A 62093-nucleotide genomic window follows, 5' to 3' on the forward strand; every position below is an offset into this window, starting at 1 on the left:
CCTCTGCTCCGCTACATTTCAGTGGGGAAATGTACTTTTTACTCCTAAATGTAGACCTATTTGACATCTATAGTTACTAGCTACTTTTCATGTTACAATTTTGATCCAAAACATATAATCATCTTATAAAATATTATATGGTGTCATAATATGTAGGCTACATAAAACATGAAAGGGGCTTTTCTGCATGAGTACTTGTACTTTTGATAGGCCTACTTAAGATTTCACTGATAAAACCTTTGCACATTTACTTCACTATGCACAAATTTGAATGCATGACCTAATTTAACTTTGTAATTGAGTATTTTTACATTATGGCATTGCTACTTTTACAAGTAAATGATCTGGATACTTCTTCCAGCACTAAATATATCAATTGTAAATATGACGTAGCATGAGCTGATTTCAAGGTATTGTGTTGGAGCTTTACCACACCTTTGGGTGCAGTGAATCGACATCCCTGCTGAGTGTGACTGTGGCCTATATGACAGCAGCGTCCTCCGCCCACACGCATCCACACAGTGTGCGGGGTCGCTGGCTGGTGAGATAACCAGCAGGCAGACTCAGAGACAGAAAGAAAGAGGGATATTGGGTGCACTGTGAGGCGGAGAGGGGAACCAGTCACATGCTCTGACTTTCTCCGTCAGTGTCAAGTTATCTGGTATTAAGAATTAAGCTCTCCAGCCAACATTTTCAAAATAAAACAGTTATTGGAATGTATACACAACATTGATGGATGGTGCGGTTCCACTCTGGATGGAAGCTATGAGGACAATAAAATAGGCCTACAAGATGTAGCCTAATTAAGCTCAGCAACAGTGATTGAAACAATTAAATCAAAAGTCAAAATGAAATGAAAAATAGTTTGTTTTTGATGGCAAACATTGTCTGACTTTTGCGTTTCTCTTAATATAGCCTATGGTAAGTGTAGGCTACACTCACTTCATATAGCCTAAAGCAGCTATTTATCCATCTGGTTGCCAAGGGAAGTGCTAACGGTTTTGTTTGAGGTAGCAGGAAAAAGGTGAATTTGTATTTGTATGTATTTATGTTTTCTACCCAAATGAAAGCTGATTTTATACTCATTCTACTGTATTCAACGAAGTAGCCTAACAATGTTCTTTTTCCTAGACCTAGACTTGATTCACCTTTTGCATAATAAATAAGACAACTTACATTGGACCTTAGAAGACTTTGAGGTGCTGGATCCTTAACGTGGATAATAATATATAATGGTAATTTGGACAGCATTCCAGTTAATACTTTTTATTGCCACATGGACGTTTCGGGCAGGACGCCCTTTACATGTTTCAACGGCAATCTCATCAAGCTTACGTTACATGCCAAGAAGGTAAGCTCAAGGCTTAGTAAATCTATTTTCAACCGGTATTTTTTGAAACTGTCCTTATTTCTCAAGGTTGTGGTATACTGTAGAGTGTAGCTTCCGGGACTTGACTGTCTTATTTTGAAGGTATAATCCGAGTATCTCCGGTCTGCCTCACTCTGTCTGGCTTGACGCGGCTCTCCCTCTCCCCGGTGCGCCTGAAGCCCGGTACATGACACCGCAGAGCGCAAGGGGGGCCGCCTGGTCCTATTTAACTTTTTTCCCGTTATTAAAACTTCTGCGCCACATTACTCTCAATTTTGTCTCTCTCTCTTTTTAATCCTTCCGACTGACGGACTGAGTTTGGATATCGGCAGGGGGGGGGGAGGAGGCAGAGGACCAGCGGGCTGCTCTCAGATGGAGCACCAGGGCTCCGGGAGCTCGGGGCGCACGGCGGAACCAGAGTGAATGACGCTGGTGGATGGACGCTGCTCCCCGGTAAGGACGGCAGACAAAGTTTGGGGTTTTTGTGGTATAATAGGCTATACTTTTTTCTTTGCTCTCGGTCCCGGGCACTGCGCTTGGTAAATTACACAATAGAACAGATCCTATGATCGCTCTTTGTCAATGGCGGTGTGTCTTTCACAAAAAGAAAGAAAATAGGATAATATTCTTACATAGGCAGTTATAAAGTGCCTGTGGAAGGCCTACTTTATAATAAGTTATTGATGTATCATATATCACAAGAAGGATGAGACTATTTTTGAGATGTTTGGGTTTCTACCATTCCACAGTTTAATATAGGATTAATTAGACTGTTTTTCGTTTAAGTGCTCCGAACCAGAGTAGATGCTGGAAAATGCTATGACCTCATAGATATTGTGGGTAGGCCTATAGGCTATTGGGCCTTCGGGAGGATGTGTTTATAACTGTATAACGTTAAAAGTAAAAAGAAAATGTTTGAATTTCTGGCTATTTGTTGTTTGCTCTGGTATTATCAAGCATGACGCTTCCGTACATTATTGGTAAAGATTTTAGGCAATTTATGCATGATGAGTGCACAGTAGGCATATAAAACGTGATGTGTTTCAGAGATCTTACAAGTTGTGAATATATTTTTGTTCTGGTGACTGGTTGCCATTCAGTAGCATGATTTAATTTCCACATGGCCTGGTTGTTAGCGAGGGAGGCTCATAATTAGTTTTAAAGTGTTTTAAAAGGACTCATCAGCAGGTTTTCAACTGTGTGCCGAAGAATGGATTTCTTTTTCCCTCCCAATGATTGATTGATGTCAGCCCATCAGCTACTGTTGAATCACAACAAAAAGCCTTAAACTGTGCAGCCCTGGACTCCTCACACAATCTAGGCGATGTGCCCATAATAAAAGAAAATACACAGGAAAGAAGGATACTGGCAGATTCAATCTCATTATTTTCATAAATCGCACACACACAGAAACACTCCTCTATGCTGGAAACTTGCATGCCAGCTCTTCTCTTGTTCTGTCACACTGTAGGCACAATATATGCCTGCACAGACTCGTGGTTGGCCCAGACTTCTATTATCCTGATTCTACTTTATGTTCGTTTTCCACAAAATCCAGCTCTTTCGAACAAATTGGTAGCTTTGGAATAAATTTGCCAGAATCTCTGGGGATCAATAAGCAATGGAATGAGCACACAGTGGATCAGTGGGGAGCGTTTGCTCTGTACTCGAGACAATGTGGACTGTGTCACATGCTCTAACTCCCATCTTTTTTCTGCCAAACTGCACTGCATACTGCCCAATATGGCAGAACATGTGATGAAATTAAAAAAATAAATGATGAGCCAAGAAATGAATCCGCTCTTGTGATCTCTTGAGATTGTCATTCAATTTGACATTTCCTACATGATATTCCAATGCTCCAAGAAATTCCAGTCAGTACTTATAAAAATTAACCTCAGGCTGCTGTAGCTCGACAATGTCACTGCGTTTCATGAGATTTTATGTTAAATTATAGCTCAAGGAAAAATTATAATTCCAAGAGCTAAGTAACACTAATCACCATGAGTGGAAATTGATTGTAAATGAAAAAAAATCCCCACGCTTTATTCTTTCCATGGCAATATGAACAAGCTGTCTAAGCTACTTTCTCTCTGTATGTCCAGATTGTTTAAAGCCAGTCTGGATTAAAAGCATCAGCAGTAATGGCCTGTTGTCATCACTGAATTGTACAGCTGTAGGATTATAATGAAGGGGTCTAAGTGCTGTCTGTCTGCACTGACTCTGTGTTTGCATGTCTGTTAGTTCGTTCTGTTTAGGTTTTTGTAGATTTATGTTTCCTGCACAGAGCTGCTTGCTGGCTGGGATTCTTCGCCTGAAGGTAGCTTATTGTTTCAAAGAAAAACAGAGAAGGATTTTTTTTTTCTATGCTGCCTCGCTAGAGGGTAAAGGGTCTCGTGGACAGGATGGCAGGTTTGACAGTCAATGCAGTTCTGGTTTGTTTTAAGGAGCTGCAGTGCCAGTTACAAGGCAACACAGTAGAAAATACACACACAGCCACACATACACACACATCCATCCATATGTTGCCGTGTTCTGAACAGTTTGCCGGTGCCCCTGCGCCCTTTTTTAGGTTCAGGCTGTCCACAGCACGGCCATGACGGGCACCCAGGACCCAGACCTGCGTGAGCAGCACAGAGGACCAACGCAGGAAGAAGGGGATGAGGAGGAGGAGGGGGAGAAGGTGCATGTGTCAGTTCAAGGAGAGGAGAAGGAGCAGGATAGGGAGGAGGAGGAGGAGGAGGAGGAGGAGGAAAAGGAGGAGCTGCCGTACCCCACTCTAGCACCAGTGGTTCTTTTGGCCCTGACCCAAACCAGCCCACCCCGCTCCTGGTGCCTTCGAGCTGTCTGCCACCCATATCCTTTACCGCCGGGAGTGCACCTGAAGCACTGGAAACGTGTGTGTGTGTGTGTGTGTGCGCGTGTGCGTGTGTGTGTTTCTGTTTATAATGTGAGAGAGACATTTTGTCTGTTTGTGTTTCAGCTCTGTACTTTCTCAAAGCTGTTGTACCTACAAGGCACCTAGCACCGAGATGTTTACCTTACGTTTAAACACAAAAGAGACAGGGAGAAGGTCACTATTGTGCATGTTTATGTGTGTGTGTGTGTGTGTGTGTGTGTGTGTGTGTGTGTGTGTGTGTGTGTGTGTGTTCGGTAGACCTCAGGTATTTCCTTGGACCTATTAGTTGTAGGAAAAGATGGGTAACATTTTTCCCTGATTGGAAGTTTCCATAGTGACAAGCTCTAATGAATCTCCAGGGTTACAGTTGCCTGTCAGTAGCATTGTTACTGGTTTCCTTAGTCTCTCACTCTCCGTCTCAACCTCCATCCGCTTTTGCTGTCCTTGTGAAAGTGTGAGTGTGTGTAGGTATCAGCGCTGTACTGTGTGTGTGTGTGTGTGTGTGTGAGCAGCTATGAATACTCCGAAGCATGCATAAACGTCAGCAACACCTCAGGGATTTGTCAAGGCTTTCCAAATTGAATATCTTCCACTGCTTATGACTCTATGTGTGCGTGCCAATGTGTGTGTGTGTTCCTCTGTGTGTCGTGCACTTGTCCGTGCACGTCTGTGGGTATTTGCCACCGTCAGCACTCTGTGTACTCTATAAAATATAAATACATAATTGCTGAATAAATAAAATGTACACCAAGAGGAAAAGAAAAAAAAAAAATTACAAATACCATAAACAAAAACTCCTCTGAAGCCTGCTGCGCTGTTACCATGGTCGCATCCCAGAACATCGTACGCTCACTGTGTCAGCACTTACTGGACACACTTACAAACACACACTCACAATCACACACACACACACACACACACACACACACACACACACACACACACACACACACACACACACACACACACACACACACACACACACACACACAAGCATGTGAATGCCCTCACACAAACGAGGGAATCTCCCATGGAGAGGCTCTTTAGAGGAATCACCTGGTTGCCTGGCAACAGCGTAGCTCTGCCCTGACGGCCCGGTTACTTCCGATTGCAGGGTTTGTTTGTTTTTGTGTGTTTGCGTGTCTGTCAGCCTTCCACACAGCACAGCTACTGACATGTGTCCTATTTTACGTTTAGTCATATAGGCCTATATTTCTATACTTTTTACTTTCAGTGTGTGTGAGTGTATATGTGTGTGTGTGTTTTTGTGTGTGTGTGTGTGTGTGTGTGTTTGTTTGTGTGTGTGTGTTACTGTGAGTGATCTGCGGGGGAAGTAATGTGGGTGGACGTTGTTCGACAGGGACATTAATGTGAGCGCACTGGGGGTGGGATGGGGTTGAGTCCCATTTTTCCTGAGGTGACCCCTCCTTCCTTTCTGCCTTTTTTTTTTTTTTTGGTTGCACTCAGTACATATTACAAATTTATTTCCTATCTCCTGTCCTTCCATTTCCTCATTCTAAGAATCACAGTCATCCTCCTATGTGCCATGTTTTACAACATACTGTACGTCTCTCCACCCTACAGCACATCTAACAAATATATTTGGAACAAAAACAAGACTGGCTTTTGCTATTATATAATGTTCTCTTGTTTTCCTTCCAAGCTACATTGATTTCTGTAATTTCCTGTGTCTTTGCGAGGAGACGTTAGAATCATTGGAAGTGTGGAACAAAGTGCCTACTTTGTGAAGTGCTGAGCTTTTCCATGTAACATATGAGACACATAGAAACACGCACGCATGTGGGCAAGCACACTCACACACACACACACACACACACACACACACACACACACACACACACACACACACACACACACACACACACACACACACACACACACACACACACAGGACATAACTTATTCAGCAGTGCATGAAACATTTAGAGCGTTTCCTTTTGTTTAAAGATGAGAAAAGCTGTATCTGTCACTCCTATACAAGTACCTTTTATCTGCCTGCCTTTCTTCCACTCATCCCTCTTTACTCAATATCAATCCCCTGCCCTCCTATTTATCGCTCTCTTTTCCTTTTTCTAAACTGCCTCTAAATTGGGTTGAGGTGTGTGTGTGTGTGTGTATGTGTGTGTGTGTGTGTGTGTGTGTGTGTGTGTGTAAAAGGGGGTGATTAGGGAGACAACGATGGATAGGATATCTTACTCAAAGTAGGGTGAGCTGTCAGAATCATTTTCGCTAATTAACATGATTCCAGCAAGTGTTTCCATGGTTACCAGCTGTCACACTCTAAGGGGGGTGGAGCCAGAGAACTTGACAACTTGACAGTAACTTATCTTGGTCCACTTTCATTTCAGACACTCTCTCCCTCTCTCCTACACACACACACACACACACACACACACACACACACACACACACACACACACACATGCACACACACACACACACACACACACACACACACACACACACACACACACACACACACACACATATGCACACACACACACACACACACACACACACACACACACACACACACACACACACACACACACACTGCACATGACAGACTTTGAGCTTAACTAGGTTATGTTTAATCAAGTCTGTGTGTGGATACCAGAGAGAAAGGGGAGGTCTAAGCAGCAAAGAGCATGAGGCAATTAGTGAGCAGGTTGCTCATTCATACACAGTAGTTCACATTTGAGGATTTCCATCCAAACCACATGTTTTTAGATCAATACCACTTTCTAGTAAGGCGCCCTTTACCCTTTCATTCGTATTTGTTTATGGTTAATAAAGAATTTACCAATGTATTACGTGCCATTAATAAAAAAACTTTTGGGTTGCCAGTTTGTGAGAAATCCCTTTGGCTGGTGTTGAGCCTCATCTATAGCATTACACTGGCTTTTTATTTTTTTAAGGTAGCTCTTAAATTCATCAGGAGAACCCCTATTTATGACATACCAATACAGTGCACACTGCACACTTGATGACAAATTTGCAACTTACTAACATTTGTACCTGCACTTAAGTGTCAGGCAGGTCATGAGCTTATCAGTTTTTAAAATCAGGTCTGAAATTATAAATATAAGTATTTTTTTTAATCCAATGTATTAATACTGATTCAGTATCTTTGTCAGACATCCAAAACACAATCAGAAGAAATATAAACAGAAGTTTAGCACAAGAAAAAAGTTGCAAAAAAGTAAAAGCAACCGGATTTACGAAAAGTAAAGCCCATGAAGTTCATGAACGAAACCCTCATCTTTTCAAAGTTCTTGGGTTTTGCCTTTATTAAAAATGTTCATTTTTCAATAGAAACACAGCTTGATAGACCTTTTAACCATAGAGTTACCAAGTCCCTCCCCTTCCGGTGGACCTCATGGGACATTATTTTGGAAAAAAAGGATGGTAGTGAACAGGGAGAGACTAATTATTTTTTTACACATATGATGTTCATCAATTTTGAACCGCTCAGTGAACTACATATCTCGTCTCGCACAATTTACTTCAACTTGCTTGATGCTAGGCTTGCTCGCTAGCTAGTTATCTTAGCTATGTTCCACAACACATGTAACGTTATCTTACCTAATTTATTTTATACAGCGACATTTTATAAGCCGAGAAACAAAAGAGCAAGATCCGTTGCTCGTGTGAGTAACTTTACATCCTTGTACGAAACACAGACACTTCAGTGAGATGTCACCCATGCGACTTTGAAGTGTCTAGTCATTCTAATTATGTATTTTCAGTCTTATACTTCAACAGTTTTATGACAAACTGAGACATTCTTGACTTGCAAAATTATCTTTTAAATTGACGAACATCATATGTGTAATCCATGGCTCAGTTCAAACGGGATCAAAATGTAATTTGTCTCCGTTAACTACTGTTACTATTTTTTCCGAAAAGGTCCCGTGGTGGTCCATCGGAATGGGAAGGACTTTGCCTCTCTCTTGACTGAGAGTTGTTTTTTGTAGGTTTTTCCAAAACACAGAAATCATATATTTGCCATCAACGATAGAATATGTAGTAAGTTTTGCTTACTGTTCGTAAACACAATGTTCAAAGTTGGCTCCTCCTTCCCAGCTCAGATCCAGAGAGAGAGCGCAGATGCAGCAGTGATCGAGCGAGCTAGAGAGTGAATGAAGAGAGGGAGCCTGTAGAAAGCAATGAATCAGAGTAATAAAACAATATTTTCGGATTGTTTCACAGCGGTTATGTTCTAAAGCACAAATAAACACACCCACAACGCTGCGGGAAGGTGCAACATTGTCGGAATTATGAGCGAATGCAGCGCTTCATTCATTGTGTGTGTGTGTGTGTGTGTGTGTGTGTGTGTGTGTGTGTGTGTGTGTGTGTCAGTGAGACTTGTTCTCAGTATGAGGCGCTGAGGGGAAAAGCGGCAGTTGGAAATGAGAACGAGCTTTTATTATTGGCTGGGAGTTACACACCCACTTGGGGCACAAAGGCTCTTTCTTGACGCCCATAAACGTCCCACACGATGAAAAATAAATGAACAAGTGCAGGCAGAGGGCAGGGTCTAGACAGACAGACACCACCACACACTTCTAGTTGGTCATATAAGTGATGATTGAGACGGCTTATTAGGGTATTAGAATACGCATCGTTTTTTATAGTGATAACACTGCACACAAACACACACATATATATATATATATATATATATATATATATATATATATATATCATCATCATCATATTCTTTATTCAGGACACACACAAATGGTCCATAGCACAATACAAAAACATAGCAAAATACAAACAGATACAAGATAAAACACATACAATAAGAAATGTCTACAACAGTCAAAATTCCACAATACACAAAAAAGTGTTCAGATATTAGCATATAGATTAAAACGCCAGTGGTTCCACAATCTTGAAGTGAACCTAACTGCACTCAATGCAGGGTTCACTAGTGTTGCAATGATGCTGTTGTATGACTTCGTTAGTACACATACATCTGAACATGAGATTCCTGAGTACAGCAGGACAGGTGAATACATTAACACTTACAAACATTTGGCTTGCACTGCTCCATCGTGGCATTTTACGCAGCAGCCTCATGCCATCATTATATGCCACATTGAGTTTCTGCATACTGCTTTTTTTATAGCGCCGCCACAAATGGGCAGTATACATTGGAGTACAAAAAGCTTTAAAAAGCGTGGTCTTCACAGACAGTGAACACATGCTAAATTTGCGATTCAGCATATTAGCTTGTGCATACAACATGCAATATTGTCTATGAATGTCCCTATCATCAGACAGGTCATCAGTTATATAGTGCCCTAAGTATTTGACCTCAACACACACTTTAAGGACAGTACCAGAGAGAGAGAAATCAGGAAATGACAATTTATTGTCGTCCCTGCTTCTAACAATCATTATATTACTCTTCGTAGAATTGAACTTAATATCAAAGTCTGAGCCATATTGGGAGCAGACCCTTAGTAGCTGTTGAAGGCCAGCACTATATGGACAGAGAATGACCAAGTCATCTGCGTACATCAGGTGGTTTACAATGGTGTCCCCAACCATACAACCTGTTCCACAATTGTTTAGCAACTTTGATAGATCATCCATATAAATATTAAAAAGAAAGGGAGACAAAATGCTTCCCTGCCTAACTCCATTGTTTACATTAAATGGGGCAGACATAGAGTTACCCCATTTCACATACATTGACTGATGAGCATACCAAAAAGCCAAGATTCTCACCAAATATTTGGGAGTCCCTCTGCTGTGCAATTTGTAAAATAGCTTCTCATGATTCACACGATCAAAGGCTTTAGAGGCATCAATAAAACACATAAAAATTGTGGAGTTATGCCTGTTATACAAATCTAAAACCTCCTTTAAGGCAAAAATACACATATCCGTGCCATGTTTAGGTTTAAAGCCAAACTGGTTGTCAGCGGTCAGGACAGACCGTTCCAGCCTATTCAGTATAGTCCTCTCCAAGACCTTGGATAAAATACTGGCCAAAGCTATAGGCCTGTAATTATCCAAGCTGTTAATCTTACCAGCTTTGTTTTTAATGATAGGCACTAATGTGACAGGTAAAATAGAATCAGGTAAAATGCCATGGACTAACAACCCAGAAAAACAAAAAGCAATTAGGGGACAAAGTTTTCTACTAGCAAATTTTAAATGCTCTGCAGATATCTTATCCATACCGCATGCCTTATTATCTTTTAGCATCATAATTGCATCATATATTTCTTGAGGGAGAACAGTCGCATCTTCATTACCATCAATGTTACCCACTGTAAAGGATTTACTTTTAACACAGTTAAACAGCTCATAGTAATGTTTCTGCCACAACTGAGTAATGTTTTCTGAGCCACTAACACCATCAATATTCGTTGGTAATGATGTTTTACAATTATTCATTCTTTTGATTTCTTTCCAGAAATCAATAGGACTATTGTATTGCAGCTTCTTTGCAAGAGAGTCAGACCTCATTGCATTTTCATTCCTCTTAATGAAACGTAGAGCATATTTAAACTTTGCATTTGCACGCTTCTTATATATCTTAATATATATATATATATTATGGCATGCCGTTTAGGAAATTATATATATATATATATATATATATATATATATATTAGTGCTGTCAGTTAAATGCGTTATTAACAGCGTTAACGTGAACCCATTTTAACGGCGTCAATTTTTTTATCGCAGGATCAACGTGGCCAAAGAGTAGTAGGCTAACGTTACGTTTTGAGTGGATGGCGAGCGTGAGAAAATATATGCCAATAAGATTCTGAATGGAAAGTTTACTTTTAAAAAGTTGCCAAATGGTTCCATTGACAAGAGCAAAGTGATCTGTGTGTTTTGTCGTTGTGAACCGAGCTATCATCGCAGCACGTCGTCCAGTCTGAAATACCACTTGATGACCAAGCACACAGCTGATGCAAATTCTCCGCCCCCTCGTCAAAGCCAGGCGACAAAAGCACAAAGCAAGCAAATCCACTTTTCCATGTTGATAAGAGCATTAAAATGAGAAAAAATAATGGGACAAAAAGAAATCAAGGGACATTTAGAATAGATAGAGTTAACTATGACATTAATTATATTTATATATATTTAAAGTATTTTATCATAAACCAAAGGATAAATAACATTTTCAACCTGATGATGGCACTAGACTGAAAAAGTCAGAGGATCACCCAAGTCATTAGGATTCATCCTCTCGGTACCGTGAATATCTGTACCAAATTCCATGGCAATCCATCCAGTAGTTGTTGAAATATTTCAGCACACTGGACCAAAGTGATGAACCAGTCAGCCAACCAGCTGACATTGCGAACCATAAAGCCATGCCACTAGCATGGCTCGTAAAAATATTTTGTAATAAGCCAGAGGGTCTGCAATTATAAATTTCAGTCAGTCATTAGTGAAGTGATTTGACAACAAATCACTTCAAGTCTGCAGTAAGTAAATTATAATAAGCTGGTAATAAACGGGTTTTGGTCCTCATTCTCTGCAGAGATTTTCCAAAAGGCAAGTGGTCAACTGGTCCACTGGAGAAGTCTTCCTAATCAATTTAAGAGTTAAGTAAAAAGACAAAATGTCATGCTGGAGAAGGATATAAACCAGCCAAATGGTATTTTACAAACTGGCAGCACAGAAGTTGTTCTTCTTAATGGTTTATAACTTATACATTAAGCTATAAAAGTTACAACTTCTGTGGCCGGGTTAGCTCAGTTGGTAGAGCAGGCCCACATATATAGAGGTTTACTCCTCAATGCAGCAGCTGCGGGTTTGACTCCGACCTGTGGCCCTTTGCTGCATGTCATTCCCCTTCTCTCTCCCCTTTCATTTCTTCATCTTTCCTGTGGAATTAAAAGGCCTAAAATGCCCCAAAAAATAGTCTTTAAAAAAAATGAAAGTTACAGCTTCTAATCTTTTATAAAGGGTGCCTTCTGAGAGTGGTACCACATTGGTGAATCTTAATCCTTCTCAAGCAAAAAAAATATGCACATACATATATTTTGCGGGTATCCAGATGGCCTGTGTTTCCCTATGGATGATCCTTTTAAGTTAGATTGCATATGAAACTGTTGCCACATGCTGGCCTTAGCATTGGCGGCCAAGGGTGGAGGATGATGCCAGAAAGATCAGGCTGATGTGATCTGATTTGATTTATAATGTGTGCCTGACCTTTACTACCTGTGTTGGCACTTGAGGAGAGAAAGTTCGATACGGGGAGAGCATGAGATACAGGGAGGAGGTGGTGGTTCTTGGCGAGGAAGGAAGAACGAGACGGTGAGGCAATTAGGGAGAGAGGACACGTAATATTTTCAGTTTACACTTTAAGCTCCATTCGTCAGTGTCTCAACCTCTCTCGTTCCACTGTTCAACTGTGCTTTTTTTTCACTTAGGCATAAAGCTTTTTTTCACCTCATCTCTAATTTCCCTTGTTTCTTGCCCTCTCCTTTTCTCTCCTCCACCTCTCCCTAACTGAATCTACATATCTATTTCTCACCCTGTCTGGCCCTCTGCCTCTCCATCTCTCTGAGTCTGTTAATTATTAAGTGTATTTGTAGTTTATCTGTTGGCTGAGATCCAGGACTGAAAGACTAAAGCTTTACCTAAGGGCAGTCATATGTGGAGAGGTGTATAAACAGACAGGGAGGGCATGGTGAAAAAGCAGTTCGTAGAGAACGGGGAGTGTATGTGCACGGGAGAGGAGAGAGGCAAAAAAGATATGAGAGAAATGATACGGAATGAAGATGGGAAACTATATCGCACTACATAACGGAAGAGGGATAGACAGAGAGAAGGAGGAGTGGAGCAAAGACAAAAATAATTGGGCCAAAGAGATGGGGAAAAGGGCTGTAGAGGAAAATGAGAGATGATAGAGGGAAAGGTTGAGTGTGAGCGTAACAGAGGGACAGAGGAGAGGACGTTTCCCCTGCGTTTCATCACTGATGTTGAATGATGGGCCAACCGTGGAAATACTCCCATCTCATCCATCACTCACACCTTGACCCTGCCCCGATCCTTGTTTTACTATGCGTGCGTGTGTCTATGTGTGTGTGTCAGGGTGATATAAGCTGCTGTTACTTACACAGATAGATCAGGATTAAAACGATCCTCCTCAGGATTGAGTGAAAGAAGAAGGGAGCTGCTGCTGTGTGTGTGTGTGTGTGTGTTTATCTGTGCGTATTAATTGTGTTGTGTTCCAGTCCAGACAGGATGCAAGCGGATTGTGAAACTCAGAAGTCAGTTCCCACGGTGAGAAGGGGGTTCCCATGGCAACCACAGCAAAGGGAGGACCATGGATTTACCCTCACTCTCTTTCCTCTCTCTTTCCTCTCTCTTTCCTCTCTCTCGCTCTTTCTCTCTCTGTCTCAAGGGTGATAAAGGATTGTACTCTCATTAATTTTTCCGCCCTCTCGAGAGCAAAGTGTCCGGGAAGGGGACTCTGTGTGTGTGCGTGCGTGTGTGTGTGTGTCCATGTGCATGCTCCAGGCTTTGTTATGTATGCGTCCTTGGCTCTTGAATACGTTCCTGTCATCCATTCAGCAGTTTTCACAAATGCGCTCAAATGTGAGTGTGTATGTGTGCATCTCTGTGTATCTATGAAGCCAACACAAACTTTCTACTTCAGACTATTTCTCCCTTTAAACCTCTCTGCTTTCCACTTCTGAGCTGTGCTCTATCTTCCAGTTTGACAGCTAGCAAGTAACACAGATGCACAAACACACATCATACGCAAGTTTAAATGTAAACTGACTTCAAATGTCTTACCGACTGTTTCACGGTAGCCTTTTTTCTTTTGTAGTTGTGAGTATTAAACATGTCAGAATGTACTGTCAGAAGTTGTGCTTGTAAATGAAAGTTGATATATTTAAGCTTATAACTGCCAGTTTCCACCCTTGTAAATGTTTTTTTGGTTAGTACATTCAGCTCTGTCCATACAAATTAGATTTTTCCATCTGTGAAGCGCACATTCACCTATGGAGTTGTGTGTGTATGCTCAGAGATATTTTGTAAGTCCAGTTTAGTAATGTTCTGTACACTGCAATATAGACATAGCTGGACCTTTAACGTCAGTTTCCTCAGGATTACCTCTGTGTTTTTACAGACATTACCATTGACTAGATACAGATGGGTGACAAATCAAAGAAAAAAATCTGAATATGTGAACAGAGATACAAAATGAATGCAGATGATTCCACACAGGGCAAGAGGGGTCACTGAATGGTTTGATGAGAATGATAATGATGTGAATCATATCCAATCATCCTCACAGTCACCAGATCTCAATGGGAGATGTTGAAATGACAAGTTAGACAGTGCTCTCCAATATCTTTTGGAAGAATCGTGTTCATCAGTCCAGTAGTAGAGTTCCCGAGACTTGTAAAAGCTATGACAAAGAGCACTGAAGTTGTTCTGGCAGCTTGTGGTGGCCCAACACCTAAAACACTTTTTGTTGTGTTTTCCTTTACGTTGTCACTAGGGCTGGGATGATATGCTTTTGTCCCGATTCGATTCTTTCACAATACATGGGTGCATGGGATTTGATTTGTATTGCGATTTTCATTTATTGCGCTTCTAAATGTATTGTGATTCGGTGATATTGAGTATTGCAAACTAATTTTCTAAAAAGAATGCACATCACATGTCAGTCAGTCAGTCTGAAATGTATTATATGTGTAAAGAAGTACATAACATGTATTTTCTGAATGTTCTTCTTTCCGTCTGTTTTGCTGGAAACGGATATGATGTAGTCGCCGTCGACGATACCATATAAAAAAATATTTAACTCAAGGTCAATCTTTGGGAAAATGAATTAAAAAATCTTTGGGAAAATGATTTTTTTTTTTTTTATCGATTCTGGTAAAAATAATCTATTAAAAAAAAAAAGCGCCACAAATTTCCCCACCCCTAGTTATCACCCATGTGTAATTCCATTATTTGAATCTTAATGGCAAAATGACTAGGATTTTCCTTAAAAAAACAATGTATAGACTCATACAAAAAGAATCCCTCTCAATCATCAATTATGACCCACTAGAAGTGTGTGGTGGTGTCTGCAGAGACCCTGCCCTCTGCCTGTATTATTATTATTTTTTTAATCATTTTTGCTGTGTAGAAAACAAAGCTTGTTCCAAAGCCAGAATCTGGTGATGATACAGCTTGGATTAGGGTTTACTGCTTACCAACATCTTGAAAGGTACTAGAGCCAGAAAATTCTAATTTGGGCAAAGGGGAGGACCAGGATGGAGCTGAAGTGAAAAGTGCAAGAAGCAATCTACTTGGCTTGTCGTGATTGGCTGAGACTCCTGTCAATCCACCTAATTTGCTAAATTTGGAAGCACAGCTTCAGGAAATGTTCTAATATTGATTATTGTTGTTGTAATCAATGTTCAAACTCTTCGGTGGTGTTGATCCTTAACCTTGTGTCACATGGTTCGAGCGTGTGAGCATATTGGCCATCTTGCTAAACTGTGTAACTCTAGGCATGTTCCAGCCCTGTGACCACACACCTTTCCTGCTGCAGGTAAAGCACACACACACACACACACATGCACGCACACACACACACACACACACACACACACACACACACACACACACACACACACACACACACACACACACACACACACAATCTGAAATTACAAACTAATTATGTTCAGCTCTGAGACTTTATTATCAAGGGACTAAAAAGTTTTTGCTTTAATTTTCCCCTCACTTAATCAGTTTACACTAATCCTCTGTGTGTGTGTGTGTGTGTGTGTTTGTGTGTGTGTGTGCGTGTGTGCGCGCGCGCGTGTGTGTGTGTGTGTCCGCACACAGGCTCTGGATGATGGGATCTTTGCGTTTTTTGCCGGGGAAATGGTGGTGAAGATGGTGGCTCTTGGGGTCATAGGTCAGAGCGGTTACCTAGGTGACACATGGAACAGATTGGACTTCTTCATTGTTATAGTTGGGTGAGTGTTTGACAGTTGCACACACCCACTTGCACACGTACACACGCAAATCTGACATTAAATATGAGCCAAAATTGTGTGTGTATGTGTGTGGTTTGTGTGAAGCTTAGACACTTGTTTAATGCCAGTTAAATGTCAAACGTGTGTGTGCGCGTGCTCAGACGAACCGGCGGAAGTTTGTGTGTGTGTGGCAGCTCCGCAGAATGACAATGGCATCATTGGGTCCTGAGAGACAGAGACCTCGGTGATTGGTAGTTAAAAGGCTATGTATCCCAGAGACAGTGCACTGCGTTCTGCTGGATTCCCTGTAGGCGTTCAGGGTTTGCCAAGGTCAGGCTGATCAAGATGCCAGTGACACAGCGGTGGCTTTCCCTCTCCGCAGAATGCTGGAGTACTCGCTTGATGGACACAACGTCAGCCTATCAGCTATCAGGACCGTCCGGGTTCTCCGCCCCCTGCGAGCCATCAACAGAGTTCCCAGTGAGTTTTTCTCCTTTTCCCTCCAAGATACACTGCACTCAGAGAGTATTATGACCGTTTTTCATTGTCTTTTATTCTTTTTGGCTCTGTGCTCGAGTACGTTGGATTTTAAATGAACCAGTGACTGTGAGGTTAAAGAGCTGACTTTAAACTTCTCAGAGTGTTCACATCCAAATTGGGTGAACCGTATAGGACTCTTCTGACTTTCGGACAATGCAGCAGGTCGAAGGCTGCAAACAAAGAAAAGAGAAGGCAATTAAGAAGGTTTTTATGATCACACCGTATAAAGTTCTTGACTGTTTGACTTGCTGAAGACCAGATTAAGGGCAAAAAGCCCTCGAGACAAGCAAGAAGTGAAGATGAGTGCAGAACAGGCTTGGCAGAGCATCAGCAGGAAAGATACCAAGTGTCTCCACAAGTCTGTAGGTCACTTCAGAAAGCCACTGACTTAATATTAAATAGGATGACCGTGCAAGACTTCTTTCTGTTTCATTCCAACCAACTTCCTGTCCCATATAATTGGTGTACAATGTATAAAAAGGGATGCAATTCCTATGTTGTTCATCTGACATGGGAACACCCTCAGCTGGAATTCAGCAATCACATTCATAGCCAAGGCAATAAAAAAAATGTGTCAGTGTCCTTGTACTCTGGCTGCACTGTTAATTCCACTTCATTTCATCGCTATTAACAGCTGCAGCTTTCCTTTTGATGGACGCATGTTTAAACAAATCAGGACACACTGAACAAAGTCATGGTAATCATTTGGATTCTCGCGTTGTTCTTGGCCAGCCAACTTCATTTTTCTTTTTTGACTACACTCTGTGATCTTGGCACATGTGTGTTTGAAGTAGCCAAGTCTAGAGGCAGTGAAGAGGAGGAATTTGCATCTGTGCTCTTCAGCAGAGTGTAGGGGAGGCCAATTATTAATATTAGTGTTTGAACCCTAATTATTTGCCATTCAATTAATTGCACTGCTCCAGTTTTGAGCAGAATACATTCAAAGAGTTCTCCTGTCTGGCCAAGACTTCCTGTAACTGCCAATTTAAAGTTACATGCAGATATTTGCTAGTATGTGCGCAGTTGCCTATGGTGTTTGTGCTGTATGTGTGTGTGTTGGCAGGTATGCGTATCCTGGTGACCCTCCTCCTAGACACACTTCCCATGCTGGGCAATGTGCTGGCACTGTGCTTCTTCGTCTTCTTCATCTTTGGCATTGTTGGTGTGCAGCTGTGGGCGGGGCTACTGAGGAACCGCTGTTTCATGGGAGAGGATGTCAAGATGTGAGTTACCATAGTAACCCACAGATGTCACAACAAGGGATGCCATGGCCTCGTTACTATTGTTTATTAAAACAGTAGTTACAATCACTGCCATGAAACTTGTGTCAAAAGTTTGCTCACAATTGGCTCAATCAATTATGATAAGCTACTTTCACTCAGCCATTATTTCTAAGAGGGGATCAATATCACCGATAGTCTGATCTTGTTTGTTATCCAATAAGCTCTGTCTGGGAGGAAGTAAATGTGTTTCCTGCTGGAACCTCCAGCATCAGAGATCACAAATCAAGGGATTGAGGGGGCTAAGTGAATTTTGTGTGTCGCTGTTTAGGGACTTTCTGTGGCTGTTTCAACATGCACCCTCAGAGTTTCACTATCACTCCAGTTCTCTCCTTCATGTCATGCTCGATCGCCGTCAAACTGACGGCGTTACACCATTGCTCTCACTCTTGCTCCTGCTCACATGTTCACAAACAAGATCAGATAATATCACATAACATCAGATAACATCATGGTCACTACCTGACCTTACATCTGCTCAACCATCCCACTCCTATAATAATCCCTGACAGTGGTGCATGCAGAGGTGGGGGTGCATCCAAACAGCTGTTGTACTGTTTTACTGTTTTGGAGTAGTCGGATACAATTAATAAATTATAGTACTACTGTAACTTTATACTATACTATAATAAGTAATAGCTAATACTTATAATGATAATAATAATAAACTTTATTGAAATAGCAGAAAACAAATCTGCACCACCATTAAATAAAAGTAGATAGAATTAAAAAGAATATATACTCCCAGTACAATAAAATAAGATTAAACACAGAAAATAAATAAATAAAACACAGGAAACGGGATACAACTTTGGGCTGACAATAATTAAAGGCTTTTTTAAAAAGAGAAGTTTTAAGATGGGATTTTGATTTTAGAGTGAGCCGAATGGACTACTCAGTTACACAGCATTGTGACAAAAACAAAAGCATCAGCGTTGTACAAAAGTAATGAACAGCAATTTCATAATTTCTAACTATTTCATATCACAAAGGCAGGAGTCTGTGATTGACTTTCTAACATACTACAGCTGTATCAGGAAAGACAATATCACATATCACAATCTTGTGTCAAACTAGTCTATATCCACGACGTTCCACGTCCGCCGGATGTCCCTCTTTTTTGGCCGGATGTCCGTTACCTTCCGCTTTCTTTGTGTTGGAATTCTAAACTCCGTTCGATTTCTGAGGACTAACTGCTCCTCAGATCTCTGCAGGGTAAATCCAGACAGCTAGCTAGACTATCTGTCCAATCTGAGTTTTCTGTTGCATGTTACATGTTCCACCAAAACAAGTTCCTTCCCGAGGCTATTTTGCAGCGGCACCGTGGCTCTGTCCGATTGTGATTGGTTTAAAGAAATGCCAATAAACCAGAGCATGTTTTTCTCCCATCCCGGAATGCTGTGTGGATTAGCCAGACCCTCCTTCGCAGCACTGTGGAGGAAGGTCTGGCAATGCAAGACTAGTGTCACATTAGTTTGCTGTGAAAGTAGCCTTTACATTTTTACCCAAAACTAATCTTTACTAACCTTCTCTAGATTTTATTTTCAGTTAGCAATTTAGATTATTTTTTTCTGCTTCATAAACAGCAAAATGACTTTCTTAATAAGAAGTGAGGGAGCAGTGCTCCTCTGTGACCCTTCTCTACACCACAGATGATTGATTGCTTATCTCTCCACTGCACCCTCTCTCTTTTTTTTCTTTTTTTACCTTCATCTGTATTTCTCTCTCTGTTTCCTCATTTCCTCCTTAAGCACCCTTGTGTATTTTAGACTGTCTTTCTGTTTTTTTTTTCCCCAGAAAACAGACCTTTTGTGTGTTTTCCTAAAAAATCATTCAAACTTTACATGATTTTGTCCAGAAACGTGTTGTCCGTATTTTAGACCAGTGCTATTCTATTCTATTGTATTCTAGTTTCCTATTGGACAAAAACCAGCAATGAATTGATTCGACTAACAAGTATTATCTGTGCAGCCAGAGTCTGATACAGCTTATTTCTCTGTGCTATAGAGCTCAATTGTCCAAAAAACTATTAAAAACACATTAGTGAGTCACAGCGTTACACTGGGTGTCATGTTCCTTCATTTAAATGAACATGGGCACTATAGTTAATTTTGAGTCAATCTCACATTCACGGCCCTGTTGTTGTGATTACCCACTAGCTCACCAAATGTCTATTAATCCGTGGCTGAGTAAACGACAGTGTCCAGCTGTTAATGTAAAAATACAGCTATATTTACATTTCTGTGACCCACTTTTAAAGATTAACATTAAGGATCAAATGGGCTTGGGGCTGAGTGCCACAGACAGGAAAAAGAAGTAGAAGAAGAGAAACAGACTCAAGCATGGTTGGTTTTGGTCTTTTCGGAGGATTTGCTTACAATAAGGAAACATTCAGTCAGTGCTGAGAGAAGTATTCAGATCCTTTACTTAAGTAAAAGTACTAATACAACATTGTACTCTGTTACAAGTAAAAGTCCTGCATTGAAAATGTTACTTAAGTAAAAGTATGTAAGTATCATCAGGAAAATGTAAATAAAGTATTCAAAGTAAAAGTACTCAATGCAGAAAAATCCTCACAGTTTAGAACCTGGAAACGAAAAAAGCTTCAAAAGCGTCAAAAACAAATTATGTGTTTAATGGTCTAATCATTTCAGCATGACATTATTTGTTGGGTAGTTTCATTTATAATAAAACATCAGATTTTATAAACTACATGTGTTTTGTTTGCAAAAATCTTAAATTGTAAAGTAATGTAGTGGAGTAAAAAGTACAATATTTCTCTCCGAAATGTAGCAGCACTGCATACAGGGGTGTTTGGTTCCTCTGTTACATTTAAATACTGTATATTAGTTAATAATACAAATGTTTATACATAAATAAATAATAATATCAAATGTTTGTTCTCTTCTCCAGGAGATATAACATCTCCTTCCTGAGTGGCTACTATCGGCCAGATGGCACCGATGACCACCCCTTCATCTGCTCAATGGAAAGGGAGAACGGGATGCTTCGATGCTCTGATGTGCCTCGGCGCCGTGTAGGCAGGACTTCCTGCTTCCTGGGTGCTGAGGAGGCCCTTCCAGAGATGGGTGTAGATGAACCAGTGTCATGTGTAAACTGGTACCAGTATTACAATGAGTGTCGAGCCGGGGAAGTAAACCCACACAAAGGAGCAATTAACTTTGATAACATTGGATATGCATGGATTGCCATTTTTCAGGTAAATGTTTGAAGTATTTATATAAAGGGATACATCTTTAATCAACATATAATAATAATATATCATAATATATATCATATGATGCACACTACGTGCCACACATTACTGTGATTACTCTGGGTGTGTGCTTTTATACAGGTAATTACTCTAGAAGGTTGGGTAGACATCATGTACTACGTCATGGATGCACATTCTTTCTACAACTTCATCTACTTCATCTTCCTTATTATAGTAAGTGCACACACACACACACACACACACACACACACGCACACACACACACACACACACACACACACACACACACACACACACACACACACACACACACACACACACACACATATACTGTACCATGTGTTACAACAGTGTGTAATGTGTGCCTTGTCATGACCAGGTGGGCTCTTTCTTCATGATCAACCTGTGCCTGGTTGTCATAGCAACCCAGTTTTCTGAAACAAAGCAGAGAGAACACGCCTTAATGAAGTCGGAGCAGTGCGCCCGGCAGCTCCACCAATCAGCTTCCACGCTGGCCAGTGACAGCCAACCAGGAAGCTGCTACGAGGAGATCATCCGCTACCTGGCGCACCTGGGCCGCAAAGCGTGGCGACGACTCTTCCGCTGCTATGCTCAGGCACGCACACACTTTCACTGTGTTTGCGTGTGCCAGAAAGACAGAGGAGGTGGAGCTGCCAGAGGGGGAGGAGTTGGGGAAATGAACGGACTTGCCCACCGGCACTCAGGACACGTTCCAAACGACCTGTCGCACCTTCAGCAGCTTTATCATCACCATCACCATCATCATCACCAGCATCAGCAGCCTCAGCAGCCTCAGCAGCCTCAGTCTGAGCCTGCTGTCAGAAATGGAGGGAATGGTTTTAATTATCCCTTCATATCGCCCCTTCTCAGTTACATGGATGTAAAAGACCAGGACCAAAAGAGGCTGGTTGCCACGGAGAACGTCAACCGACTGCCGCAGCTGGCGGTGGAGCATGGTGAGAACGAAGGGTTGTGTGTGTGTGTGTGAGTCAGTTGGTGTGTTCAAAATCACATACTAACATACCATCATACTGTGTATGACGTAAAAATTTAGTATGTACAGTAGTTTATTTCAACTGCATAGTATGTGGATTTTATGTATGTGAGAAATGCCCAGTATACGAATATCTGAGCATGGGACGTAAGCTTACTGGACATACTCAATCCGCCCCAAAATGCATTGCGGCTCTTCAGACTGTCCAAAGAGGGACTGCGAAGTGGTTTAAATAATTAACCATTGGACAACCATTCATAAAATTATGAATGATGGTGAGTAAAGTTAAAGCCCCCCATTAGGAACTTAAAGGTATAGTGGAGGATTATCCCGAATTTTAGAAAAGAACCGCTCTCTCCACTTTTTGAAAAAATGCACATGCGCAACACTCTACCTGCTCCCGAGAGGGAACGCCTATTAAACGTGTGCATGAGAGTGCACTGTTTACAAGTTGCTGTCGGCATGGCTCATACAAGCCTACTTTCCCAAAGAAGATTTGCACTTTTTCACAAATGGAGATGTTTACCGTGTGTGCGCGGTGCGTGACTTGTGCCAGGGCTAGCATCGCTAATCATAGCTTACATCAACTTTTACTAGCAGTGATTTTAAATGGATTTCTCCAAATAGCATGCCAAACTTTACCTGTCGAGTAGAAACTTCGCGACTGAGGCATCAGTGGGAAGCCCAACCTGTGCTTTTAGCGCACGCCAGCGTGTGAAATATTCTCCCAAAAACACTCCGGTCTTGTTTCTTTCTTCAGAGGCCTTTCTCTTCTTGTCATACAAGTCCTAGACACTTTTTCTCTTGCGACCCTCAGACATTTTGAAAAAACACGGTGAGAACGGCGAGCTTCAATGAATGGCTGAAACCGTAGCTCACTACCTATGCTCACCACACATATACACCTGCAAGTGCGCATGCGCAGAAAGTGAAAACTACCTAGGGACGAGCACGTACGACGGCCTTACATAAACATATCACCAGAATGATTGACAACTAGGAGGACCAATAGTCTTGATGATCCACCCGGAAAAAGAAAATCCTCCATAATACCTTTAAGTAATGACAAAAACAGAGTCGACGCAGCCACATGACGCAAGCCTTCGGTGATCGCGCACCTACTCCTTATAGTTACAAAACCCATTACTAACCTGTTCAAGAGCAGTGAGGTGACATCCGTGTCTGACCTCGGTGCCTTTTCTTTCTCAGCGCTCTCCAACTAGGAAAAGGGAAAAGCCACACCAATGGCTATCGGTGTTTGTCTTTGCCGTCTGCCATTTTCTCTTATGCTGAACGTGTGGGTCTTTTCTTAGCAGTACAATCACTGACAGAAACATTTTGTGGGCGCTTCTTTGGGTTTTCAGCCATACCTTCACCTGTTGCAGCAGTCTCCAAAGCTGAACGCTGCTGTTGTCCTTTCTCAGGTGACATAAAACGCATCACTCAAGCTGCTGCGTGCGAAAGTCGCCGGACTACACTATTTTGTAAACATAGCCATACTGAGAAATACAGAGGTAGTTTTGTGGAGCTGTATCAACTCATTTGGCAATGGCTTGAATGTAACGGACCTTCATTAACATAAAATAGTTAATAGCTTTAAGGCACAGTTAAGAGAAAAAGCACGGGAGCTCACATAAATGATGTACTGCAGAAAACATATTTAACACTAAAATATTTAATCATTTTAATTTGCCTTAAAATAATGCTGGGAAATATCACATTTGTCCATCCATCCATCCATCTTCGTCCGCTTATCCGGTGTCGGGTCGCGGGGGGAGCAGCTCCAGCAGGGGACCCCAAACTTCCCTTTCCCGAGCAACATTAACCAGCTCCGACTGGGGATCCCGAGGCGTTCCCAGGCCAGGTTGGAGATATAATCCCTCCACCTAGTCCTGGGTCTTCCCCGAGGCCTCCTCCCAGCTGGACGTGCCTGGAACACCTCCCTAGGGAGGCCCCCAGGGGCATCCTCACCAGATGCCAGAACCACCTCAACTGGCTCCTTTCGACGTGCCAAAGCGCGCTCCTTTTTTCGAACTCCTCACGGATGACTGAGCTTCTCACCCTATCTCTAAGGGTGACGCCAGCCACCCTCCTGAGGAAAACCCATTTTGGCCGCTTGTACCCTGGATCGTTCTTTCGGTCATGACGCAGCCTTCATGACCATAGGTGAGGTAGGAACGAAAACTGACCGGTAGATCGGAGCTTTGCCTTCTGGCTCAGCTCTCTTTTCGTCACAACGGTGCGATAGATGGAATGTAATACCGCACCCGCTGCCCGATTCTCCGACCAATCTCCCGCTCCATTGTCCCCTCACTCGCGAACAAAACCCCAAGGTACTTGAACTCCTTCACTTGGGGTAAGGACTCATTCCCTACCTGGAGAAGGCATTCCATCGGTTTCCTGCTGAGAACCATGGCCTCCGATTTAGAGGTGCTGATCCTCATCCCAACCGCTTCACACTTTCGGCTGCAGAACCGATCCAGTGAGCTGAAGGTCGCAGGCCGATGATGCCATCAGGACCACATAATCTGCAAAAAGCAGCGATGAGATCCCCAGCCCACCGAACTGCAACCCCTCCCCGACACACGCCTCGATATCCTGTCCATAAATATTACAAACAGGATTGGTGACAAAGCGCAGCCCTGGCGGAGGCCAACCCTCACCTGAAACGAGTCCGACTTACTGCCGAGAACCCGGACACAGCTCTCACTTTGTCGTACAGAGATTGGATGGCCCTGATTAGAGACCCCCTCACCCCATACTCCCGGCAGCACCTCCCACAGTATCTCCCGGGGACCCGGTCATACGCCTTCTCCAAATCCACAAAACACATGTAGACCGGTTGGGCATACTCCCAGGCCCCCTCCAGGATCCTTGCGAGTGAAGAGCTGGTCCGTTGTTCCACGACCAGGACGGAATCCGCATTGTTCCTCCTCAACCTGAGGTTCGACTATCGGCCGAACCCTCCTTTCCAGCACCTTGGAGTAGACTTTACCAGGGGAGGCTGAGAAGTGTGATACCCCTGTAATTGGCACACACCCTCTGGTCCCCTTTTTTTAAAAGGGAACCACCACCCCAGTCTGCCACTCCTTTGGCACTGTTCCAGACTTCCACCGCTATGTTGAAGAGACGTGTCAACCAGGACAGCCCCTCCACACCCAGAGCCTTGAGCATTTCTGGATGGATCTCATCAATCCCCGGGGCTTTGCCACTGTGGAGTTGTTTGACTACATCAGTGACTTCCGCCCGGAGAATCGGCGACAATCCCCGTCATCCTCCAGCTCTGCCTCTAACGTATTAGTCGGATTCAGGAGTTCCTCAAAATGCTCCTTCCACCGCCCTATTACCTCCTCAGTTGAGGTCAACAGTGTCCCATCCTTACTGTACACAGCTTGGATGGTTCCCGCTTCCCCCTCCTGAGGTGGCGAACAGTTTTCCAGAAGCACTTTGGTGCCGACCGAAATCCTTATCCATGTCTTCTCCAAACTTCTCCCACACCCGCTGCTTTGCCTCTTTCACGGCAGAGGCTGCAGCCCTTCGGGCCCGCCGGTCCCCTGCAACTGCCTCCGGAGTCCTCTGGGATAACATATCCCGGAAAGACTCCTTCTTCAGTCGGACGGCTTCCCTGACCACCGGTGTCCACCACGGTGTTCGTGGGTTACCGCCCCTTGAGGCACCTAAGACCCTAAAACCACAGCCTCACCGCGCAAGTGGAAACTTTGAACATTGTCCACTCGGGTTCAATGCCCCCAGCCCCTACAGGGATGCACGAAAAGCTCACGGGAGGTGCGCGTTGGAAAGTCCGTTGGCCGGGGGCCTCCTCAGACGTTTCCCAATTTACCCGCACTACACGTTTGGGCTTACCAGGTCTGTCCAGAGTCTTCCCCACCCCTGACCCAACTCACCACCAGATGGTGATCGGTTGACAGCTCTGCCCCTCTCTTCACCCGCAAGTGTCCAACATACGGCCTCAGATCAGATGAACGATTATAAAATCGATCATTGACCTTCGGCCTAGGGTGCTCTGGTACCAGGTACACTTATGAGCATCCCTATGTTCAACATGGTGTTTGTTATAGACAATCCATGACTAGCACAGAAGTCCAACAACAACCACTCTGGTTTAGATCGGCAGGCCGTTCCTCCCAATCACACCTCTCCAGGTGTCTCCATCATTGCCCACGCGGTGCGTTGAAGTCCCCCAGCAGAACAATGGAGTCCCCCACTGGCCCCCATGCAGGACTCCACTCAAGGTCTCCAAGAAGGCCGAATACTCGGAACTCCTGTTTGGTGCATATGCACAAACAACAGTCAGAGTTTTCCCCACAAACCCGCAGGCGAGGGAGGCGAACCCTCTCGTCCACAGGGGTAAACTCAACGTAGCGGGCGCTCAGCCGGGGGCTTGTTAGTATCCCCACACACCCGGCCCCGCCGACACCCTGAGCAACTCCGGAGAAGAAAAGAGTCCAACCCCTATCCAGGAGTACGGTTCCAGAACCGAGACTGTGCGTAGAGGTAAGCCCCACCAGATCTAACCGGTAGCGCTCCACCTCCCGCACCAGTTCCGGCTCCTTCCCCCACAGAGAGGTGACGTTCCACGTCCCCAGAGCCAGCGTCTGCTGCCCGGGTCTGGTCCGTCGAGGCCCCTGACCTTCACTGCCACCCATGTGGCAGCGCACCCGACCCCAGCGGTTCCTCCCACAGGTGGTGGGCCCATGGGCACATTTGTGATAAACAGTTTTCATTCAACGGTAGGTCAGACCGATAACGTCGTGATGGATACAGTCATGATGCATAGGGGACGTATTGCTGCTAATGGCATACATAATTGTTAATCTAGTAGGCAGTATGCAGTACATAAAGATTGAGTATGTAGTATGCTATTTTAAACAGCCTGTGAGTGTGAGTGCTCTCAAGGCCATAGCTTGTCAACCTGGGCCTTACAGGGGTGGATGCACTGGTTTGGAGGCCCCCTGTATTTTAGCAACGTTAGCAGTGTTAATTCTTCGGATAAAAAGAAGAGTTGTCGCCAAAGCTTTAATGAGCCTGATTGTGTTTGTCAGAGTGATTTGGGTAACTTTGCTATTATTTCTTTTAATTCCGTCTTTAAAGAAATAATCTTTGAGGCTCAGTTCACCCAAATTACAACACAGTGTATTTTCCCACTCACGCTCAGTAGCATTTATGCAGATCACAGACATCTGCCACCTCTGACAGTGGATTTAAAAACATTTTTGGTGCTCAAAGCATTTTAAAAAGAAGAAGAGCTTCTGCATGCTAGAGTCTGCACATTTTTCTTGAATACATTAACAAGCTTTCAGTCATAGACCTTGATCAGGCCTACAAGGCAAACGGAATGCAAGAACCCTGTGGTATATTTATACATTCAGGTAATTAGCCCCAAGGCAACACATCTGTTTATCCCTTACATAAGATCACACTCTGTGTATTGTAGTCCCAAGGGATTTGTGGACAACAAATAGTGAAACGATCTATGAAAGGGAAGGGAAACCCACATGTGCAGCAGTTGCATACATAAACGATGTAAAAAAAACATCAGGCAAATGCTGTCGTACCTCACAACACCATAGTTTAAAATGGTGTCAAATTAGAGCATAATGCTCAAGTCAAACTTCTTATTCAAGCCTAAAGGTTGAGGTGTCAACAATTGACAATTGAGCCAAAATATTTCTCTCTGACCTAACCTTTTATCCAGCTCTCCTCCTCTAGGCTTGATTTCCTGAAATCTGAGGGGAGATATAGGATAAGATAAGAGTTAGGATGTGAATATTCATAAAAAGGATTTGCAACAGGATGTTTGAGATATTTTCACAGCATCCTTTGCATTACATGGGATAACAACTCTGATTGAAAATATTTAACTTGTGAAACAAATGTGTTATAAAAGATATATTTTTTAAATTGAATAGCTGCATGTTGGGCCAGGGTTTAAAGGGGTTCTCCAATAAAATTGAGTGACTCACTTCAGAGAAACATAGAACTGGATGGTCAAAATCAAAGCTGCAGAGGGCAAGATATCCTGACTTTAAACTCATGGTATGCTCCAAAAACGCAACATGCACGCTTTCCATTAAAAAATTGCAAAGTCCCTAAGACAAAATTTACCCGATGACATCACAGTGATATCACGTGGGGCTATTTTATCTGGCTTTACAAAGCTTCTCCAGTGTTAGAAGACATACAACTGTTTTTACAGGCTGAGTAGTACTCTCCATGATGAGTGACTTTGATGTGTAAAATCGGTTAAGCAACCGAGAAAATACATATCAAATTTTAATACAATTCAGTAATAAATTCTAATTGTAGCTGGCACACTTCCCATACACAAAAAAATGGAGTAGAAATGATTCAGTATGGGGATCATGGGCCAAAACCCTGAAAATCACAGCTCCAGATAAGTGTATTTTTTTGTAACGCAGAGCCATTTTCCACAAGTCTGCCTGCTGAAAGTTCCCTTGCAGCCCACATTATCTATGGAATGACTGGATTGGATTCACTATATTAGTCTCCGGTTAAACATGATTTTTCTATTTCTATTTGTGATGACAAGTGAACTGCTCGTGCTAGATTAGTGTTTGTTGTTGTCATTGGAGCATTCCTCCCGAGCTGCTTGCTAATGAATTCCGCTGAAGTCTTACTCCCGCTTCACTCCACACTTCGTCCCCCCAAAACACACACACACACACACACACACACACACACACACACACACACACACACACACACACACACACACACACACACACACACACACACACACACACACACACACACAGACAGTAAGACACACACACATTCCTGTTCTAATAAAAGAACTCCCCCTCTGCACAAAAGCATCCCAACTGCACAGTTGCTTCCATATTATTGCATTTTTGTCTCCCAGAAATGAAATGAAGGTGCTTTCCTTTACCAAACACATAATATATTGAATGACAGAATGTCTGCAGAAGTGCAATACAGAATCCACTATTTGCTTTTAACCTTGTGCATGTATGATTTTTGTGGCCCATGTCTTTATCACCTCCTCCTTGTGTCTGTGCAGGTGGGTGCACTGGGCACCCTGCGTTACCGTTGCCGGGTGAAGTCCTAGGAGAGTCCTCAGTATGCCCGTATCGCATCTACTACAACCAACTTAGTGACAGCGAAAATGTTAATGAGCAGCCGGAAGACCAGCATCATGGGTACAGCAACTCATGCCATGGCAACAGCCCGTGTCATAGTAACAGCCCATGCCATTGTAGCGGTGATGCACAGGTATCTGAACCAAAGAAAAGGCTGTGGGAGCATTGCTGGGCGGGACTTCAAACTAAACTGGAACTCATTGTTGGCAGCAGATACTTCAGCAGAGGAATCATGATTGCCATCCTTATTAATACACTGTCGATGGGCATAGAGTCCCATGAACAGGTATGTTATGTGTGTATGTGTGTGTCTTAGTATAAGAGGCTGCATGTTTGTGTGTACATGCATAGCTATGTGCGTGGCTCTTGCAGATTGGATGTGACTACAGTTTGATTGAAAATGGATGTGCTAATCACTGTGTCCAATAAACACTTACAGCACCAAGCATATGGGATCACGAAGGGTGTGTGTGTGTGCGTGTGTGACTGCGTGTGGGTGTGCACACCCATGTATCAGGAGGTGCAGAAACTCATAAGACCTGAAGTGTTAATTAAAGCGTGACCCTGGGACAGGAGAGAGAGTGAGAGAGAGAGAGGGAGGAGGGAGAGAGAGATTGAGCGGTGTAAAGACGGGGAAGAGTGAGAGAGGCGAGTGAGAGCGAATGGAAGAGTGAAGAGCAGGAGGAAGACAGATCTGACATTGTGATTGGCTGAAAGGCAGGGATAGACTGTGGGAGACGAGGGAAGATTGAGTTTGGTCCATTTCCTGAACAATATGACAGATCTGGATGGCCTTGACTTCTTGAATAACTAATGTTTAAGGATAAGGCCTGTTCTATTTTATCCATTTTTATTATCAAAAAATCCTTTGAAGAGACCAAAGCCAATGAAAGTGTATGAGTGAATGTAGTGATATATGAATACGTTACCAAAGCCTCTGCACCATAGAAATCAATTGTCATGTAAAAACAATTTAGTACGAAGAGCCATACAATTTCATTGGACTATATTCTCTCGTTTTAGTGAACGTGAACAGTGCGGTTTAGTCTGAAACACCTCAGAGACGTGTTTTTTTTTTTTTTTATCTCAGGAGAGTAGCTCTGTCAGGCAAATGTCACTGAGCATGCTCAGAGACACTGTTACTTGTTTACACTGCTTTGTTGGTTTGACAAGCCGGGAGAAATAAGCCACAATGTTTGTATTCACTGTGATGAAGAAATGCCACCTTATGCCACGGTACATGGTGGCTCTTTTATGTGTGCGATTGTTATGGCCTTTACTGCAATGTGTTTTTATGATAGTTTTTAGATGACAATAGCTCTATGGCATAGAGGTATAAGATATATTCTTAAAAAGTAAAAAAAACAAAAAGGCCCTTTAAATCAGTGGTTGTTAAACCTTGTCATGCCTCCGTTTGAAATCATGCCCCTTCCCTCCAGCAAACTAATTTCATTGGTATAAACCAATGATGATTATGTAAAATTCACTGACAAAAACTGCCAAATTGAATGTAATTTTATCTAGAACTTTACGTGAACTAAATTTAGACTCCAAAAAACACTCTCACTTATTTGTCAGTGAACCTAAGAGCAGGCTTTTCTTAACTATCTTCTTATTATCTTAGTAACCTTGCTAACATGAGAACACTCTTGTTCAAAATGAATCAAATGAACTCAACCTTAGATGTGCTCCAACATATTTTCATTCTAGTCATGTGTGTGTCAAGTTAAGTCAGTTTTATTTATATAGCCTAATATCCCAAATTCCAACTGTGTATCTAGGGCTTTGGGTCCCTCCTGCAATGCCTCGCCAGCCCCAAGAGAACAGTTTGAGAACCACTGCTTTAAGTAATATCAATACTATTAATTATAAAAGTATATTCACTCAATCTACTCCAAATGTTTGTGGGTAAAAACACACCTGCATTCAAATCCTGGAACAGCTTCTCTCTCCATATCTAAGACCTCCACTGTAGCCTTAAATAGCATTTCAGAAATTCCTAACATGTTGACTCTTCTGCTCTCCTCGCTGCCAGCCTGTCTGTCTCTCTTTATTTGTTCTTTTTTCTCTCTGCCTGTCCAATATCTGTACATCAATCTCTCCCTGTTTTCTCTCCACAAACACTGCGCCTCTTCAGCCACAGGAGCTGACAGATATTTTGGAGATCAGTAACATGGTGTTTACGAGTCTGTTCGGTCTCGAGATGCTGCTGAAGCTCCTGGCTCTCGGCCTTTTTGGCTACATCAAGAACCCCTACAACGGCTTCGACAGCATCATTGTCATCATCAGGTGGGGGCTGTGGGGGGCGCGGGGTGTCTTTGACACTATGTTTACCCAAAATTGGGAATTCTGTTAGTAGATATTCGTCTTGTCTTTGGAAAATCCTCACTGTGAGTTAGCACTGCAGTTGCATTTCTCAAACTGTCACAGTGGCTCTGGCTCTGGCAGGGAATCCATGTGGTTGCACTCTTAGTCAAAGGGGCCTGTATTCACTCCATTATGTAGTACTACAAGCTAAATTATGTATCTGTGCTTGAAGGGCTTTGCTTGTTTACTGTGCCAGTGCACAGTGCTCTCACCTCGTTTATTGGCTGGTAAGTTGTAAACAGCATTGGCCCATTTCCTCTTTTCAGTTGCCACATTGTCACAAGAAAAATGACTTAACCCTTTCCCTACCTGGAAGGGAGGCTTTTGTGGGTGATACTAATGCTGACTTCAAAAGAGTTAGAGCTGAGGTTAAGTACATATCGATTCCTTGGTTGCTTTAATGTGAATTTAACTTTGTGTTTATAATCTGCTTGTCATTGTTGTGTGTTTTAGTGTGTGGGAGATTGTGGGTGAGGCAGAGGGAGGCTTCTCGGTGCTGCGAACCTTCCGACTGCTGAGAGTGTTGAAGCTGGTCCGCTTCCTTCCTGCTCTGAGGAGGCAGCTGGTGGTGCTAATGAAGACCATGGACAATGTGGCCACATTCTGCATGTTGCTGATGCTCTTTATATTCATATTCAGGTATATTTTTTTTTTCCTCAAGAGGCAATACTGCAGGCTGAGACAAGCCAAACTGTTTTCTCAGCTTTGCCTCAGTTTTAATTATGCCTCACAAAAATCATTAATTGATCTTTTTCTCACGCTGTTACAGGACATATTACCACATGTACCATCTCTTTTTACACATGCACAATTATTTACACAGGCAGCATTACATATTCATCTTGAATTACCGTGTAATGTAAGTAATGTATTTTCCCATTCTGTGTGTATGTTTGCTTGTGTGTTGCAGTATCTTGGGGATGCATCTGTTCGGCTGTAAATTTGGCTTGCGACAAGATGGAGGAGACACCTTACCTGACAGGAAAAACTTTGACTCTCTGCTCTGGGCGACTGTCACTGTGTTTCAGGTTAGACAAACACACCGACATACACTCTCTCTCTCTCTCTCTCTCTCTCTCTCTCTCTCTCTCTCTCTCTCTCTCTCTCTCTCTCAATCTCTCTCTCTCAAACAAAAGCAAACATACAGGTGTCTATGTGTATGAACACACAAATACATTGACGAAATATTTAATTTAGAGCAATTTCCGATAAATGTAATTTTCAAAATGAATTGGGATGAGATTCAAACAGCAGCTGCCGCCGTCACCGGTAGTAGCGATGCCAATATTCTCCATTATTTCATTTGCTCCAATTTGCGAGTGCTCACACTTGATTTTTTAACAAAATATAAACAATATCCCAGTGGGCAGGTAAGTTATGCTTCACAGGCAGAGTGGGAGGAAGAGCAATGAAACAAACACTCCACAGGAGCTTATTTAACATTGATGAGCATCATTAATGTTCATCTGACAATGAGATATTAAAGGAAGAATACACTGCTATTCTTATTAATATACTTACGACAGCTGCAATGTAGGTTGCATCACTGGTCCGTTTTGTGGTTGACTGTGTATTTTTGTTATCCCCACATACGTTTGACTTCCACCACCTCTCTTTCCACATCTCCTCCCATCTGCAGATCCTCACCCAGGAGGACTGGAATGCGGTGCTCTATAATGGGATGGCCTCCACGTCGCCGTTGGCTGCCCTCTATTTTGTCGCCCTTATGACCTTTGGCAACTACGTCCTCTTCAACCTGCTTGTAGCCATTTTGGTTGAGGGCTTCCAAGCCGAAGTAAGGGCAAAGATGCCGTTTTATTTGAGCCACTTAGAGAATGAGGCAGAGGGAACGAGACTAATTGAGCTCTGTTGTGCTGATGATACCAAAGCTGCCTACAAGAGAATAATCTCCACCATCCTGCCTGTGTGGTTTCTCTTTTTTCTTGTTCTTTCCCAGTTGTCCTCCCTTCCTCTATCTCCCTCTTTCTCTCTTTCTATCCCCTTGTCTGTCTTTCTCACTGACACAAACGCACGCACGCGCGCACGCAGACACACACCCCTCTCCGGGGTAGGATGTGTTTGATATCGCCTGCCATTCACAGCTGGTGAGCTTTTGTTGTTTAGTTTTCATCTTTTATCTCCAGCATCAGAGAACACTTGCTTCCTCTCTCTCTCTCTCTCTCTCTCTCTCTCTCTCTCTCTCTCTCTCTCTCTCGTAAACACACACACACACACACACACACACACACACACACACACACACACACACACACACACACACACACACACACACTCTCATACAGATACCCTTTGCCAAAGCCGTCTGCCTCCATCTTTCTGGCGTGATTTTTAATTAAATTCAGTAAAGCTTTATTGGCGTGACTACAGGAGATCGCAGCCAAAGCCATGCACATAACTCAACTAGAGAACACTGGAGATCCCCTTCGTCCGTCTGCCTCCCTCCTCCCGCTCTTTGTCTCTCTGTCTTTCCCTCTCAACATGCTCATATTTTTCACTTTTACAACAGTCAACAGACAGTAAAGAAAAGGGAAGGTGATGATGACGAAGACGATGATGATAGTGGGGATCCCAGTGATGTGTGTGTGTGTCTGTGTTTTTAGGGTGATGCCAACAGATCGGAGACAGATGACGAGAGACAATCGCTCTCTTTCGAGGATGAGGAGAAGTTGAGAGAGCTGTATGCTGCAGGTAAAAACTCTTAGATTAACTTAGAACTGGAAACATACACATAACGACAATGACGAAACAATTTTGGTATCTTTATTTGAAAACTTCACTATGTGTATCCTTAAATTACAAAATGGAAACTGCACTTCATGTCCTCAAATTTTCTCTTTTGGACCTTTGGGCCAAAACTGCAAAAATAAGTCCAGAGTATTAGTAACCTCTGTAACAAAAATGTTTGCATTCTGTTTGTGTGTGTGCAGAGCTCAAGATCCAGACCATGATGCTGAGCCCCAACGGTCTCCTGAACCCAAAAGCCTCTATGCCCCACCCTCCTCCTCCTCTGCCGGTCATCACACATACTGCAGCCACGCCCACCATAAACTGCAGCCAATCACGGCGGGCGAGTGGTGTTTCCATGGACATCCACAGCCTTGAGCAGAGGTCACCGGTGAGCCTTGGACACCTGCTTCTACTTCTACTATCCCCACATTAAATATCAGTAATAAAGTTGATTTACAGAAGCACTCAAACTGAAAATGATGTAATATATTCAGAAAGGAGATAATGTCAGGTCGTGTTGTACTTTAAATATGATTAGGAAGACGAAAACTAGGGATTTGTGATTGTTTTGCTCAAGTTAAAAAGCTACAGTAACAACAGAGTTTTATAATCCAAATGAGAAAAAAAGTAACATCTTAAAGACTTCTATTAAAGGTACCTGATGAGTTTTGTTAGCTTATGTTCAGCGTTTCTTAACAAAACCCATCGTGGGCATTGTTAAGCCCTATCAAATGACTTGAATGCATTTCCTTTCTCATGAAAAACATTTGCAAAGCCAAACATCTTGCAACCAGCATTTTTCCGCAGGCCTCTTCTATTTACTCATGTGTCGGGTCTGTGTGTCAATATGTCTAATACCCGAGTGGATCCAAGCGGAGTTACTATCAGCTCTGATCATGTGGTGTGTCAGAATCATCACAGGAGAGAAATGTGTTTTTTGATGCCTGACAGAGAGTGTAACCTGTGCACTGCAGAGTAAAGCTCTTTTCGATCATTTCTGCCTGTTAATTGGTGGCACGCTGCTGTCAGAGATGGTGTTCTCTCCAGCTGTGGCTGTTTGAGTGATTGGTGATGGGGATTTTCCACTGAAAATTTTCCGGGCCCTTTTTGTTACATTTCAGGTGGTTGTACTAATTTAGGTTTGCTTGCAAAGTAACGTAGGTGCTTTTGACTGTCATCTCCTTCTTTGAATTCACACAGCACTGCACCTCCCTCCCCCAGGTACAAGCACAGTGTTTTTTGTTCTCTAAAAAGCTTTTATCATTCATCGCATTTTACTCCTCTGTCTCTCACACATGTAATGTCCTCGTCCCCCTATTTATGTGCATAGTTTGCCACGTGGAGTAACGCTCCCTTGTCATTGATCCAGCTTTCACACAAATTAGGAGAGTTTGTTTTGATGCAACAAATCTCTCCGCTAATACAAACACGGCACAAAATTAGATCACAGAGGCTTGAATCAAGATCGTATTTCAATTAATCAGAAAGCCCATTGTGTTTGTCCTCATGTGCAGGATGTTGTTTGCTTCCAAAAATTCCACAGGGTACCTTTAATCTGTTAAGAATGAAATCTTATTTGTACTTAAATCAGTCAGAAATCCAAGTAGTTGTTCCTGTTGTTCGAAGTTGCCTTCACAGGCTCCGTGGGACAGCGGGCCGGAGAGCCGCCGCTCCAGCTGGACCAGCATCGGCCGAGCCCCGAGCCTCCACAGGAAGAGCCAGTCGGGGGAGATGGAGTCCCTGCTGTCTGACACACACACAAGCTCCAACTTCAGCAGCAGGGAGCAGTCTCTGGATCAGCCTGAGTACCTGCAGGTGCCCATGCTCCACTCGCCTGACTGCAACGGCACCACCTTTCACCTGTCTGACGATGCCCCGCTAACCACACACTGCCACGGCGATCAGGAGGAGGAAGAGATTGAGGAGGTGCAGCTCTCTGCATTTGTGTTATTCATTTAAATATAGATCTTAGTCTGTTTAAGTGGTTCATGATATAGGCATGAGGAAAAGGCATTTTCATGGTGTCCTACTTCTGTTATTTCCAGTAATAAAAGAACTTGTTAAACAGTTCAAAAGGTGACGCTAATTATCTTGCGAAAGCATAAATTCCAACCTTGGTACACATTTAATTAGCTGAATTTCAATTACGAGCAGGGTGGAGGAAATATTGGGAACATGTTTGAAAAACTTGTGCTGTGTTGAAATTTTTATACAACATGATTAATGATAAAAGAAACTTACACCGCCAAAAAAAGTCATTTTCATTTAATATCATGCAAGTGTGTGTGTGTGTGTGTGTGTGTGTGTTCCTTCCAGAGTTTATGTAAGAAGCTGAAGAAGATTCTGAAGCCGTATGAGCCTCAGTGGTGCCTGGAGCATGAAGAGTGGTCTCTCTATCTGTTCGCTCCACACAACCGGTAAATACGCACACACACACACACACACACACACATACACACACGCTCGTACAGATACCCTTTGAGTAAGTTGACGTGTGAAGGTTACAGCCAAGGCTTTGTAATACTATGTTCACTTTTATTAATTAAAGCTGGCCGGGTGAAAACAAACACCTTGTTGTTGTCAAATGCAGTGATGTGTGAACATTTCTCTGTTTCTCTTTTCAGGCTCAGGTTGTGGTGTCAGAAGGTCATAGGTCACAAGCTGTTTGATCATGTCATCCTCCTCTTCATCTTCCTTAATTGTATCACCATTGCACTGGAGAGACCTGACATACAGCCCAACAGCATGGTAGCACACACACACACACACACACACACACACACACACACACACACACACACACACACACACACACACACACACACACACACACACACACACTCCTTGTATTTTATCAATATTATTTCCTTCTTATTGCATCCATCTTTTTACAGTTTTTTACAATCACTTTGCTAGTAATTTCAGAACCTTGACGTAATTTTCAAAACTCTAGACACAAAACTGAAAACGGTCATCACTTGTAACACAGGCTGTCCAATGTTCAAATCATTGCATTGTGCATTCATACCTTTAAATAAATCTCGCACAATCATTGGTTCAAAAAACTAATTGATTGTGAAATACCATTGAAACGTTACTTTAGATCACCCACACACAAGCTACCCATAGTTTCACTGTGTCATCGTTAGTACAATCATTAAATATTGTAGTACAAAATAGGTGATACATGTTTCATTATGGTACTAGATGTAAATACATCCCTGTAAAAGTACTGCAGTAGTAGAGAGAATACTACAGGCACAGTGGAATCATTGAACAAAACCTGAAATGTATTGATGAAAAACAATACAGTACAGTCACAACATAGGTTTATTTGAATCAAAGCAAAATACTTAGCTACAAAACAGAAAAGAAAAGACACTATTGTAAAACATCAAATGCAGTGTTCCTCAATTTGCTTGTACTGTAAAAAGCAAGTGATTACTATACATCTACATCTTCATCAACTCTGTCTTGTGGATTTGGCAACAGGTTCTCATCCTCATTGCAATTAGCCAAACATCTTGGAAAAAACCTTCGGGCATGGCGAACAATATGGTACGAGTGTATATGTATATGTATATATACAGTATATACAGTGCCTTGCGAAAGTATTCGGCCCCCTTGAACGTTTCGACCTTTTGCCACATTTCAGGCCTCAAACATAAAGATATAAAACTGTAATTTTTTGTGAAGAATCAACAACAAGTGCGTCCCAATTATGAAGTGGAACGAAATTCATTGGCTATTTCAAACTTTTTTAACAAATAAAAAACTGAAAAAGTGCGTCGCTGCAAAATTATTCAGCCCCTTTACTTTCAGTGCAGCAAACTCTCTCCAGAAGTTCAGTGAGGATCTCTGAATGATCCAATGTTGACCTAAATGACTAATGATGATAAATAGAATCCAGCTGTGTGTAATCAAGTCTCCGTATAAATGCACCTGCTCTGTGATAGTCTCAGAGGTCCGTGTAAAGCGCAGAGAGCATCATGAAGAACAAGGAACACACCAGGCAGGTCCGAGATACTGTTGTGGAGAAGTTTAAAGCCGGATTTGGGTACAAAAAGATTTCCCAAGCTTTAAACATCCCAAGGAGCACTGTGCAAGCGATATATTGAGAAATGGAAGGAGTATCAGACCACTACAAATCTACGAAGACCCGGCCGTCCCTCTAAACTTTCAGCTCATACGATGAGAAGACTGATCAGAGATGCAGCCAAGAGGCCCATGATCACTCTGGATGAACTGCAGAGATCTACAGCTGAGGTGGGAGACTCTGTCCATAGGACAACAATCAGTCGTATACTGCACAAATCTGGCCTTTATGGAAGAGTGGCAAGAAGAAAGCCATTTCTTAAAGATATCCATAAAAAGTGTCGTTTAAAGTTTGCCAAAAGCCACCTGGGAGACACACCAAACATGTGGAAGAAGGTGCTGTGGTCAGATGAAACCAAAATCAAACTTTTTGGCAACAATGCAAAACGTTATGTTTGGCGTAAAAGCAACACAGCTCATCACCCTGAACACACCATCCCCACTGTCAAACATGGTGGTGGCAGCATCATGGTTTGGGCCTGCTTTTCTTCAGCAGGGACAGGGAAGATGGTTAAAATTGATGGGAAGATGGATGGAGCCAAATACAGGACCATTCTGGAAGAAAACCTGATGGAGTCTGCAAAAGACCTGAGACTGGGACGGAGATTTGTCTTCCAACAAGACAATGATCCAAAACATAAAGCAAAATCTACAATGGAATGGTTCACAAATAAACATATCCAGGTGTTAGAATGGCCAAGTCAAAGTCCAGACCTGAATCCAATCGAGAATCTGTGGAAAGAACTGAAAACTGCTGTTCACAAACGCTCTCCATCCAACCTCACGGAGCTCGAGCTGTTTTGCAAGGAGGAATGGGCAAAATGTCAGTCTCTTGATGTGCGCAAAACTGATAGAGACATACCCCCAAGCGACTTACAGCTGTAATCGCAGCAAAAGGTGGGCGCAACAAAGTATTAACTTAAGGGGGCTGAATAATTTTGCACGCCAATATTTCAGTTTTTATTTGTTTAAAAGGTTTGAAATATCCAATAAATTTCGTTCCACTTCATGATTGTGTCCCACTTGTTGTTGATTCTTCACAAAAAATTACAGTTTTATATCTTTATGTTTGAGGCCTGAAATGTGGCAAAAGGTCGAAAAGTTCAAGGGGGCCGAATACTTTCGCAAGGCACTGTATATATAAAGTATATATCTCAATCATCAGTAATGAGTTGGCAGAATTGGACAAGCAATTCAAAGGGCCTGCATGCATACAGTGCAGTACTGTCAATAATGTAAATAGTCTCAAAGGTGGTACATGGGACCATACAGTAGAAACAGTGTCTGATAAACAGTAGTACATTACAGTAAAGAATGATGATGAAATATTACATCCATAGATAATGTAGTCTAATTGGTTCATGCTCCACGCTAACTGGTGACAATGAATCTCGTTATCTTGAAACTTTCATGATCTAAACATGGAATATTGTTTGTCTTTTTCGATACAACTATGCATTAAGAGTAATGCAACAGTTACTTATCCTTTTGGGCAGTTGTATCAATTGATAGTTAGATGATTGTAATGAAATTTGATGTTAAGTTGTGTCATATTGAACAGGTTATCTTTGTTAAATGAACACATGATCTTAGGTTTATGTAATTGAAACTAATTCAATTAATTGTAATTGAAAGTGTTAGAGTTTTGGAAAAATGTGTATTTTGATCATTGGTTGTGAGTTTTGTGTCTAGAGTTTTGAAAAAATGACGTCACGGTTCTGAAATTAGTGCCAAAGTGATTGTAAAAAACTGTAAATGTTGTTTTTGTATTTCTAATGTAAAGCACTGTGTCTGAAAGGTGCAATACAAATAAACTTACCTGGCCTTAAGCTAAATCAGATTCTAACCTGAACACTAACATGCAGTCTAAACCTCAAACAGGCCTGTAAAAAAGTGAGAACCAGTCTTACTTAAAACTAGTATCAGTCCCCATAAAGATAGAAGTACAACACACACACATACTGTCATACAGATACCCTTTGCCAAAGCCGTCTGCCTCCATCAATTATGTCGATTACAGAGTAGTTCATATGCTTGTTGCTGATGTAACAGCAATTTGGGAGTCATTGTTTTCTGTTCTCACTCTGTTCTCAGTATGTTTTTATTATGTTCCTAGTACAATCGTAATGGATTTTTTTCCCGGGCTCATTATGTAACACGTTGCAGTGCAAAACTCTTAAATTGATGAATATGGTTTACTGTGTATGTGTCTGCACACTCACACATGTATGTATGTGTGTGTGTGTGTGTGTGTGTGTGTGACAGGAGCGGGTGTTCCTCAGTGTGTCCAATTACATCTTCACTGTGATCTTCGTGGGTGAAATGATGATCAAGGTAACCACAACAAGAGGAGCACTTCACTCCAAAGTCATTTTCTCATCTTACTTATTAAAACGACAATTTTCTTCCTGAGTGGGGATCAGAATTGCTTTCAGTCTCATTTTACACTTCATATTATTTTATTATTTCAGTAATTATTCTGGATCTGTGTGCGTGTATGTGTTAAGGTGGTAGCTATGGGCCTGTACTTTGGAAACGGAGTGTACCTGCAAAGCAGCTGGAATATCTTAGACGGATTGCTGGTGTTTGTGTCAATGGTGGACATCCTGGTCTCCATCGCATCAACAGGTGGTAATCGAATCTTAGGCATCCTCCGTGTGCTTCGTCTGCTTCGCACACTGCGACCACTCAGGTAGGAGTACTGTACTTTCTCTTTTTGTTAACTCCAATAATTACATCTGGTGTACTCATGTATCATGTGTGTGTGTGTTTGTGTGTGTGTGTGTGTGTGTGACATAGGGTGATAAGTCGGGCTCCTGGTCTGAAACTGGTGGTGGAGACTCTGATCACATCTCTCAGACCCATTGGGAATATTGTCCTCATCTGCTGTGCTTTTTTTATCGTGTTTGGAATTCTGGGAGTCCAGGTAAACATTTATACTGTATATTCCCTATTCATCCCCTCTTGGTTGAAGTTAACCCTTATTATATATTTTTTTCTTTTGCACTGAAAAATACCTTTTTACCTGGTTTTATGTGCCCAAACATCCAAAGCTTATTGTCTTTTCTGCTGCAAGAACACACTGATCACCGTGGTTTAAAATTAATGAGGCACATCTCAGAAAATGCTCCAGGTAATAAAAAGTGGAGAGGGAAATTGGGAGGAAATGCAAATGAGCTGCTGATTATGCACCAGAGTCCCTGGAAGTAATTAAAAACACAATAGTTCAACTACAGAGGGATTCTGCTGAAATAGTGTTTTTTTTAAATTAGATTTTCACCTGGATTTCTATGTTATTAATTTCATTAATTAATTCATTTAGTTATTTATTCATTTTAGACAGTTTTATCAGTTTTTTTAATATTCAAAACAAACTGATAAATTACATTTTATAAATAAAAACGTACCCAGTTGTACAGGATATAAAAGGATGGATTGATAAGATGATCATGTTGTAAAAACAGTGGTTCCCAATCTGTGGGCTGGGCCCGGGACCCTCCATGGGGCCCCAAAAAACTTAAGGTGTGAGAAAGAAAAAAATATTTAATTTTATTACTACCTTTGACTAGTAATTGCTTTTTGTTTCTTGTGAAATACTGCAAAGTTTAATCTCTTTAGCTTTGAAATCCTTCAAAGATCCTTCAAAGGAAACAAGCAGAGGGAAAAATGTACTTTGGTTGAACTGCTTGTAACTCATATCCACATCGCTTCATTTTATGGGGTCACAAGCCAAAAAGGTTTTTAAAATATTCTTTTCAATGGTATTTTGATACTAAAAGCCATTCAATCTAAGGGCCTTGTGTAAGCTCTACTTCTTTAAGTTTTTTGCATTTTTGCAAATATTCCTGCAAATATTCAAATGAATGCTTGCACAGGAAATTATGCTTGATGAATGCTGAAGCTGATATTAACATAGGCATATATCGCTCAAACACACACTTCCACTAAATTATCTCGTGATGAGAACACTCCATGCTGGAGTGTGTAATGACCAGATGGTACTTTGATATCTTAGCTGCACCATACAGTACAGTAGGACTGTAGGCGCTCGCTGTGTAATTTACTGTTCAGTAATACATCAACCTTATCTCACTCTGTAAAGCTTTGTTTACATTACCTGGAGGTTACAGTGTTCTTGTATGTGTATCTGTGTGCACACATCTGTTTGTGAATGCAGCTGTTTAAAGGGAAGTTCTACCACTGTGACGGGCTCGATGTGAGTAACATCACCAATAAAACCCAGTGTCTGGAGGCAGGATACCGCTGGGTTCGACGGAAATACAACTTTGACAACCTGGGACAGGTTTGTCACACACATGTACACACACTGACACCTGGTCTTACAAACGGAGTGACAGCATGCCACTGATTTATATTTGTCTCACTCTTTCAGGCCCTGATGTCCCTGTTTGTGCTGTCATGTAAAGACGGCTGGGTCAGCATCATGTATGACGGCCTGGATGCTGTCGCAGTGGACCAGCAGGTGAACACACACGCACGCACGCACGCACATTATGACATACGAAGAGACAGGTTGTGGGAAGTAAAATAAATGATATCAGGACGACATAGGAACCATTCAGCCAGTGTATATTGTACATCACTGTGTTTTGGTTTGTTTTGTGTCAGTCTGAGGAACCATTTCATCTTGTTTGTTTCAAGCAAAAAGGGGAAATAGAGGTGTAAGGAAAGAAAAAAGGCAGATGGATGAATAGATGTGAGTTGACAGTGCTAGCAGTTTCAGTGCTGACTCAGGATTTACATTGTCTTCTTGTTTATGCTGTCTCCTCTTCTTCCTCTCCACCACTCCTCCCCCTTTTTCGTCACTCTTTGGTCCTTCTCTCTTTTGCTTTTTGTCCCCATGCTACCTGTCCACCTCCTCCCTTCTTCCATTTTCTCTCTCTGTCTCTCTGCAGCCAATAAGAAACAACAACCCTTGGATGCTGCTGTTTTTCATCTCGTTCCTCCTCATCGTCAGCTTCTTTGTGCTCAACATGTTTGTGGGCGTGGTTGTGGAAAACTTTCACAAGTGTCGCCAGCAGCAGGAGGAGGAGGAGGCGCGTCTGAGGGAGGAGAAACGACAGAAACGGTTGGAGAAGAGGAGGAGAAGTAAGATAATGGGAGGGGAAAGGGAGTAGAGGAAATGATAGACATACAGTATGGCCAACAGTATGTGGACCCCTAAACACTTCCCCCTACATTTAATCGTTATATATGTTGTTCCAAAACCATTGGCATTAATATGCTGCTACAACTGCCTCAAATCTTCTAGGAAGGCTTCCCACAAGATTTAGGTATTTGCTTCCATTCATACACAGGAGCATTACTTACAGTGTCCAATTAATTCATGATCCTTTGCCATTGTAACTGGTGTGCCAAAGACGGCTAGCTGTGTATAGTATTTAAAACACAAAAGTAAAGTCCAGCCACAAACTCTCTGTAACCACATTGATCATGAATCAGCTGTGAAATTATTGTGCTTGTAAAACACAAAAACGTCAAACTGCTCAAAACAATATTGGAAAGGCTGCTAAAGAACTGACAAATTAAGACTCTCCTGTCAAATGCTTTCAATGGACATTGGAAACGTGTCAGAGCCCTGGTGCAAACAGAATGTGAAATGAAGCTTCATCCAGTAGACATCCAGGATTACTGAGATCTGAAACTGATGTTGGGCGATATGGCAGTGCAGTTAGCGTTCCAGTTCATCCCAAATTTGGTGGGCTCTGTGCAGTGTAGGCCAGTCTAGTTCTACCACACCAACCTGGAAAACCATTCATTTATGGACCTCCAGGATTAGTAAGGTCTTAGTGAAGTGAGGCTTGCTTTATGTACCAGGACATTGTCATGTTCAAAAAGGAAAGGCACTTCCCCAAACTGTTGTCACAAAGTTGGAAGCACACTTTCCCCAAACGGGGAACCCCTATACAAACCAGGAATACATAAACCAAATGAGACAGGGGCGTCCACATACTTCTGGCCATATATCATAACTGTAACATTACACATACATACAATAAACCTTTACCGCATACATACTGTAATAGTACATCATTTCAAAACATAATTTCTGCCCATATTATGTTCAAATAAACACTTCTACTGCACACACGCTCTCCCTCTACCTCATTTCTGTCTATCTCCGTCCTTCTCTCTCTGCAGTGTAATCTCTAGTAGTGCTTTCCTCTTAGTCAGTTAACTGTCTGGCAGCAGACAGCAATGGTTTCTGCCCAAAGACACCTTGAGGTGCCATGCAATGTGTGTGTGTGCGTGATGGATAGGGTTGAATTCCTGAGGTGGCACTTTTTAGTCTGTACACACACACATATGCACACTTACACACACAGCAGTTCGCCACTTGGCACCCACTTCATCAGTGACCTCATAGCCCATATCATATTTTTCTTTCAGAAGCATTTTAATGACCGTGTGTGTGTGTGTGTGTGTCTGTGTGTGTGAAACGCAGGGGCCCAGGAGAAGCCATATTACGCTGATTACTCCCCATTGCGTCGATCCATCCACACCTTTTGCACCAGCCACTACCTGGATCTCTTCATCACCATCATCATCTTCACAAACCTCCTCACCATGAGCATGGAGCACTACAAACAGCCTCAGGTAACCATGGCAACACCTTCTACCACCTGTCCTAGAACCATAGTAATGAAGCTGTGGTACAGTACAGCTACAGTTTTTTTTTTTAAGTGTGTGTCTTTGTGGCCCGCAGTACTTTGAGGAAATACTGAAGTACTGCAATTACGTCTTCACGGTGGTTTTTGTCATTGAAGCCATTCTTAAACTGATCGCCTTTGGCCTGCGCCGCTTTTTCAAAGAGAGGTATTCAAGCTCTCACATCAATACAAAGATACTCACAAACATACAGCTTCCTCCTTAGAGAAACTGAAATTGTGTGTGTGTGTGTGTGTGTGTGTGTGTGTGTGTGTCAAGATGGAACCAGTTGGACCTGGCCATTGTGTTGTTGTCCATCATGGGAATAACACTGGAGGAAATAGAGATGAATGCTTCCCTCCCCATCAACCCCACCATCATACGCATCATGCGAGTCCTAAGAATAACAAGAGGTACACACACATACACACACACACAAACACACAAACAAACAAACAAACAAACAAACAAACAAACAAACACACACATACATACATACATACACACAGTGACACAAACACAAAAAGATACACACAAACACGATGATATGTGGCTGATGAGAGCTGACACATTACAATGTTTCAGTGTTGAAGCTGTTGAAGATGGCGACAGGAATGAGAGCTCTGTTGGACACAGTGATGCAAGCACTGCCTCAGGTAAGAGGCAGCACTGATGCTGTGAAATATCTCTCTATGAAATAGCTGTCTCTTTAACTGCGAGCCTGGTTTCCAGATCTGAAGAATTGCAGACAGCTTGTTTTATTCAGCGATTCATCGGGGCTGGCACTGACTACCCCACTACATGATTTACTAAGATACCACCAACAGACTGTTCAGTGACACCAAATAACCGCCAAACAAGCATAATGACATCCTTATGTTTAGCTAAAGGCTAATGGCTGATCCTTAAATGTATCAATGTGGCTGATAAATCACCAGTTCAATCATAACTTTATGGCACATAACTTCACAGCTGCTTTGGTGCGATCGTTTTGCTGCTGGGTGTCTGTGAAGAGATAAATATGAACCAGAAAGTCCAGTCTGAAAGCTTATCATCACAAAGACACCACACAGTAATTTATACGCCTTTGAGGCAGGACTGTAAAACTCGTACACTAGTATTTCTGCAAGGTAAAGAGTAAAATTAGCTAAATATTTCACCAGGTAGGGATAATGCAACATACTGTATCTGATTGGCCAAAGTAGAGCATTTCCGGATGACATTGCTTTGCGATGCGGCAAAAGTGATTTATGAGGCCTGATTTAATTTTTTTTCCCTACGATGGCACCTGTCTTATTCAAGATGCAGCATTTTTTTGACGCAGTGCTATTGTTGGTCTAAACGAGACATCCACAAGCAAGGAGTAATCCATTAACTGAGATGCACATGTAACTGTCAGCTTGGCTCCCCGGATGTTGTTGGTCGGTCCAGGCTAAAATATCTCAACTATTGGATGGATTATTATGAAAGTTTGTGCAGATATTCACGAGCCTTAGAGGATGAAGCCTAATCACTATAGTGACCCCCTGACTTTTCCCCTAGCACCACCATGGGGTTAGATATTTGTCCACAACTATTGGTTGGCTTGCCATGGAATATGCTACACACATCCATGACCTCCTCAATGAATTGTAACGAGCCAAACTAAGATGGGGAACATAGCAAGTGAGCATGTTAGCTTAGTGACATGCCTACAGCCGCTAGTGTGACTCTGAGACTTGTTTGAATATGAAATGTGTGAAAAGTAATTGGTGAGAATGGTGATAAAGGATGGCACACTCTGGTGTGGTCTAAGGCTTCAGGAAGGATCTACCACATCTCCTGGGCTCAGTGGACCCCCAAGGGGCCCTACCAGAAATGAGAGAGTAAGGAGGAAGGGGAAGAGAAGGTGGTGCACAATAAATGAAAACAGGTAGGGCAAGTAGACACTGACTGTTTGTGATCCTGCTCCTGAAAGACAGCTAAATTATATCAATTTAAATTTTTCCTTTCAAATTTCAAATCACAGCACACGGGGTTCACATTATCACTCTTAGATCTAATGTCCATCCACCCATTATTCTTCACTGCCTTCCCACTCACGAATAATGCCAATTGTCTTTGAAGTGACAGATCAAGGCCGGGGATTGAACCCAGGTCTTTGCAGTGGTGTCCGAGTGCACTTCATCAAACGGTTTATCCTTCATCTAATCAGACATCTCCACACCTCCCGCTATGGGGGAAGACAAGCCAAGTCCCTGTTAATTGCTTTGTAATTAGAATAAACAGGTGAGTTTGTGGTTCATGAGGACTGGATCCAGGCTATGAACGTGCACCTCTGTTTCTTAAACTGAAATCTGAGGTATGATTCAACTCCAGGTATCATGATGGCTCCTAATATGTTTTTTTTAAGATGTAGTAAACATCAATGCAATAAAGCTTAGCAGTCTCGGTCTATGGCTTCTTTCTATCTGTTTGCATGTTTGCGTCTCTCTCGATGTACTGTACATGTCTTTTTTCTGTGTATCATACACTGTATATATCTGTGTGTGTGTGCGTGTAATATGTCTGTCTAGGTGGGGAATCTGGGTCTGCTCTTCATGTTGCTGTTCTTCATCTATGCAGCTCTGGGAGTTGAGCTCTTTGGAAAACTGGGTTAGTGTGTATGTGCGTGTACGTGCATGCGCGTGTGTATGTGCGAGCACGTGAGTGTGTGCATGCATATAAATCAATGCAGACGCACAGATGTATGTGTGCGTGAGAGTGTGTGCCTCAGCTGACTGAGATTTCCGTGGATTACGTAACATGCATACATTTTTTTGTTACATACATTAATTATGTCAATTTAGATTCTGTGTTAATAATGTGTGATCTACACACAATTCTCTTTCTTCTCTCCCCTCGCCTTCCTCTCTCACACTTACAGCCTCTAATACTCCTTTCCTCTTTTCATCCTCTTTCAGAGTGTTCAGACGAGAACCCATGTGAGGGTCTTAGTCGCCATGCTACCTTTGACAACTTTGGCATGGCTTTCCTCACGCTCTTCAGGGTGTCGACCGGCGACAACTGGAATGGGATTATGAAGGTTATTTCTTCCTCGTCCTCTGCTGTGTGGGAGTAGTGTTTGAGGAGATGAATAGACAAGAAAGTCCATGTTTGTGTCTGTGCATATGTGTGTGTCTCAAAACTCCGGTTATGAGACAGGTGTTGCATTAAGCAGAGAGAAGGTCACTGTTTTTATGACAGACTAAGAGCTGCTGACATTAGAGGGTTAGGAGAGTGTATTATTCTTCTGTGACGGGCTCAAGGTCTGTTCGCACTCAGATCCACATCTCCCCCTGTAGGAGAAGAGAAGAAATACAACATAATATATGTGCAATAATATATGCACTCATTTATCTGATTATCAACTGAACTCCCTCTATCGATCATCAGTTTTCTTCATTGCTTAATAATCTATCTATCCTCTTCTCTCACCCAGGACACATTGCGAGAGTGTCTCCCACAGGAACGCCACTGCCTCACCTACCTGCCCCTGATCTCTCCCGTTTATTTCGTCACCTTCGTCCTGACGGCACAGTTTGTGCTGGTCAACGTGGTTGTAGCCGTTCTGATGAAGCACCTGGAGGACAGCAACAAGGAGGCACAGCTGGAGGAGATGGAGGAGAGGATGGAGAGGGAAGAAATAAGGGAGAGGGAGGAGGCCAGCCGACGCCTCAGTACCGCGTCTGTGGGCGGAGACTTGGTGCCAAATGTGGACACACCTGCCCAGGTAACAGAAAGAGAGTGTGTTTCTTATTTGTGCATGTGTGGAGGGGAAGGGGGTTGAGGTGACAATAACGAGGACAGCGGTGATGATCTTATGTGGCAGGTGCAGGTTGAGGATGAGGATTGTTCCCATGGCAACCTGCTGAGCATAGGACGCATGCTGTCTCTACCCAGCGACAGCCACGTTCAGCCACTCAGATGTTCCCCTTATCCTCCTATTTGCCATGAGGCGTACTCCAGCTACAGCTACTCAGGTAATTTGGTTGTTTATAGCCAATTAAATTAGGAAACACTTCTCACTGTGCTATAACCACTAACTGATTGCTGTAAAGGTAATTGCTTCCACAAATAGCATAGAAGGCAGTGGAGATGTGACGCAGTGGAGAGGCACTGTTATTATAGACCTTAAAGAGTGAGATTACTGCAGATTCATGAAATCTAAAAAACACTGAGTTTCGAGTTTTATTTCTGCACATTGACAAAAAATAACAATAGAACGTGATGTACAGCAGGGACGTCACTAGGATTGAAAGACAGGGGGGGCTTAGCCCCCAGGGTATTTGTAACTTGTGTTTGCAAAATCTTTGCACTCACATCTTTCGTTACTGTATTAGAGCTACACTTATGTCAACCACCAGTCAAGAAACCAATATGTTAACAAGTCAAAAGTGACAGACATATCCTCTTCTTCCATTTCTGTTCCTTCTGTCTTATCCTTTAAGATAAAACAAAACCCTGATGCTAATTTCATGACTTCAAAATGCAAATTGGTCACATGAAACAACATCCAAAATGTCCAAAAACAGACAAACAGAGGCCAGACAGCTAATAAGTTGGTAAGTTAAACAAATATGACAAATAGCAGTAAAAAGAGGCATCACTGCATACTTTATCATGTAAGATATTAATACGGATCCTATTTAAAGTGGCTACTGTCTAAATACAATAACCTGATGGCGGAAGGAATAAAAGATTTGGAGTAATAATTACTGTATATACTGTATGTACTGTATGTAGGATTGCTTTCATTTTATTTTCACATGTGTATCTGTGCGCATGTGCTCATTTTAGCCTAGCCTACATTTAGGCAACATCTACATATTTATTTAATTCATCACAGGCAATGAATGCAGAAAGTTAAATTGGTTAGAATATAGAGCCGAAGTCCCGCCCCTTTCGGTGGTTGAAAAATAATATTTTAAATTGACGAACATCATATTTGTAATGCATGGCTCAATTCAAACGGGATCAAAAAATAATTATTATCTCTCCATTGACTCTCGTTCATATTTTTTCCGAATTAAGGTCCCATGGACCGGAAGTAGAAGGGCGGGACTTCGGCTCTCTATAGCTAGCATATATAATAAATATAATGAAACAATTTAGTTTAGGCTATGCATAGTACCTAGACCTGCCAACAAATGCTTATTGTTAGAAGAAAACCAAACAATCCTTAGACCTATAGACCACTACTGACCTCAATCACGCCGGCTCCCTCAGAATCAACTGCTCTGCCAATCTCCTGCTTCTCTTTCTCTCTGCTGAAGTATCTTCCAATATCCATCTCATCTGCTCAATGAATTGAAGGATACACCGGTACAATAGCATTAACAGGGACCCTATGACTATTAGTTTTCAGTGACAACAACATTCTATGGGGATTGATATTGTTTTAGAATATGCCTACTATAGAGATAGGCTATATTATTGGCAATGAATAAAGAGTTGTGATTAGCTTGCTAAGTTAACCATTTCTTGTATTTCGCTCGCTCACTCTAGCTAGACTATAGTTTTCCATAGCAAACCAAAATATCCCCTTTCCTTTACCTCAAGCAAACTTAGCTAAAGGTAAGCAGGTCATTAAAAACAACTTGCAATTTCACTTTGTATCACGTGTAATCAATCTTCCTTTCACCATTAACGTGTGTATCGGTGTGTGTGGGGGGGGGAGGGTGCATAGCGAGTTCAGACCAAAGAGTAGCGACGAGATGAGATGAATCCCCCAGTTACTTGCAACGCGCCGGTCTGCAACGCTCGGAAAGCTGCCAGTTCACACCAATGCAACGAGACGGTGTGGTGCATCATCTTGATAGCACAACTGTCTGTACTTCTGTCTAACTTCCGACTTTTCGGCTATTTTTTTGTAGCTACAGTGCCTTGCGAAAGTATTCGGCCCCCTTGAACGTTTCGACCTTTTGCCACATTTCAGGCCTCAAACATAAAGATATAAAACTGTAATTTTTTGTGAAGAATCAACAACAAGTGGGTCCCAATTATGAAGTGGAACGAAATTCATTGGCTATTTCAAACTTTTTTAACAAATAAAAAACTGAAAAAGTGGGCGTGCAAAATTATTCAGCCCCTTTACTTTCAGTGCAGCAAACTCTCTCCAGAAGTTCAGTGAGGATCTCTGAATGATCCAATGTTGACCTAAATGACTAATGATGATAAATAGAATCCAGCTGTGTGTAATCAAGTCTCCGTATAAATGCACCTGCTCTGTGATAGTCTCAGAGGTCAGTGTAAAGACGCAGAGAGCATCATGAAGAACAAGGAACACACCAGGCAGGTCCGAGATACTGTTGTGGAGAAGTTTAAAGCCGGATTTGGATACAAAAAGATTTCCCAAGCTTTAAACATCCCAAGGAGCACTGTACAAGCGATAATATTGAAATGGAAGGAGTATCAGACCACTACAAATCTACGAAGACCCGGCCGTCCCTCTAAACTTTCAGCTCATACAATGAGAAGACTGATCAGAGATGCAGCCAAGAGGCCCATGATCACTCTGGATGAACTGCAGAGATCTACAGCTAGAGGTGGGAGACTCTGTCCATAGGACAACAATCAGTCGTATACTGCACAAATCTGGCCTTTATGGAAAAGTGGCAAGAAGAAAGCCATTTCTTAAAGATATCCAAAAAAGTGTCGTTTAAAAGTTTGCCAAAAGCCACCTGGGAGACACACCAAACATGTGGAAGAAGGTGCTGTGGTCAGATGAAACCAAAATCGAACTTTTTGGCAACAATGCAAAACGTTATGTTTGGCGTAAAAAGCAACACAGCTCATCACCCTGAACACACCATCCCCACTGTCAAACATGGTGGTGGCAGCATCATGGTTTGGGCCTGCTTTTCTTCAGCAGGGACAGGGAAGATGGTTAAAATTGATGGGAAGATGGATGGCAGCCAAATACAGGACCATTCTGGAAGAAAACCTGATGGAATCTGCAAAAGACCTGAGACTGGGACGGAGATTCTTCTTCCAACAAGACAATGATCAAAACATAAAGCAAAATCTACAATGGAATGGTTCACAAATAAACATATCCAGGTGTTGGAATGGCCAAGTCAAAGTCCAGACCTGAATCCAATCGAGAATCTGTGGAAAGAACTGAAAACTGCTGTTCACAACACTCTCCATCCAACCTCACTGAGCTCGAGGCTGTTTTGCAAGGAGGAATGGGCAAAAATGTCGTCTCTCGATGTGCAAAACTGATAGAGACATACCCCAAGCGACTTACAGCTGTGATCGCAGCAAAAGGTGGCGCTACAAAGTATTAACTTAAGGGGGCTGAATAATTTTGCACGCCCAATATTTCAGTTTTTTATTTGTTTAAAAGGTTTGAAATATCCAATAAATTTTGTTCCACTTCATGATTGTGTCCCACTTGTTGTTGATTCTTCACAAAAAATTACAGTTTTATATCTTTATGTTTGAGGCCTGAAATGTGGCAAAAGGTCGAAAAGTTCAAGGGGGCCGAATACTTTCGCAAGGCACTGTATATATATTATTTGTTGCGTCTAAATATCAATGAGGATAAATCAAATTGTTATTGTTGTTCTTATTATTATTTAGGGGGGCTTAGGAACATTTTGGGGTAGCTTCAGCCCCCCTAAAATAGGCCTAACGACGTCCCTGATCTACAAAGAGAGGGCTTAACCATGACCTCTACCTGAACTTAGACTTAGACTTCTCTTTATTGATCCTTTTGGGATGACTCCCGCAAGGAAATTAGATTTCCAGCAGCAGATTTTAGCAGCTTACAAAACACTCTTTAAATAAAGAGGTATAAAAAAATACAGTATAGAAAAAAATACAGTATATGAATAACAATAAACTTTTAGCTAAATATTTTTACAAAATGTAAACAGACAGTAAACAATAAACTACAGATAAATAATAATATAGACTATATAAAACAGTATTCACAACCACAAATATATAGTTTATGACATAAAAAACAAAATTAAATTCTAAAACATAGACTTCTGTCTTCTTAAACATCTTGTTAAGGACTATACTTTTAAACAGAACATCCCATGAAAAGACCCAAAACCAACAATGTTTAAATCTGTCCCCAAATAATACTTTCCATCTTTCCTACCTTTCCTAGTGTCTATGGCACTCACAATAAACTACAGTGTTTATGTTCCTCCTGGTAATGAAGCAACAAGTCACTCAGTGCAACAGTGTGGCTCATTGATTGGCATAAATGGAGCTGTATGGCACAGAGGAATAATCTATATCAGGCTATAACAACACAACAATACAATACTTACAATACTAGGAACAGTTAATAACTCCAGACAATTCACATTTTTAGTAACATTTACCTCTTTAGAAATACTTGATTCATTTTTTTTCATGTGTCTACATGATCTTTGCCACATTATTTTCTGCAGGCTCCATGTCATCTCTGGGCTCCAGTGGAGGCGGCTCACTGCTGCAGGTTCCTGGAGCTCTGCCGGCCATCAGCCATGCTTCACTGGGGACGGGACGCAGCTCGAGGCCAAAGATCTTCCTCAGCCCCTCTCAGAGCATCGACAGACACTCCCCACACAGACTCAGTCCGGCTGACAGCACAGAGGGATACAGGTTTAGTCCGGCTCACGGAATAAACAGACACAGACTCAGCTCAGCTCACAGTATAGATGGATACAGATTCAGCCCGGCCCATCGAATAAACAGACACAGACTCAGCTCTACTCGCAGTATGGATGGATACAGGCTCAATCCAGACCACAACACAGACAGACCTAAACTCACGTCCAGCCACAGTATAGACAGACATCCCTCACTCAGACTGAGTCAAACCCACATTGACAGCAGACATCCCCCTCAGTGGCTCAGTCCTGAAGACAGTTTAGACAGAAACAAGTTGAGCCCCTCATACGTTCCAGATAGTTCAGTTCTGAAGAGACCAGCATCCTTCCACACTGCAAGCAGACAGTTACGGAGACAGGTGTGTTATCATCACTTCTTCTTCTTATCTCTTCACTTGAAAATTGTGTGCTTTTAATTTTCCATTTTATTAGGGCTAGGAATCTAATTTCAATTTTCCTGCCAGATATTGTGGTTAAAATGCAATTTGTGATTTTCTTTATATAGCTACGATCATATTAAATAAAGTAATAAAAAATAAATGAAAAATCCACTGAAAATAGGACATTTCTGTAAACAATCTGTGATATGTAACATTATTCCAGCATTTATCTTATGAAAAAACAATAAATATAATAATGAAAAGTGGAAGAAAAAAGATAACTCAAATGTTACATCAAACATTCAACTAAATATTTCACATTCGATTAATCGCGGCCTTCACGACTAGCTAAGCGCATTCTTTGAAATCACGATTTTGATTTGAAAACGATTAATTGTCCAGCCCTGAATTCTATGAAACATTCTATTTTTAAAATGATTTGACTTGCACAACCCAACACTTAATGAAGAATGTGTCTTCTATGTGTGCTTGTGTTTATGTGGTGTGTCTGTAGGAGGCTGTGCGCTGTGACTCTCTGGATCAGAGCGGTTCAGCTGACGATCTGGCAGAGCCTCAACTCACTGTGACCGCCGTCTCTTCCACACCACCACGCCAGCGATCGTCCAGTGTACACACACTGAAATATACATACCCCCAGAGGGTCATCTCATGCAGGAGCCACAGCCGGAGCTACAGTGAAACCACTGGGCAAGAACATGTACCTGAGCAGGCCATCTGTGGCTCGCAGCCAGAAACAGATGTGGAGAATAAGCCTGTCAGCCCGAAGAGGCTGTCCGGTCTGAAGGTCCCCAGCGGTGAATCTGCCTCATCAGCATCGCTCGGTAGCTCCAGAGCCGACCCCAGCCCCCAGTTGGACGACACCGACGAGGAAGTCAGTCGTATTAACAGTTCTCCTCATGCACACTCACACACACAACTCCCTCCCAGCTCCTCACACAAAAGCAGACACCTTACCCCAAGTCCTGTGGAGCACCGGAGCCGCCTCAGCCAATCAGTGTCTCCGGTGTCAGGCAGGAACAGAAAGCAGAGGATGAGCCCGCCGCCAGGAGAGGAGCCGGTTACTATGGCAACCCAGCTGATGGACAGCAGTATTGAACTGAGAAGGCGGACTCTGTCATTTGATGCCACAACCCCCTCTTCTAATCAACCAGAGGGAAGTTCTGTGGACAACTAAACAAACTCAGTGTTGGTCGATCGGTTATTCTGCTAAAGTGGAGGAGCCTGGTGTGCTGCTGAAGCACATGAGAGGGCCAGGAGATGCAATCTAAAACAGGAAGGATACCCGTCTCCTGTTTTGGACCCCGCCCCTCATCTTGTCCCGTCCAATCACAAGATTTTCACAGGGTGTTTGAGCAGAACTCTTTCAGATTGTGTGTGGATGAGTGTGTATGTTTAAAAACTCTTACCCGTTGTGCTATTTGCACACAAGATGCACACAAAAAGACCTTTTCTTCTATCATAGTCCTAGCTTTAGTTCAGACATAGTAGTCACTCCCCCGCTGTATTTACTCAAACATTAACCTTCCCCTTGCTTGCTCTCCTCCTCCTGCCCTCACTTTCTTCCTTTTACCTTGCACCTCAAGCCCAGGTCAGAGTACAAGACAAAATCACCCGAAAGGTGCAGCATAGATTTAGTTACTGACTGATCTGCTCACGTACACATAGACATGTTGACAAACAGATAACACAGCAACAAATGCTTATTTTAATTATCAATTAATCTGCAGACCATTTTCTTGATAAATCCATGACTCTTTTGGTCTATAAAACACAAAAAAGATATTCAAATTACTGTAATGTTAGACAAAGAAAAGCCACAAATATTTACATTTGAGAGGCTTGAACAATCAAACCATGCAAGTTGATTAATTATCAAAATAGTTGCAGATTCTCTTGATTGACCAACCGATTAATCCAAAAAAAAAAAAGTCCCACTCTACACACAGCGTCTCATTCAATCCTATAATAACTTTCTAATTTGCGGGACCTGTTTACTTTTAGTAAAATTCCCTAGTTTCATGCTCTGTGGTGCAGAAATTACAGTTTATGTTTACAAAAAAAATTGATTTTTAAGTCATAAACTTACAAAAGGTAGAGCTAACAAAGAATTTTATAAGAAACTGCTTACTTTGTAATTGCACGCTTATGTAGATTGGTGCAGGCACATTTTATTAGAGACTTATTGTTCCCAAAAAACTAATTGTACAGCCACTTGTTAAAAGTGGAGCAAAATAAGAATCTTATATCTGACGGAGTTGAAGTTTTTGTTTTTAATATGAATAATCTTCCTATTTTTTGTATCTCTTAACCTACTGTAAACTGCCACTGGAAGTTGCTCGCTCATTCTCAGATTGTAGTATTCCCCCACCTGAATCCACCCCCATTCCTGACAGCCAGAAAAATGAATTTGCGCTAAGTTAAAATTGTGTAGTGTGACCTAGGCTTTAGTAGTTTCTACCTCTTTTTTCCTGATCCCACCCATTCAAATGTTCAGTCAGCTAAGTTTCTCACCCCTTCCAATTTCCTTTTCTCTGTATTAGTATTCTCAGGGTAGAGATAGTTCAGACGCGGGTGAGTATGAAGTGTGATGATCACAGGCCTGCAGAGTAAGATTGCCCCCTGCTGTCTAAAGCTGGAGCTGGCCTTTTCTCGTCTGACGTTTGAAGAGCTTATACTATGGGTGCGGGGTGAAATTCCAAAGCGGATGTACAGAAGGGCTTATTCAGGTGATATAATGGTGTGTAAAACTTTTTAGAAAAAAGGCTAAAATTATATATGTTATTTATACAGTAGCGATGATATGAGAACTACAAAGGTGAATTTCTACATTTTTGAATGTAAGTTTATCTGCTGGTGATGATGCGGATGATTTATGATGATGTCAGTAAAATAGGATGTTGATTATAATTATGATGACGATGATGACTCTGGATAATGCATATGCTCATATTATTGTATAATGTTCCTGCAGAATGAAAGCAGGGAATGATACTGTAAGCTCACCTGCAGTAACATGATTGGACAGTGCGGGAATAAAACCACTTCCTGTCTGACTTTCATTTGACTCCATAATCTTGCTTCTGAATCTGTCTTTTCCCCCTATATAAAGATCTAAAAAAAAACTCAATAGACTCTGCGGGGTCTTAAAATGTATTAAAAACAAAAAAAACATACATAACATTATGTAGCTTGTTTTCAATGTGTTTATTTGTCCAATGAGGTTGTACACTAAAGTGTGTGTGAATTTAATCATTTAATCATCATTTTATGACCAACTATACTGTGACTTTATTACATTTTAATGACATTGTACTATGACATTTGTATGACATACTATACTATGACTTTTTATGACATACTATGACATTTTTATTATAGTTTTACAACATGTAAAAAAAAAAAGTCATAGTTTCAGATTCAGATAACTTTATTAGTCCTCAAGGGGCAATTCAGTTTTACAGCCAGCCCATCCATTAAGGGTTAAACTAACTTAGAATGCATTAAAAAGTGCATTAGCACACAATCTGTATAACAAATCCATTACTGAGTATATGATCAGGTTGGCACAGTATTCTGTCAGCTTTCTGGGCAACTCAGGTTTTCCAGAAAGAACAGAGATCTTTTAACTCAGTACCAGTGATTTTTGAGCATACGTTAACGATGTCGTTCAAGCTCTTTTTGTCTTTAACAGTTAGTCCATTAAACCAACATATGAAAGAAAATGTTAGTAGGCTCTCAATGAATGTTTGATAAAATGTGCATAAAATTCTTTTAGAGATGCCAAAAGAGTTAAGCTTCCTCAGTAGGTATATTCTTTGATTTGCTCGCTTAATAATAATTTTGGGTGTTCTCACTGAATTTCAGTTGTGAGTCAAACACTGTACCTAAGTACTTATATGTTTGGACTATTAGGACATTTTCATTATGTATTACACTTAGTTTTGGTTCATCACTGTGCCTTCTAAAGTCTATGATTAATTCTCTAGTTTTCGACACATTTAAGTCAAGGAAGCTGTCATCACACCATCTGACAAATTCGCTAAGTGCACTATTATGGTCCGATTGAGAAGAGACAACAGGGCTGAGTCATCTGAGAACTTCACCAAGTAGCTGTTTTCCCAAGACGATATGCAGTTGTCAGTGTATAATATAAAAAGCAGGGGGGAGAGCCCTGGGGAGATCCTGTGCTTGATACAATGACAGAGGACATATTCCCATTTACATATACCTGCTGCCTTCTGTTATGTGAGGCTAATCGTTCAATTAAAATATGAGGCTGCATTTTGTTAAAAGCTGAGCTAAAGTCAGCAAATAAATTTTTTGCATGTGATGCAGGTTTCTAGTATACTATGACTACAAAGGTATTATATATTTTTTTACATATGCTATGGCATTTTTATGACATACTATGACTGTTTATGACATATTATACTATGACATTTCTATGACATACTATACTATAAAATGATCATGCCATACTATAGTGACTTTTCTATTTTTATGAAATACTATACTATGTTTTATGACATACTATACTACAACATTTTTATAAAATTTATACTATACTGACATTTTGTGGGATACTATGACATTTTTATTAAATTTTTACAACACACTACACTATACAAAATTGACATATTATGACATATTATACAATGACATTTCTATGACATACCATTCTATGCCTTTGACTGACATTTTAAAGAAATACTATACTATAACTTTTCATGACATACTGTGACATTTTAGAACATACTATACTGACTTTTTAAATCACTTTTTTGACATACTATACTATGACTAACATACTGTACTATGACTTTTTAATCACTTTTTTGATATACTATACTATGACTTTTTCAACATACTGTACTATGACTTTTTTTTATCACTTTTTGCGACATGATATACTATGATTTTTTTTCGACATGCTATTGTTAGAATAATTACATTATCAAAGGATAGACAGAACCACTGAAGTTATATCAAAGTTCATTTTTACTTGCGAACATAACAAGGAGACAGTTACAGTACTCACAGCGTAAGTACAGAAGTGACTAACTGGAAGCCCTCTACATCGGCTTATTTATGAGTGAAATACAATCATAATACAGAGTTTGATGTCGTCAGCTGTTTATCTTGTCAGTTTAGATGTTTCCTCTATCTGGTCAGAGTTGATGACCCTTATCTGGTTAGAGAGACGCATGTTCTGTCCTTAGGCTCTCGACAAGATAGCCAATTGCGCCATGTTATCTTGTGGGAGAGCAACCAGTATAATATGATATTCTTATGCAAACAGTTTTAATAATAAGAGGAAAAGTATCTAAATAATTTTCCTAACATATCCCTCCTTCTTAAACTTTTGCATCTTCAATAATATATTAAATGAGTAAACATTTTGTAACTTCAATATTATATATATATATATATATATATATATATATAGATTTTCATAATATACATCATTAAGCATTCACATCAACAATAAACATTTTTAATTAGATGTTGGTCTCAATCATAATCTCTGTGTTAAAGTTGTTACTACATGGTTTTAATCATCATGGTTTCAAACCATCTCAACACTAAACCCCACACAACATCCACAGGTCACCAGGAAAGATGCAGCAACTGCAAGAGACTAGAAAAGTACAAATTAAGGTGCTTCACCTTCCAAACCAGTAATAAACCGATATCCGTTCAGTTGTTTGTGAGTCTGTAAGACATGAACACTGTAAACAATTTCTGTGGTTCAGGGTTAAATTAACCAATACAAAAAACTTTTCATTTGATCAAAATATATCTGTGACTGCGAGCTATCCTTTACCTTTTAAAAGGTAAAGGGTGCATTTTACAGGCTTCATCCAAAAATAGTTTACCAATGTTTATGTTGTAACACTTTACAATAAGGGTACATTAATTAGCATTAGTTAATGCATTAATAAGCATTAACTAACTGTTATTAAGGGTTGAATAAATTGTCTAATAAACATTTAACATATGTTAACTAAGGTATTAACTGATGCATTATTTACCATTAGTTGATGCCTTAACTAACTGTTAATCACAGTTAACTAAGGTGTCTATTTTACCATTAGTTAATGCAGTAATAAGCCCTGACTAACTATTAAAAACAGTTAATTAAGGTGTCTATTATATCATTAGTTAATGCAATAATAAGCCTTGACTAACTGTTAATAACAGTTAAATAATGTGTCTATTTTACTATTAGCTAATGCAGTAACAAGCCTTGACTAACTTTTAATCACAGTTAACTAAGGTGCCTATTTTACCATTAGTCAATGCAATAACAAGCCTTGACTAACTGTTAACAGTTAACTAAGGTGTTTATTTACGGGTTATGTTGTCCACATACAGTACAGGCCAAAAGTTTGGACACACCTTCTCATTCAATGCGTTTCTTTATTTTCATGACTATTTACATTGTAGATTCTCACTGAAGGCATCAAAACTATGAATCAACACATATGGAATTATGTACTTAACAAAAAAGTGTGAAATAACTGAAAACATGTCTTATATTTTAGATTCTTCAAAGTAGCCACCCTTTGCTTTTTTTTGATAGCGCTGCAAAACCTTGGTGTTCTCTCAATGAGCTTCATGAGGTAGTCACCTGAAATGGTTTTCACATCACAGGTGTGCTTTGTCAGGGTTAATTAGTGGAATTTTTCCCTTATTAAGACGCAGACGCAACATCACATTTAGACCACACATTCTAAGTTTCATGTAAATCAGAATAACTTTTGCCAAGATACAACCGTTCATGTTGTAACAGCCACCTACAGGAAGTCGTTCCTCTACAACTTGCGCATTGTTTTAGCTATCAAAACTTTTAGTCACGAGGGTCCACCGAGTCCATATCCACGTTTTTGTGCAGTTTGGACTCATGGCCCAGGAGGAATTAGACAAAGTAGGTTTCCCATATATTGCGATGTGGATAATTAATAAAAAAAATTCTAACAGCGCCATCTAATGGCCGATTCACTCTACATTTGGCAAGGATACTCAAGCCCCTATGCGGAACATCTGTGTCATGTTTGGTGTCAATCAAAATATATCTTGGTAAGATACGCAACTTCTTGTTTCGACAGGCCCCTACAGGAAGTTGGTCCTCTGTAACTTGCGCCTTGTGTTATCTATCAAAATTCTTTTGATAACTTCATGTCATGAGGGTCCACCGAGTCTAAGTGTAAATTTTTATGCAGATGGGACTCACGCTCTACGAGGAGTTAAAAAAACTAGGTTTCACATAAAGCAAATTTGCTAATTAAAGGTGTTCTAAGTGATGTAACGCGTTTTTTTTAGGCTACAAAATTTTTTGTCACATACATATAGTTGCCTATCCCCTGAACACACTGTAAAAAAACAGTCTCTGTAGACAGCCCAGGCTCCACAAATGCCAACAAAAACAAACCGTGCCAACCTGCCCCATGAACCATAACAAACAGTGTTCCCGACAAGGAGAAGTTGGTTGAGTCATGAATACGCATTGTAGAAGTAGCCTACGTGCTAACGCTGCTGCAGTGATGGCTCAACCAGCTCCTTCTTGTCGGTTATTGGCTGGAAGACTGTTTGTTATGGTTTGTGGGGCAGGTAGGCCAGTTTGTTTTTGTTGCCGTTTGTGGAGCGTGGGCTGTCTACAGAGACCGCGGTTTTTTACAGTGTGTTCAGGGGACAGGCAGC

At 41.6% G+C, this 62093-nt stretch overlaps 1 protein-coding gene and 1 non-coding gene across 3 annotated transcripts; both read left to right on the plus strand.

The window, feature by feature from the left end:
• The first annotated feature begins 1522 nt into the window (after positions 1-1522).
• Positions 1523-57451, plus strand: LOC120561828 (voltage-dependent T-type calcium channel subunit alpha-1H-like). Of its 2 annotated transcripts, XM_039805149.1 has the most exons (35): positions 1523-1822; positions 3942-4225; positions 15738-15831; positions 16131-16264; positions 16647-16744; positions 17868-18027; positions 20998-21304; positions 21443-21535; positions 21702-22299; positions 29401-29765; positions 31617-31768; positions 32300-32485; positions 32757-32874; positions 33486-33641; positions 34468-34555; positions 34795-34982; positions 36221-36520; positions 36911-37011; positions 37219-37342; positions 40955-41023; positions 41197-41381; positions 41489-41615; positions 42867-42992; positions 43083-43172; positions 43606-43798; positions 45156-45307; positions 45417-45526; positions 45638-45771; positions 45944-46014; positions 47914-47992; positions 48301-48422; positions 48819-49109; positions 49209-49359; positions 53791-54350; positions 54886-57451. In XM_039805149.1, exons 1-35 carry the CDS (start codon positions 1793-1795, stop codon positions 55564-55566), a joined length of 6717 nt encoding a protein of 2238 aa, XP_039661083.1. In that variant the 5' UTR covers positions 1523-1792; the 3' UTR covers positions 55567-57451. The 2 variants fall into 2 exon arrangements, with proteins under 2 accessions (XP_039661083.1, XP_039661163.1); XM_039805229.1 differs by lacking the exons at positions 1523-1822; positions 3942-4225; positions 15738-15831 and having other exon boundaries at positions 16143-16264; positions 17864-18027.
• LOC120569582 lies at positions 19670-19749 on the plus strand. The gene has a single exon (XR_005640902.1). It is a non-coding gene; the product is annotated as a small nucleolar RNA SNORD83 (small nucleolar RNA).
• Positions 57452-62093: the final 4642 nt, after the last annotated feature.

The sequence above is a fragment of the Perca fluviatilis genome, chromosome 1 (assembly GCF_010015445.1).
Source record: "Perca fluviatilis chromosome 1, GENO_Pfluv_1.0, whole genome shotgun sequence".
Taxonomy (NCBI): domain Eukaryota; kingdom Metazoa; phylum Chordata; class Actinopteri; order Perciformes; family Percidae; genus Perca; species Perca fluviatilis.

Excerpts from the sequence above, each read along its gene's own strand:
- LOC120561828 (XM_039805149.1), top strand. The coding sequence starts at position 1,793 with ATGACGCTGGTGGATGGACGCTGCTCCCCG. Across the intron at positions 45,308-45,416 it reads AGCACTACAAACAGCCTCAG|TACTTTGAGGAAATACTGAA; the intron begins GTAACCATGGCA and ends TGTGGCCCGCAG. Across the intron at positions 49,110-49,208 it reads ATGTGGACACACCTGCCCAG|GTGCAGGTTGAGGATGAGGA; the intron begins GTAACAGAAAGA and ends CTTATGTGGCAG.